This window comes from Trichomycterus rosablanca, chromosome 2 (assembly GCF_030014385.1).
Source record: "Trichomycterus rosablanca isolate fTriRos1 chromosome 2, fTriRos1.hap1, whole genome shotgun sequence".
In the NCBI taxonomy this organism is placed as follows: Eukaryota; Metazoa; Chordata; class Actinopteri; order Siluriformes; family Trichomycteridae; genus Trichomycterus; species Trichomycterus rosablanca.
The window spans coordinates 62929661-63001749 of NC_085989.1; the positions used below are offsets into that span (position 1 = coordinate 62929661).

Sequence of the window (72089 nt, forward strand, 5' to 3'; positions counted from 1 at the left end):
GCATAGGTGATAGAGAGTTATTGGCTGTAAAACTAGCCCTAGAGAAATGGAGGCATTGGTTAGAGGGGGCCAATCAACCTTTTGTTGTTCTCACTGATTACAAGAACTTAGAATATCTAAAAAATGCCAAGAGCATGAATGCACGTCAGGCCAGGTGGTCTTTGCTCTTCTGCAGATTTCGCTTCAGTCTTTCCTTCCGCCGTGGTACCCGTAACACTAAGGCAGATGCGCTGTCCAGAATATTCTAGTGTCAGGAGGACCCTGAGAAAGATCAAGAACCCAAACCTATTCTTCCTGCGGAGGTCAGTATTGCATTTATTAGATGGGAGATAGATGAAGACACCAAAGAAGCTTTAACAAGAGTTACCATCCCCAGCTAGTGTCCTGTAGACATGGTTTACGTCCCTGAAGAGTTTAAAGATTGTTTCAGGACGAGATGGTGGTCCCCCTCGTGGTCCTATTCAGAAATCTTCATCTGAAAGGTGGGCGCGTCCGGGTGTCTCCTCAGTCGGTTCCTTCAGTCGCGTGGTTGGTGGGCGTTGCGGGCGTCCTCTTCCCTTTCGGGGGGGGGGGGGGGGGGGGGGGGGGTGTTACTGTGTTAGTTTTTCTCATGTACCGAACTCTGCCTGTTAATTTTCGAGCTTCCGTCTGTTCACCTCCTTGTTCTCTCTTAGCCTCACTTTCAGCTCCTTCTGTATTCTCTTTAGTGATTCAACGTCACCATCTCTGAAGGCTTTCTTCTTCCTATTTAACAGCTCCTTTAGATCACTGGTAATCCAGGGCTCTTGGTGGGAATGATGTTGTCCACGCAGAAGTTGATGTACCCTGTTATACAGTCAGTTAAGGCATTGATGTCATCACCATTGGGGCTCACAGAGTGCATCCCAGTTAGTGGAGTCTCATTCGCTTCCTGTGTCCACCTCCTTACGATATGGGTCGTTGCAGGTTGCTCCTGAACAATGGGTGTGTAGGTGGGGGTGAGAAGAACAAGGTTGTGATCTGATTTGCCCAAGGGGGGGAGGGCTGTATGCATTATTGACATTAGCATACAGTAAGTCCAGTGTTTTATGGTCTCTGGTGGGGCATTCCACAAACTGTTGGAAAGTAGGGAGTGTTTCGGAGAGTGAGGTGTGATTAAAGTCACCAGAGATAGCCAGGAAGGCGTTTGGGTGCCTTGTTTTTAGTCTGGCAGTGACTGTGTTGATGACGTCACATGCCACGTCAGTGTCGGCAGATGCCGATATGTAAACAACAACAATGATGGCGCATGTGAATTCCCTCGGCATGTAGTAGGGACGCAGACTCACGGCTAACAGTTCAATGTCCGGGCTACAAAACTGCTCTTTAACGGTAACGTGTCCTGGATTACACCATCATTCACAAACAATGCGATCCCACCTCCTTTCTTCTTACCGCTCAGTCTGCAGTCTCTGTCAGCTCGTACAGTCCGAAAACCCGGGATGGAAGAATTTGAGTCCGGAATATGTTAATAGAACCAGTTTATTTCTTTACATTCTCTTTTATTATGTATTATTATTTTTTTATACATTATTTGTTATTTATAAAGTACATAATAAAAATGTACTTTATAAATAACAAATAATGTATAAAAAAATAATAATACATAATAAACTGGTTCTGTTAAGTGTATTTACCTTGAAAATCAGACGAAGATGCTGGCGGAGGCGGAGATTGGCGGAGGAAGTTGGGGGAGTGTTTCATTTTGTGCTCACTTAACTTACTCACTACACTATGCTACACTTTATCTCCAGGCTTAATTGCGACTTTTTTTAAATATATATATATATTTTTACTTCACTTAATCTTATTCTTCACTGACTTTTGGCTTTTTCGTCACAAGATAACCAGGTGAACTGAACTCAGCTGAGCTCGTAACTCAGATCTTGACTCGTATCACAAAGCAAAAAATCGACCAAGTGACAGCTCGTATCTCGGAAAAATTCGTAAGTTGGGTCACTCGTAAGTCAAGGTTCCACTGTATATATAAAACGTTTAATATATAAAAACGTTTCAGCCACACAGTATTCATGAAATAAATACAAAGACGGTAACAGGAGATGCTGCAACAGGCTGCCACTAGTTATAATACCCTGTGGGTAGCGTTATTTTTGTTGTTTTCCCCAATTTTTTGTCATTTACTCTAAATGTGGCATCTGTCTCGCAAAATGTATTCCATGTTCGTGGGTACTGAAACTCTAACACTCCTACTTCCCAGTCACCTTTTAAATCGATCGGTTTAGTTAGTTTTGTTCTATAATTAGAAATTTGGTTGTTAGGGTACACAGACCTAGACGAATTGCTCGGCAAAGTGACACAAAACCGTTGTCACTCATATTGTCCAAGCATGTAAATGAACTAGTTTGCATAGTTACACATCTTTTAAGGCCTTTCTATGTCCACTACATCATTTTCAGAAACCCAACTGTTAAATTTTGATGGCCATCCTAACCATTTCACTAATACCATTGTTTTTTTACCCTGTTTCTTTTTATCTAAAATTTTTTCAACTTTAAACGCTTTATCCCTAGACATGTGGATTTTTTGCAACTCTTCTTCATAGAAACTACCTTGTATAATATCACCGTCATAATCTTCCAATCTATATACGGGCGGATGTCGTTGAATACATTCTGATATGGTGAAATACTCCTGTGTATAGTTCTCTTCATAGCCCTTCATAAATGGACCCCTGACTTTAGAAATACGCACAACATCACCAACCTTGTACTTCAACACGGTTTTCTTGTCTAGTTTGTTTTGTTCACCATACAACGTTTTAAACACAATAGATTCATTTTCTTTTGTCACTTCGACAGGCTTCATTTTGATACTACGGTGGTAACTATCATTGTAACCACGCATTATATCTTGTAAAACATCAATGTACCTTTTGGAATTTATAGCCGTTAGATATCGCCACATACGACTTTTTAAAACGTTGTCCTGTTAAAACGTTCTATGACGCTGGCTTTTAGCTCGCTACCTGTAGCAAAATGTGTAATTTTGTTTTTTGATACTAAATTTTCAAAATGTTTGTTGAAAAACTCTTTACCCCTGTCAGTCTGTAACTTTTGAGGAACTTCTTCTAGTATGGACGCAAATGCCTTTGAGACTTCCAAACCCGACTTATTTTTTAACAAACGGGTCCATGCGTATTTGCTAAATACATCAATACATGTCAACATATATTTATAATCATCATTTTCCCTAGAATATGCACTCATATCAACAAGATCGGCTTGGAATAAGTATAAATAAGTATTTGATCCCCTACCAACCAGCAAGAATTCTGACCCCCACAGACCGGTTATGTGCCCATGAGGCCCACAAATTAGTCCTGTCCCTGTATAAAAGACTCCTGTCACAGAATCAGTTTCTTCCGTTCAAATCTCTCGACCACCATGGGCAAGACCAAAGAGCTATCAAAGGACGTCAGGGACAAGATTGTAGACCTGCACAAGGCTGGAATGAGCTACAAGACCATCAGCAAGAAGCTTGGTGAGAAAGAGACCACTGTTGGTGCGATCATTCGAAAATGGAAGAAATACAAGATCACAGTCAATCACCCTCACTCTGGAGCTCCATGCAAGATCTCACCTGGTGGGGTAAGAATGATTCTGAGAAAGGTGAGGTCAGTCCAGAATTACACGGGAGGAGCTTGTCAATGATCTCAAGGGAGCTGGGAGCAGAGAAATGCTGGATATGACCCCAAGAACACCATCCCCACCGGGCATTTCTCTGCCTCCAAACACGGCGAGTGGAGTTGATGTCAAAGAGCTCAATTTTGGTCTCATCTGACCATATCACATTCTCCCAAGCTTTCTCGGAATCATTCAGGTGTTCATTGGCAAACTTCAGACGGGCCTGTACATGAGCCTTCTTGAGCAAAGGGACTTTGCGGGCACTGCAGGATCTCAATCCATTACGGCGAAGTGTGTTACTAATGGTTTTCTTGGTGACTGTGCTCCCAGCTCCCTTGAGATCATTGACAAGCTCCTCCCGTGTAAATACGTGCATGTCAGCGCGTGCATGCGCTTGTATGTTTATTTCAGTCTTCCAATATTGGTTTTTGAAACGAATAACGACTCGTTTCTTGTTTTTCAACTTTGGGATTTGACGTGAAAAACGAATGACCAAAGGTACACGGAGCTGGAACCTTTTGTCTGGACTTGTTTTCAGCATTCTCTACAGAATACGTTATTCTGCTGCTCATCTGACACTTCTCCACCACTGAATCCGAACCATCTCCAAATAACTGAGCCATTATTATTCTTTTTACTAACCAGCTCCTCAACCATCTCCATGCTATCATGTGAGCTTTACTTACAGAAATGTGTTCTGAGGGCAGAAAGAATTGGTGGTGGGGAGGGGCGAGTTGTGTTCAGCAGTGGTGTATAGTAACGAAGTAATAATACAGTACTTGGTTACAGTACTTAAGTAGTTTTTTGAAGTATTTGTACTTTACTGGAGTATAAAAATTTTCGGCAACTTTCACTTTTACTCCACTACATTTTCTAAAGGAATTGTGTACTTTTACTCCGTTACATTCACTGTATGTAAATTCGTTACTTGTTACTACAAAATGAAAGTTAAATGATGTGAGATGTGTGACGGACTGCACGCTGGTTTGGTGAATCTGCGCTTGTGAGTTAGACGGTGGTTAAACACATTAATGCACATGTGCAAACGTTCTCTAAAAGCTATCAGAGTTTTCTAAAAGTGTGTCGTTCACCCAAAGACCCGCAAATATGGAGATTTCAGAAGCTCCCCGTCCAACACACTGATGTAAGTTAATAATGACTAACAAAGTAAAGCTGCAGCATCAGCGTTTTATTCATATTATTAGCATTAACGTTGTTCAGATATCTACCTACCATTGTTACCGATTACATTCGAACCACAAATAAAATGTTTCACTAAATTTGTTTGGAATTCATTGACTGCAAAACTCATGAAGACACGTCCATTATTTTTAAAAACTCACCTACGGACCAATATTTCCTCAGATAACTTCTGTATTAGACCAGAGGAGAGATTCATGGTGCTGAGGAACATGCAGCACATCTTTAACCCTTTAATCATCTCAACAAGAACTCAACTTATCCAACTTATTATTCATGATTTTTCAGCTGTTGGCTTCAAGTTAGAAATGGTGTTTTCTTAAAGTAAGAATACCAATATTTTTTTAGTTTAACACATGTCATTCAGTGAGTAGATATGTCCTCAAAGAATATTATTTAAATACAGCTTATTTTACTCAAATATTTTGATTTAAATTAATGGTTGAACAGATCATGAAAGGGATAATTTTTGACAAGTTTTGTTAAACTCTCTTGAGTTTTGCTTTAAATTAATTATGCCAAAATTATTTTTTTGTTATTGAAATATACTACCCAAATAAAAAAACGGGACTATAGAAAATGCAAATAAAATAGATGCAGTGTTTCTTACATTTACATCGACTCACATTCTAAAAACGTTGGAACAGGAACATTTAGGGCTAGTAATAAGTAAAAAAAAATCTAAATAATGTCATGATTTCAAACAGGTGATGTCAACAGTTGATTATGATCATGAACTGGCACAAATCATGTTCAGATGAAAGGAGGAAAACAGGTTAATTGTTAAGGTGGTTTACAGGCTTAAAAGAACAATCTTTATATTTCAAATGACTGCTTCAGTTTATACTAACAGCATTTACTTTTACTTCTACTTTTAATACTTAAGTATGTTAAACATCAGATACTTTTATACTTTTACTTAAATAATATTCTAAAAGGTGACTTTTACTTCTATGAAAGTAAATTTCTGGTAAGATACTTGTACTTTTACTCAAGTATGGCCTTCCGGTACTTTATACATCACTGGTGTTCAGTGAGGAGAGAGGCGGGGCAGGTGAACATGTGCAGAGACAAACTGGGAGAAGAGAAAGACGAACTGTCGGATCTAATTGGAACGCAACATCTATATCGATATAAGCGATATTGTCTTATCTTATATCATGTATGAAAATATATCGATATTTTATAAAATCTCGATATATCGCCCAGCCCTAGACAATATCTTACACTAGCCAATAATGTGTGACAAGCAGGGAAGATGCAGGGTTCCTGTGTTCACAAGAATGCCCAAAGTTATGTGCAAACAGTGTAATGTACCACATCACAGCAGAAAGAACTGCTTTTTATAGTTTTATGAGCGAAGTCTTAGTGCATTTCATTTTCATTTTCATTTTCATTTTCAGCATTTAGCAGACGCTTTTATCCAAAGCGACTTACACAATGAGCAATTGAGGGTTAAGGGCCTTGCTTAGGGACCCAACAGTGGCAACTTGGTGGTGGCGGGGCTTGAACCGGGAACCTTCAGCTTACTAGTCCAGTACCTTAACCACCGAGCTATCACTGGCCCATGACACAGTGCAGAGACATAGTGCATGACACAACACACTACATAATACAAACCTATACCAATGTACAAAAACAATACGTGTTTCTGGTGCTTTTTCTCTCCTTTTTAATTTTGTTCACATATTATAAAAGATTTTCTGATTTTGTACTGCTCTCTGAGTAGTTAATTATGATCTGTTTATTCATCATTTTCTCTGAGAATCTGTACCATGTCCCAAAATTAACCTAAACCTTTTCATGTACCACCAAAATGTGTGCAGTACAGGGTTAACAGATTACAAAAGGTATCAGAAAGAAAGAACAGAGTAAAAGAAGCATGTTGGAAAACTAAACATGACATTAGAGAAACTGCTTGGAAGAACGTCTAGGACTGACTGTAGTCCTCTCTAAAGCTAGCTGAGAGATACAGGGCTAATGGAGGTTTATTACTGCTAAGCTGCTGTTCAACTCCAGTCCAGTTGGTGGCGCTGGTGCGTCTTAAGTTGTTCTGCCAACCGCCATTAAACATCATCAGAAGAACAAGAAGCTGCTGTGTTTGTACTGTAGAGCCTCATCTGTAAGTAAAATATATATTTAATTATAACCCTTATATTTAATTATAACTACATTCTAATTAATAATAAAACTAGAGTTCATAATAAAACATCACTGTGAGGATTTGAGGAGATTTAACTCCAGTTTCATTTAAACACACAAACTGCTAGCTGCTGCGCTAACTGTTAGCATCACACATGATTCAGTACTGATGAACCGATTCATTTGAACCGATCCATCAAAATGAATCAATTGAGCGGGACTGATTCAGATCTTTATTATTAAATCTCACATTTTTATTTAAACATCATATTTTTGACTTTGTTTACAGCTGAACTTTGTTTATTGTTGAACTTTGTTTATAGTTGAACTTTGTTTATTGTTGAACTTTGTTTATAGTTGAACTTTGTTTATAGTTGAACTTTGTTTACAGTTGAAATTTGTTTACAGGTGTACTTTATTTACAGGTGAACTTTGTTTACAGGTGAACTTTGTTTACAGTTGAACTTTGTTTACAGGTGTACTTTGTTTACAGTTGAACTTTGTTTATAGTTAAACTTTGTTTACAGGTGAACTTTGTTTATAGTTGAACTTTGTTTATAGTTGAACTTTGTTTATAGTTGAACTTTGTTTACAGGTGAACTTTATTTACAGGTGAACTTTGTTTACAGGTGAACTTTATTTACAGGTGAACTTTGTTTACAGTTGAACTTTGTTTATAGCTGAACTTTGTTTATAGTTGAACTTTGTTTATAGTTGAACTTTGTTTATAGTTAAACTTTGTTTACAGGTGAACTTTGTTTATAGTTGAACTTTGTTTACAGTTGAAATTTGTTTACAGGTGAACTTTGTTTGCAGTTGAAATTTGTTTACAGTTGAACTTTATTTACAGGTGAACTTTGTTTACAGGTGAACTTTGTTTACAGGTGAACTTTGTTTACAGTTGAACTTTGTTTACAGGTGTACTTTGTTTACAGTTGAACTTTGTTTATAGTTAAACTTTGTTTACAGGTGAACTTTGTTTATAGTTGAACTTTGTTTACAGGTGTACTTTGTTTACAGGTGAACTTTATTTACAGGTGAACTTTGTTTACAGTTGAACTTTGTTTATAGCTGAACTTTGTTTATAGTTGAACTTTGTTTATAGTTGAACTTTGTTTATAGTTAAACTTTGTTTACAGGTGAACTTTGTTTATAGTTGAACTTTGTTTACAGTTGAAATTTGTTTACAGGTGAACTTTGTTTGCAGTTGAAATTTGTTTACAGTTGAACTTTATTTACAGGTGAACTTTGTTTACAGGTGAACTTTGTTTACAGGTGAACTTTGTTTACAGGTGAACTTTGTTTACAGTTGAACTTTGTTTACAGGTGTACTTTGTTTACAGTTGAACTTTGTTTATAGTTAAACTTTGTTTACAGGTGAACTTTGTTTATAGTTGAACTTTGTTTACAGGTGTACTTTGTTTACAGTTGAACTTTGTTTATAGTTAAACTTTGTTTACAGGTGAACTTTGTTTATAGTTGAACTTTGTTTACAGGTGTACTTTGTTTACAGTTGAACTTTGTTTATAGTTAAACTTTGTTTACAGGTGAACTTTGTTTATAGTTGAACTTTGTTTATAGTTGAACTTTGTTTACAGTTGAACTTTGTTTATAGTTAAACTTTGTTTATAGTTAAACTTTGTTTACAGGTGTACTTTGTTTATAGTTGAACTTTGTTTACAGTTGAACTTTGTTTATAGTTAAACTTTGTTTATAGTTAAACTTTGTTTACAGGTGAACTTTGTTTATAGTTGAACTTTGTTTACAGGTGAACTTTGTTTATAGTTGAACTTTGTTTACAGTTGAACTTTGTTTATAGTTAAACTTTGTTTATAGTTAAACTTTGTTTACAGGTGTACTTTGTTTATAGTTAAACTTTGTTTACAGGTGAACTTTGTTTACAGGTGTACTTTGTTTACAGTTGAACTTTGTTTATAGTTAATATTTGTTTACAGGTGTACTTTGTTTACAGTTAAACTTTGTTCATAGTTAAACTTTGTTTACAGGTGAACTTTGTTTATAGTTGAACTTTGTTTACAGTTGAACTTTGTTTACAGGTGTACTTTGTTTACAGTTGAACTTTGTTTATAGTTAAACTTTGTTTACAGGTGAACTTTGTTTATAGTTGAACTTTGTTTATAGTTGAACTTTGTTTATAGTTGAACTTTGTTTACAGGTGAACTTTATTTACAGGTGAACTTTGTTTACAGTTGAACTTTGTTTATAGCTGAACTTTGTTTATAGTTGAACTTTGTTTATAGTTGAACTTTGTTTATAGTTAAACTTTGTTTACAGGTGAACTTTGTTTATAGTTGAACTTTGTTTACAGTTGAAATTTGTTTACAGGTGAACTTTGTTTGCAGTTGAAATTTGTTTACAGTTGAACTTTATTTACAGGTGAACTTTGTTTACAGGTGAACTTTGTTTACAGGTGAACTTTGTTTACAGTTGAACTTTGTTTACAGGTGTACTTTGTTTACAGTTGAACTTTGTTTATAGTTAAACTTTGTTTACAGGTGAACTTTGTTTATAGTTGAACTTTGTTTACAGGTGTACTTTGTTTACAGTTGAACTTTGTTTATAGTTAAACTTTGTTTACAGGTGAACTTTGTTTATAGTTGAACTTTGTTTACAGGTGTACTTTGTTTACAGTTGAACTTTGTTTATAGTTAAACTTTGTTTACAGGTGAACTTTGTTTATAGTTGAACTTTGTTTATAGTTGAACTTTGTTTACAGTTGAACTTTGTTTATAGTTAAACTTTGTTTATAGTTAAACTTTGTTTACAGGTGTACTTTGTTTATAGTTGAACTTTGTTTACAGTTGAACTTTGTTTATAGTTAAACTTTGTTTATAGTTAAACTTTGTTTACAGGTGAACTTTGTTTATAGTTGAACTTTGTTTACAGGTGAACTTTGTTTATAGTTGAACTTTGTTTACAGTTGAACTTTGTTTATAGTTAAACTTTGTTTATAGTTAAACTTTGTTTACAGGTGTACTTTGTTTATAGTTAAACTTTGTTTACAGGTGAACTTTGTTTACAGGTGTACTTTGTTTACAGTTGAACTTTGTTTATAGTTAATATTTGTTTACAGGTGTACTTTGTTTACAGTTAAACTTTGTTCATAGTTAAACTTTGTTTACAGGTGAACTTTGTTTATAGTTGAACTTTGTTTACAGTTGAACTTTGTTTACAGGTGTACTTTGTTTACAGTTGAACTTTGTTTATAGTTAAACTTTGTTTACAGGTGTACTTTGTTTACAGTTGAACTCTGTTTACAGGTGAACTTTGTTTATAGTTGAACTTTGTTAACAGTTGAAATTTGTTTACAGGTGAACTTTGTTTGCAGTTGAAATTTGTTTACAGTTGAACTTTATTTACAGGTGAACTTTGTTTACAGGTGAACTTTGTTTGCAGTTGAAATTTGTTTACAGTTGAACTTTATTTACAGGTGAACTTTGTTTGCAGTTGAAATTTGTTTACAGTTTAACTTTATTTACAGGTGAACTTTGTTTACAGGTGAACTTTGTTTACAGTTGAACTTTGTTTACAGGTGAACTTTGTTTACAGTTGAACTTTGTTTACAGGTGAACTTTGTTTACAGTTGAACTTTGTTTACAGGTGAACTTTGTTTGCAGTTGAAATTTGTTTACAGTTGAACTTTATTTACAGGTGAACTTTGTTTGCAGTTGAAATTTGTTTACAGTTGAACTTTATTTACAGGTGAACTTTGTTTGCAGTTGAAATTTGTTTACAGTTGAACTTTATTTACAGGTGAACTTTGTTTACAGGTGAACTTTGTTTGCAGTTGAAATTTGTTTACAGTTGAACTTTATTTACAGGTGAACTTTGTTTACAGGTGAACTTTGTTTACAGGTGAACTTTGTTTGCAGTTGAAATTTGTTTACAGTTGAACTTTATTTACAGGTGAACTTTGTTTACAGGTGAACTTTGTTTACAGTTGAACTTTGTTTACAGGTGAACTTTGTTTACAGTTAAACTTTGTTTACAGGTGAATTTTGTTTACAGTTGAACTTTGTTTACAGTTGAACTTTGTTTACAGGAGGTTTGTACACTTTTATAATCACAGTCAGGTGAAAGGTGAAAGTGAGCGTTACTGTAATTGTGTACTAGCTTGATGAAGAAAGAAAGAAAGTGTTGATGTACAAATGATGGGGAGCCTCATACTTTAATGACTTATTCCAGAAAGATAGTTCACGTGTGGGGAGTTTCGCTCTTCCATTCATCATGGAATCCCCAAAAGGGACAAAACACAATCAACACGGAATTATCACTGCGGTCACAGCACCATCTACACTAAACATTTTACTGCACGTCTAAACCATGTATTACGGTACCTGAAGTGTTGAAGAGGGTAAAACTGGTGTTTACAGTTTAATAAACATCATCTACCGTGTTCTGATGCACAAAATCCAGTTGTTGAGTTTCTTCTTCTCATATTGATGAATTTTAGGTGAAGGACCCATAATCCCTGTGGAACTCGGCCCTTCTGTGGAGCTGCTCTTCTCAGAGGACCAACAGTGTGGAGGTTTCCAGATGAAGCCTGTGAAGAAGGAAGAAGCTGAAGATAAAGATGAACTCAGTAAGACTATATTTAGAATATTTTTGTGATCTAGTGTTTAGATTGTAGATTTTAGTGCATAAGTGAGGAGGTGAGTGAAATGAGGAGACAGAAGATAAAGAATATTAAACAGATCATGCTGACTGTACAGTGTATAGACTCGTATATAATTACAGAGTAATGCACGGTGAATAAAAGTGGCTGAATGATTGGGTAATGAATGAGAATAAATAAAGTCGAGTATATAAGCAGATATATTTAATATATACATGATTGTTAGTGCTGATGGTATATACAGGTGAGATGGTTCACTTGTGAATAGTACAGAGTTCCAGAGTGCAGTGATACTTTTAAAGTGGTGTGGAAGAGTTTAGCAGGGTTACAGTTATAGACTGATGCGCTGGTGCTGAGCTGACTGAGCTTCAAGATCAGCTTGGATGGAATCACCGTGTTAAATGTTGAACTGAAGTCGATGAAAAGCATCCTAACATAGGAGTTATGGCCGTCCAAGTGGGTCAGTTCAGTAGTGAAGTGCAGTGGAGATAGCATTCTCTACTGACCTGTTAAGACGAGATACTAATCGGCGTATGTGGCAAGGTGTACAAACAATCATGGACTTTAAACCACTTAATACCGCTCCCTATGCTCACAACAACTCACTCCCTGATGAGCTCAATAGCTTCTATGCTCGCTTCGATTGAGGTAATAACATGGTTGCCTTCAAAACAGATCTTCCACCCGATGAGCAGCCAATCACACTCTCTTCCACGGATGTCTACCGCATGCTGAACAAGGTGAATGCTAGGAAGCCAGCTTGCCCTGATGGAGTACCTGGACGCGTGCTTAAAGCTTGTGCTAAGCAGCTTGTTGGGGTCTTTACAGACATTTTTAATCTGTCTCTGGCCCAGACTGTGATTCCGAGCTTCAGGACAGCCACCATCGTGCCAAAACATTCAACTGCTTCAGCACTGAACGATTTCCGACCTGTTGCTCTCACTTCCATCATCTCCAAGTGCTTTAAAAGACTAGTCTTCTCTCACCTGCTACATTGGACCAGCATCAATTTGCTTATCGTCGCAACAGGTCAGTAGAGAATGCTATCTCCACTGCACTTCACACTACACTGACCCACTTGGACTGCCATAACTCCTATGTTAGGATACTTTTCATCGACTTCAGCATTTTAACTCAGTGATTCCATCCAAGTTGATCTTGAAGCTCAGTCAGCTTAGCATCAGCGCATCACTATGTAACTGGATTCTGGACTTTCTAACTAATAGACCTCAGTCTGTAAAATTAGGCAGACTCCACTCATCCTCCATCACCCTGAACACTGGCGTGCCACAAGGCTGTGTGCTGAGTCCCCTCTTGTACTCCCTGTTCACCTACGACTGGGTTCCTGTTTATGGCTCCAACTCTATAATCAAGTTCATGGACGACACCACGGTGATACGTCTAATCAAAGACAACGATGAAACGGCCTACAGGGAGGAGGTTCAACTGCATCTCAGCAATTGCTCCACAGCTGACTGGAAAGCTCTCCAGCAGGTCATCACTGGCACCCATTTACCCACCATACAGGACATCTATTACAAACAGTGCATGGGCAAAAAGTCCCAACCATGGACTTTTCACTTTGCTTCTGTCTGGCAGCCTCAGGAAGAGCTTTTTCCCAGAGGCTGTAACCCTGCTAAACTCTACCACAACACTTTAAAAATATGACTGCACCCTGGATCGCACTAAACTTTTGTACTTTTTACTAGTGTTTCATCTCATCTGTGTATGTATCATCAGTCTCTGCAAATGTGCACATGGCACTGCTGCACTAATCACACCAGCACAACAATAATGTATATATTGTATATTATCTGCTATACTTATATACTCTCTTCTATTAATCATTCATTTAGCCAGTGTAGTTAATTCCTTTAGCACTGTACTGTAGTCACCTTTCATAATTTTGTAATTATATTCTAGTCTATACACTGGATAATCATTATCTGTTTTTAATATGTGTACCTGCATTTTTATTTATCTGGTCACTACTGCGCTTTTAATTGTATTATATGGTTAGATGCTGCTGCATTTCGTTGACTCTGTATTTGCACTTGTAACCCTGTTTGAACAAAGGTTTATAGATCGTCTTTTTTGACAGATAGTATAGAAGTACGTGTCTGTTAGTTCTAACTTAAGTGCTTAATAAAGAAGTTGGCCGTTACTACCAACAATAACAAACTTATTTTTTCTTCACAAAACAAAGAAATTTCAGGTGAAGGATCCATAATCCCTGTGGAACACGTCACCTCTGAGGAACATCTCACCCCAGAGGACCAACAGTGTGGAGGTTTCCAGATGAAGCCTGTGAAGAAGGAAGAAGCTGAAGATGAAGATGAACTCAGTAAGATATTTGTATTGAATAGAATCAGAGGCACCTGGGATGAAGCATCATGCAGTGAAAGCTTGTATTGTGCTCATGCAGATCAGTGTGAGCAGGAAATGATGAATGCAGGATGAATCACGTTACAGGACTTTAGCATCGGATCTCAGTTTAACATTTACTAACAATCTTTATTATTTATAATGTTATAAATGTATTTTATTATTTATAATGTTATAAATGTATTTTATTATTTATAATGTTATAAATGTATTTTATTATGTATAATGTTATAAATGTATTTTATTATTTATAATGTTATAAATCTATTTTATTATTTATAATGTTATAAATGTATTTTATTATTTATAATGTTATAAATGTATTTTATTATTTATAATGTTATAAATGTATTTTATTATTTATAGTGTTATAAATGTATTTTATTATTTATAATGTTATAAATGTATTTTATTATTTATAGTGTTATAAATGTATTTTATTATTTATAATGTTATAAATGTATTTTATTATTTATAATGTTATAAATGTATTTTATTATTTATAGTGTTATAAATGTATTTTATTATTTATAATGTTATAAATGTAGTTTATTATTTATAATGTTATAAATGTATTTTATTATTTATAATGTTATAAATGTATTTTATTATTTATAGTGTTATAAATGTATTTTATTATTTATAATGTTATAAATGTATTTTATTATTTATAATGTTATAAATGTATTTTATTTTTTATAATGTTATAAATGTAGTTTATTATTTATAGCGTTATAAATGTATTTTATTATTTATAATGTTATAAATGTATTTTATTATTTATAATGTTATAAATGTATTTTATTATTTATAATGTTATAAATGTATTTTATTATTTATAATGTTATAAATGTATTTTATTATTTATAATGTTATAAATGTATTTTATTATTTATAATGTTATAAATGTATTTTATTATTTATAATGTTATAAATGTATTTTATTATTTATAATGTTATAAATGTATTTTATTATTTATAATGTTATATATGTATTTTATTATTTATAATGTTATAAATGTATTTTATTATTTATAATGTTATAAATGTATTTTATTATTTATAATGTTATAAATGTATTTTATTATTTATAATGTTATAAATGTAGTTTATTATTTATAATGTTATAAATGTATTTTATTATTTATAATGTTATAAATGTAGTTTATTATTTATAATGTTATAAATGTATTTTATTATTTATAATGTTATAAATGTATTTTATTATTTATAATGTTATAAATGTATTTTATTATTTATAATGTTATAAATGTAGTTTATTATTTATAATGTTATAAGTGTATTTTATTATTTATAATGTTATAAATGTATTTTATTATTTATAATGTTATAAATGTATTTTATTATTTATAATGTTATAAATGTATTTTATTATTTATAATGTTATAAATGTACTTTATTATTTATAACGTTATAAATGTATTTTATTATTTATAATGTTATAAATGTATTTTATTATTTATAATGTTATAAGTGTATTTTATTATTTATAATGTTATAAATGTATTTTATTATTTATAATGTTATAAATGTACTTTATTATTTATAATGTTATAAATGTAGTTTATTATTTATAATGTTATAAATGTACTTTATTATTTATAATGTTATAAATGTACTTTATTATTTATAATGTTATAAATGTACTTTATTATTTATAATGTTATAAATGTAGTTTATTATTTATAATGTTATAAATGTACTTTATTATTTATAATGTTATAAATGTACTTTATTATTTATAATGTTATAAATGTATTTTATTATTTATAATGTTATAAATGTATTTTATTATTTATAATGTTATAAGTGTATTTTATTATTTATAATGTTATAAATGTATTTTATTATTTATAATGTTATAAATGTACTTTATTATTTATAATGTTATAAATGTAGTTTATTATTTATAATGTTATAAATGTACTTTATTATTTATAATGTTATAAATGTATTTTATTATTTATAAGGTTATAAATGTATTTTATTATTTATAATGTTATAAATGTAGTTTATTATTTATAATGTTATAAATGTACTTTATTATTTATAATGTTATAAATGTATTTATTATTTATAAGGTTATAAATGTAGTTTATTATTTATAATGTTATAAATGTATTTTATTATTTATAATGTTATAAATGTATTTTATTATTTATAATGTTATAAATGTATTTTATTATTTATAATGTTATAAATGTAGTTTATTATTTATAATGTTATAAATGTATTTTATTATTTATAATGTTATAAATGTAGTTTATTATTTATAATGTTATAAATGTATTTTATTATTTATAATGTTATAAATGTAGTTTATTATTTATAATGTTATAAATGTATTTTATTATTTATAATGTTATAAATGTATTTTATTATTTATAATGTTATAAATGTATTTTATTATTTATAATATTATAAATGTATTTTATTATTTATAATGTTATAAATGTATTTTATTATTTATAATGTTATAAATGTATTTTATTATTTATAATGTTATAAATGTATTTTATTATTTATAATGTTATAAATGTATTTTATTATTTATAATGTTATAAATGTATTTTATTTAGGGCTGTCAAACGATTAAAATTTTTAATCTCGCTTAATCTCAGAATTTCATATAGTTAATCGCGATTAATCGCATAAAAAAAAATCTGTGTAAATGTTATAGAAAACAAGGATTTTTATGTGACATGTTACAATTAAAATGGTGAACACATTTTATGCTAAATGTACTGATGTTAAAAACTGCTGGGACAAGAGAAAACTGTAAGGGAGTTTTATTTACTCACATACTAGGCAGTAAATGTCAGATTGTAGGTTAGAATTTCTCCATCAGCAAACATTGTAGATCAGCGGTGCTTTAGGTGGGATAAGGCGTAGTTATTGTAACAGACTTTTCTGTGGTTGTATTGTGACAATGGTTTGATGGCCGTTTCTACACGAAGTGAGTGTGTTTTGACCCTTTGGGGCTTCCATAGTTCATGGACTAACGTGCTTGACTCAGCTTTCCGGTATTTGGTACCTTAACAGAATAAGTTAATAAAAGTGTTCTGCTCCCGACAACTTGTGAATATAGCGTGTATTTATTTCTTTATAAGTGCATCACTACGACGCTCGGTTACATTATGTTAACAAACCGCAAATGAAAAACGGTGGCAAGTCCGACATTAAAACGTTTGTTTTAACATAATGTTAACATAATGTAACCGAGCGTTGTAGTTCTACCAGTCAAGTCTCAACATTAACTAGAATTTGCGTTAACGGCACTATTATTTTTAATCGCGTTAAATTGAAATCGCGTTAATGCGTTATTATCGCGATAACTTCGACAGCCCTAATTTTATTATTTATAGTGTTATAAATGTATTTTATTATTTATAATGTTATAAATGTATTTTATTATTTATAATGTTATGAATGTATTTTATTATTTATAATGTTATAAATGTAGTTTATTATTTATAATGTTATAAATGTATTTTATTATTTATAATGTTATAAATGTATTTTATTATTTATAATGTTATAAATGTATTTTATTATTTATAATGTTATAAATGTAGTTTATTATTTATAATGTTATAAATGTATTTTATTATTTATAATGTTATAAATGTAGTTTATTATTTATAATGTTATAAATGTATTTTATTATTTATAATGTTATAAATGTATTTTATTATTTATAATGTTATAAATGTATTTTATTATTTATAATGTTATAAATGTAGTTTATTATTTATAATGTTATAAATGTATTTTATTATTTATAATGTTATAAATGTATTTTATTATTTATAATGTTATAAATGTATTTTATTATTTATAATGTTATAAATGTATTTTATTATTTATAATGTTATAAATGTATTTTATTATTTATAATGTTATAAATGTATTTTATTATTTATAATGTTATAAATGTAGTTTATTATTTATAATGTTATAAATGTATTTTATTATTTATAATGTTATAAATGTATTTTATTATTTATAATGTTATAAATGTATTTTATTATTTATAATGTTATAAATGTATTTTATTATTTATAATGTTATAAATGTATTTTATTATTTATAATGTTATAAATGTAGTTTATTATTTATAATGTTATAAATGTATTTTATTATTTATAATGTTATAAGTGTATTTTATTATTTATAATGTTATAAATGTATTTTATTATTTATAATGTTATAAATGTATTTTATTATTTATAATGTTATAAGTGTATTTTATTATTTATAATGTTATAAATGTAGTTTATTATTTATAATGTTATAAATGTAGTTTATTATTTATAATGTTATAAATGTAGTTTATTGTTTATAATGTTATAAATGTATTTTATTATTTATAATGTTATAAATGTATTTTATTATTTATAATGTTATAAATGTATTTTATTATTTATAATGTTATAAATGTAGTTTATTATTTATAATGTTATAAATGTAGTTTATTGTTTATAATGTTATAAATGTATTTTATTATTTATAATGTTATAAATGTATTTTATTATTTATAATGTTATAAATGTATTTTATTATTTATAATGTTATAAATGTAGTTTATTATTTATAATGTTATAAATGTATTTTATTATTTATAATGTTATAAATGTATTTTATTATTTATAATGTTATAAATGTATTTTATTATTTATAATGTTATAAATGTAGTTTAATATTTATAATGTTATAAATGTATTTTATTATTTATAATGTTATAAATGTAGTTTATTATTTATAATGTTATAAATGTAGTTTATTATTTATAATGTTATAAATGTATTTTATTATTTATAATGTTATAAATGTATTTTATTATTTATAATGTTATAAATGTATTTTATTATTTATAATGTTATAAATGTAGTTTATTATTTATAATGTTATAAATGTAGTTTATTATTTATAATGTTATAAATGTATTTTATTATTTATAATGTTATAAATGTATTTTATTATTTATAAAGTTATAAATGTATTTTATTATTTATAATGTTATAAATGTATTTTATTATTTATAATGTTATAAATGTATTTTATTATTTATAATGTTATAAATGTATTTTATTATTTATAATGTTATAAATGTATTTTATTATTTATAATGTTATAAATGTATTTTATTATTTATAACGTTATAAATGTATTTTATTATTTATAATGTTATAAATGTATTTTATTATTTATAGTGTTATAAATATATTTTATTATTTATAATGTTATAAATGTATTTTATTATTTATAATGTTATAAATGTATTTTATTATTTATAATGTTATAAATGTATTTTATTATTTATAATGTTATAAATGTATTTTATTATTTATAATGTTATAAATGTATTTTATTATTTATAATGTTATAAATGTATTTTATTATTTATAATGTTATAAATGTATTTTATTATTTATAATGTTATGAATGTATTTTATTATTTATAATGTTATAAATGTATTTTATTATTTATAATGTTATAAATGTATTTGATTATTTTCTGCTTCAGAACTGAACAAGGATTTCTTCTGCTCCTCGTGTCCACGTTCCTCTACAACCCAAAATCACCTCCACAATCACATCAAGAGCTGCAACCATGATAAATATGATGATGCGCTGGTGAAGATTAAGACTGAACATGAGGATCTGACGCCCACCAGAAGCTCCAGTAATCAGCAAACGTCCTCTGGTACTGTCAGCATTAACACCTCACTCAGACCCACACAGGAAGAAGGAAACGTCTGCTCACAGTGTGGGAAGAGCTTCAGGTTCCAGTGTCATCTCAAAACCCACCAGCGCATTCACACTGGAGAGAAACCATATCAGTGCTCTCAGTGTGGGAAGAGTTTTAATCAACAGGGTAATCTTAAAGAACACCAGCACATTCACACTGGAGAGAAACCGTATCAGTGCTCACAGTGTGGGAAGAGTTTTAATCGTCAAAGTTATCTCAAAGAACACCAGCGCATTCACACTGGAGAGAAACCGTATCAGTGCTCACAGTGTGGGATGAGCTTTAATCATCAAAGTTATCTCAAAAGACACCAGCTCATTCACACTGGAGCGAAACCGTATCAGTGCCCTCAATGTGGGAAGAGTTTTAATCATCAAAGTTATCTCAAAAGACACCAGCGCATTCACACTGGAGAGAAACCTTATCAGTGCCATCAGTGTGGAAAGAGTTTTAATCGTCAAAGTAATCTCAAAATACACCAGCGCATTCACACTGGAGAGAAACCATATCAGTGCCTACAGTGTGGGAAGAGTTTTAATCTACAAAGTAATCTCAAAGAACACCAGCTTATTCACACTGGAGAGAAACCGTATCAGTGCTTACAGTGTGGGAAGGGTTTTAATCGTCAAAGTTATCTCAAAGAACACCAGCGCATTCACACTGGAGAGAAACCGTATCAGTGCCCCTCAGTGTGGAAAGATTTGTAATACACAGAGTGATCTCAAAACCCACCAGCGCATTCACAGTGGAGAGAAACCATATCAGTGCTCTCAGTGTACGTATTAGACCACAAAACAAATTTTAATAATAAAGACCAAATACACAAAATTTATTGCAAGAAAAAAATGATTAGCGTTGCCCTATCAACATTTCCCTCAGTTCTGTTGGTACATTGGTTATAAATGACTCCATAGTGCTAATATAACAATAATTACACTTAGCATTGATCACTAACTGAAATTCTGTGTTCAGCTATAATGAGAATATCAACATTTACCTCAGTTCTGTTGGTACATTGGTTATAAATGACTCCATATTGCTAATATAACAATAATTACACTTAGCATTGATCGCTAACTGAAATTCTGTGTTCAGCTATAATGAGAATATCAACATTTACCTCAGTTCTGTTGGTACATTGGTTATAAATGACTCCATATTGCTAATATAACAATAATTACACTTAGCATTGATCGCTAACTGAAATTCTGTGTTCAGCTATAATGAGAATATCAACATTTACCTCAGTTCTGTTGGTACATTGGTTATAAATGACTCCATATTGCTAATATAACAATAATTACACTTAGCATTGATCGCTAACTGAAATTCTGTGTTCAGCTATAATGAGAATATCAACATTTACCTCAGTTCTGTTGATACATTGGTTATAAATGACTCCATATTGCTAATATAACAATAATTACACTTAGCATTGATTGCTAACTGAAATTCTGAATACAGCTAAAAAGTATTTTTTCATAAGTGGGTCAGGATGATCGTGACCTCTCAAATGAGCAGAAAAACTAGTTTCGTAAGTGAGTTGGAGGATGAGGTGAGAGTCACTACAGTCATATTATAATACACAGAGCAACATCAGCGCCGGATTCAAACATTACACAGAATAGGGAATCACCCCACTGGACTCTGTAACACTGTAATAATACACAGGAAACAGTCAAACTCAGATTATCAGATTGTTAAAGGTATAAGAAAGAAAGAACAGAGTTAGAGAAGCATGTTGGAAAACAAAACATGACATTAGAGAAACTGCTTGGAAGAACGTCTAGGACTGACTGTAGTAGTGGTGGGCGGATCTTTCCAAATATCGATAGTATCAATACCAATGTTCATATTGAAATTGAACAATACTAGTATTATTGAACAATACTATATTAAGTGAAAGGCTGAGAGAAAAAGTGGATCATTTCTGTCAAAATTCTGTCAAAAGAGTTTTAAATTTTTAAAACATTTGTTCTTTATTTATAACGTTGCACTATACTTTGTTTTAAGCCAGAGAAGAAGTGCACTGAAAGCAATAAACATAGTTTTATTATATTATTGTTTATAGTATCACACACCACTAGAGTGTAATTTTCTCTAAAGCTACCTGAGAGATACAGGGCTAATGGGGGTTTATTACTGTGAGCATCCAGGGTTTGGACATTGAGATGGTGAAGGAGTACAAATACCTGGGTGTTCACCTCAATAACAAACTGGACTGGTCTAGCAACTCGGATGCCCTATTTAGAAAGGGCCAAAGTCGCCTCCACCTACTAAGTCTTATCTTATCTTATCTTATCTTATCTTAATCATCTTATCTTACTGCTTGATAAAGAAAGAAAGAAAGTGTTGATGTACAAATGATCGGGATCCTTATACTTTAATGACTTATTCCAGAAAGATAGATCACGTGTGGGGAGTTTCGCTCTTCCATTCATCATGGAATCCCCAAAAGGGACAAAACACAATCAACACTGAATTATCACTGCGGTCACAGCACCATCTACACTAAACGTTTTACTGCACGTCTAAACCATGTATTACGGTACCTGAAGTGTTGAAGAGGGTAAAACTGGTGTTTACAGTTTAATAAACATCATCTACCGTGTTCTGATGCACAAAATCCACTCAATTCAAGAAGAGCATCGACTCTGTTATTAATAAAATACATTTCAGACATTTTTATTGTAGGAATTTGTTGTGATCGGGTCTCAAACTCATGTGAAGTGTCCACTTTTTGAAAAGCAATAAAATAAACAAAAAATCAAAACAAAACAAAATCTTATCCATCTTACTGCTAAGCTGCTGTTCAACTCCAGTCCAGTTGGTGGCGCTGGTGCGTCTTAAGTTGTTCTGCCAACCACCATTAAACATCATCAGAAGAACAAGAAGCTGCTGTGTTTGTACTGTAGAGCCTCATCTGTAAGTAAAATATGTATTTAATTATAACCCTTATATTTAATTATAACTACATTCTAATTAATAATAAAACTAGAGTTCATAATAAAACATCACTGTGAGGATTTGAGGAGATTTAACTCCAGTTTCATTTAAACACACAGACTGCTAGCTGTTGTGCTAACTGTTAGCATCACACATGATTCAGAACTGATGAACCGATTCATTTGAGCAAATGTTTTTTTAAACTTTGTTTACAGGTGAGCTTTGTTTACAGGTGAGCTTTGTTTACAGGTGAACTTTGTTTATAGTTGAACTTTGTTTATAGTTTAACTTTGTTTACAGTTGAACTTTGTTTACAGTTGAACTTTGTTTATAGTTTAACTTTATTTACAGTTGAACTTTGTTCATAGTTGAACTTTGTTTATAGTTTAACTTTGTTTACAGTTGAACTTTGTTCATAGTTTAACTTTGTTTACAGGTGAACTTTGTTTACAGTTGAACTTTGTTTACAGGTGAGCTTTGTTTACAGGTGAACTTTGTTTACAGTTGAACTTTGTTTACAGGTGAGCTTTGTTTACAGGTGAACTTTGTTTACAGGTGAGCTTTGTTTACAGGTGAACTTTGTTTATAGTTGAACTTTGTTTATAGTTTAACTTTGTTTACAGTTGAACTTTGTTTACAGTTGAACTTTGTTTACAGTTGAACTTTGTTTACAGTTGATCTTTGTTTACAGGTGAACTTTGTTTACAGTTGATCTTTGTTTACGGGTGAACTTTGTTTACAGGTGAACTTTGTTTACAGGTGAACTTTGTTTACAGTTGAGCTTTGTTTACAGGTGAACTTTGTTTACAGTTTCCCTGTGCTAAAATCACAGTAACACACAGCCTCTCGTGGCTTATTACTTTATTCGGTTCTATAAAGACCATTTTCGAAGTCCAATAAAATTTGCAAATCAAATTGTTATCAGGTGTCACCCCGACATCCATGAAGGACACTTACTCTAGTACTAATCTTGTGATTTTGAGATAATTTTACTAAAGTAATTTGATAATAAGTTTGCCATCCCATCATTTGAAATACCTACAGTAAAACTCTCTCAGAATCACAGCATGTGTACTAGAGTAAATCTTCTTCATGATCATAGTGGCGGCATTTGATAACAATTTGATTTGTTAATTTTGGTCTGTAAGTTTAAGATCCCATCACAAGAAATTCCTACAGTAAAATGTCTGGATTCATTAATAACAGAGTAAATGATCTTCAAGAATGTGCTGGATTTTGTGTATCAGAACACTGTGGATTATGTTTATTAAGCTTTAAACAGCCGCTTTACTTTTTGTAATGCTTCTAAATCTGGGTACCGTAATACATGGTTTAGACGCGCAGTAAAACGTTTAGTGTAGATGTTTAGCGTGTTTTGTAATTACAAGGAAGAAACCTTTACAGGTACCAAACTCAACAGGGACTCTTGATGCTGCCTGGTGCCACAGTAGCTTCAGTTCATAACAATAACAACAGCCAGTTAAAACAGTCTAAAGAAGTTCCCTGCATTTCCTTTTAATTATAAATAAAGTACATCCATTTATTTATTTATCTGTCTGTCTCTCTGTCTGTCTATTAGATGTGTAATAATGCAGTCAGCAGAAGAGGAACACGTCGCCCCTGTGGATCTACAACATGAAGGATTCCAGAAGAAACTAATAAAGAAGGAGGAGGATGATGATGATGATTTGTTCTGTAAGTAAATGTGGAGCATGATGCCACTTTTCCACCAGACAGTGTGGTACAGTACAGTATGGTACAGTACAGTATGGTACAGTACAGTATGGTACAGTACAGTGTGGTACAGTAAAGTATGGTACAGTACAGTATGGTACAGTACAGTGAGGTACAGTACAGTGTGGTACAGTACAGTGAGGTACAGTACAGTATGGTACAGTACAGTGAGGTACAGTACAGTGTGGTACAGTACAGTATGGTACAGTACAGTGTGGTACAGTACAGTGAGGTACAGTATGGTACAGTACAGTATGGTACAGTACAGTGTGGTACAGTACAGTATGGTACAGTACAGTGTGGTACAGTACAGTATGGTACAGTACAGTATGGTACAGTACAGTGTGGTACAGTACAGTATGGTACAGTACAGTGAGGTACAGTACAGTGTGGTACAGTACAGTATGGTACAGTACAGTGTGGTACATTACAGTGAGGTACAGTAAAGTATGGTACAGTACAGTATGGTACAGTACAGTGAGGTACAGTACAGTGAGGTACAGTACAGTATGGTACAGTACAGTGTGGTACATTACAGTGAGGTACAGTAAAGTATGGTACAGTACAGTATGGTACAGTACAGTATGGTACAGTACAGTGTGGTACCGGACAGTATGGTACAGTACAGTATGGTACAGTACAGCATGGTGCAGTACAGCATGGTACAGTACAGTGTGGTACAGTACAGTGTGGTACAGTACAGTATGGTACAGTACAGTGTGGTACAGTACAGTATGGTACAGTACATGATGGTACGGTATGGTACAGTACAGTGTGGTACAGTCCAGTGTGGTACAGTACAGTATGGTACAGTACAGTGTGGTACAGTACAGTATGGTACAGTACAGTGTGGTTCAGTGTGGTACAGTACAGTATGGTACAGTACAGTGTGGTACAGTACAGTGTGGTACAGTACAGTATGGTACAGTACAATGTGGTACAGTACAGTATGGTACAGTACAGTATGGTACAGTACAGTATGGTACAGTACAGTGTGGTACAGTACAGTGTGGTACAGTACAGTATGGTACAGTACAATGTGGTACAGTACAGTATGGTACAGTACAGTATGGTACAGTACAGTGTGGTACAGTACAGTGTGGTACAGTACAGTATGGTACAGTACAATGTGGTACAGTACAGTATGGTACAGTACAGTATGGTACAGTACAGTATGGTACAGTACAGTGGTACAGTACAGTATGGTACAGTACAGTGTGGTACAGTACAGTATGGTACAGTACAGTACAGTATGGTACAGTACAGTGGTACAGTACAGTATGGTACAGTACAGTATGGTACAGTACAGTGAGGTACAGTACAGTATGGTACAGTACAGTGTGGTTAGTATTGGAGTCACTAATCAGTAGAAATAATAAGAGAAAGTGGATAGTGGGATTAGAACCTGTACTGTACCGTACTGTCCGGTGCTGATACACTCCAGTCTGGATTTAAGTTTTAATCTAACTAGGATTTATTTGTGATTGGAAAATTAAACCCACAACCTTCAGTTTCCTCCAGTTGTTGAGTTTCTTCTTCTCATATTGATGAATTTCAGATGAAGGATCCATAATCCCTGTGGTCATCTCTGAGGAACATCTCACCCCAGAGGACCAACAGTGTGGAGGTTTCCAGATGAAGCCTGTGAAGAAGGAAGAAGCTGAAGATAAAGATGAACTCAGTAAGATGTTTCTTTGGGTGAACAATGTGTTTCCTTTCTAACAATTACTAACAATCTTTATTATTTTTAATGTTATAAATGTATTTTATTATTTATAATGTTATAAATGTATTTTATTATTTATAATGTTATGAATGTATTTTATTATTTATAATGTTATAACTGTATTTTATTATTTATAATGTTATAAATGTATTTTATTATTTATAATGTTATGAATGTATTTTATTATTTATAATGTTATAACTGTATTTTATTATTTATAATGTTATAAATGTATTTTATTATTTATAATGTTATGAATGTATTTTATTATTTATAATGTTATAACTGTATTTTATTATTTATAATGTTATAAATGTATTTTATTATTTATAATGTTATGAATGTATTTTATTATTTATAATGTTATAACTGTATTTTATTATTTATAATGTTATAAATGTATTTTATTATTTATAATGTTATGAATGTATTTTATTATTTATAATGTTATAACTGTATTTTATTATTTATAATGTTATAAATGTATTTTATTATTTATAATGTTATGAATGTATTTTATTATTTATAATGTTATAACTGTATTTTATTATTTATAATGTTATAAATGTATTTTATTATTTATAATGTTATGAATGTAGTTTATTATTTATAATGTTATAAATGTATTTTATTATTTATAATGTTATGAATGTAGTTTATTATTTATAATGTTATAAATGTATTTTATTATTTATAATGTTATAAATGTATTTTATTATTTATAATGTTATAAATGTATTTTATTATTTATAATGTTATAAATGTATTTTATTATTTATAATGTTATAAATGTATTTTATTATTTATAATGTTATAAATGTAGTTTATTATTTATAATGTTATAAATGTATTTTATTATTTATAATGTTATAAATGTATTTTATTATTTATAATGTTATAAATGTATTTTATTATTTATAATGTTATAAATGTATTTTATTATTTATAATGTTATAAATGTATTTTATTATTTATAATGTTATGAATGTATTTTATTATTTATAATGTTACAAATGTATTTTATTATTTATAATGTTATGAATGTATTTTATTATTTATAATGTTATAAATGTATTTTATTATTTATAATGTTATAAATGTATTTTATTATTTTCTGCTTCAGAACTGAACAAGGATTTCTGCTGCTCCTCGTGTCCACGTTCCTCTACAACCCAAAATCACCTCCACAATCACATCAAGAGCTGCAACCATGATAAATATGATGATGCGCTGGTGAAGATTAAGACTGAACATGAGGATCTGACGCCCACCAGAAGCTCCAGTAATCAGCAAACGTCCTCTGGTACTGTCAGCATTAACACCTCTCTCAGTCCCACACAGGAAGAAGGAAACGTCTGCTCACAGTGTGGGAAGAGCTTCAGTACCCGGAGGAATCTAAAAATACACCAGCGCATTCACACTGGAAAGAAACCGTATCAGTGCTCAGAGTGTGGGAAGGGTTTTAGGTACCAGAATGAATTCAAAGAACACCAGCGCATTCACACTGGAGAGAAACCGTATCAGTGCTCACAGTGTGAGAAGAGCTTTAATCGTCGAAGTAATCTCAAAATACACCAGCGCATTCACACTGGAGAGAAACCGTATCTGTGCTCTCAGTGTGGGAGGAGTTTTAATCAACAGAGAACTCTGACAAGACATCAGCGCATTCACACTGGAGAGAAACCGTATCACTGCTCACAGTGTGGAAAGAGTTTTAAGCATGAAAGTTATCTCAAAGAACACCAGCGCATTCACACTGGAGAGAAACCGTATCAGTGCTCACAATGTGGAAAGAGTTTTAGTCATCAGAGTTCTTTTAAAAAACACCAGCTCATTCACACTGGAGAGAAACCACATCAGTGCTCACAGTGTGGGAAGAGCTTTAATCAACAAAGTAATCTCAAACTACACCAGCGCATTCACACTGGAGAGAAACCGTATCAGTGCTCACAGTGTGGAAAGAGTTTCAAGCATCAATGTTATCTCAATGAACATCAGCGCATTCACACTGGAGAGAAACCGTATCAGTGCTCACAGTGTGGAAAGAGTTTTAATCGTCAAAGTCATCTCAAAAGACACCAGCGCATTCACACTGGAGAGAAACCATATCAGTGCTCACAGTGTGGGAAGCGTTTTAATCAACAGAGTAAACTAAAACACCAGTGCATTCACATTTTACAGAAATGATGCTCACAGTGTGGGAGCTGCTTTAGACACAAGTGTGACACATCAGATTGTATCAGATTATTTCTGTTTCTGAAAAACTCTTTATTAAAATCTTCTACTTTGAATCTTCTACAAATCACTTTATAGTCACGTCACATTAACACAGGTGTGAAAGGTGAGTGAAATGCTTAGGTGCTCGGTCCCTCAGAGTTGCAACACACATTAATTACAAAAATATACACCTTAACTTACAGAAAAACTAAAAACTAGCACCATTTGTTCAGGATATACAGATATAATACAGGATTCTGTGTGCAGATGTACAAGATTATGAAAGTGAATGAATATAAATACATAAAAATACAATTGAATAATAGTCTGAACTCTTAATATCACGAACATAATAACAGAACTAAATCTAAATACTGATATATAGATTAAACAGCTCTAATACACAGAGATCCATACAGATGTGATGTAAGCATGCAGTACTGATGTTCTTTAGACTTGTGTACAGTATACTGGTATAACATCATTCCTAACACTAGATACGATAGATAAATGGTATAGTTATGGTACAGGAGGTTTTTGGTCTGTCGGTCCTGGATTCTGTAAATGTTCACTGTAAATAGTGCTACATTAATAAATTTGACTCGACTACTTACTGGGACAGTCTGAGGATTTTATTCATAATAGGTCACTGATAAAATAAATTCATGGACTAGTCTTTTAGCAGCGTTCTTTATTTAACCGACTGTGGGGAAATGAAACACAGGAGGTTTGGACTTTTCTGCCCCCCAGTAAACTAGGCTTTAATATTTTTAAACTTTTTAACATGCTAAACGTTTACATTTGAAGCATTGATATAATGAGAATGTCAACATTTACATCAGGTATGTTGGTACATTGGTTATAAATGACTCCATATTGCTAATATAACAGTAATTACTATTAGCATTGATCGCTAACTGAAATTCTGTATACAGCTACATCCAGAATAATTGTGTGTACTTTATTTTACAAACCAGCAGATGCAGTGAGAAGGGGAATTATGTTTTCTTATTATATAATTGTTTCTGAACAAAAACCCAGACTTCAAATGTACTGAATTAATACAATTACTTTTGATTTGCCTATAAACTGTGGTGGGTTTTCAAATGCACATGATTAACTAATGAACATATTTAAGAAACATTAAAAAAGTCTCGGTATCAGTATCAGCGATACTGTCCCTGTACTTACTTGGTATTGGATCGATACCAACTTTTGCAGTATCACACACCACTAGAGTGTAATTTTCTCTAAAGCTACCTGAGAGATACAGGGCTAATGGGGGTCTATTACTGTGAGCATCCAGGGTTTGGACATTGAGATGGTGAAGGAGTGCAAATACCTGGGTGTTCACCTCAATAATAAACTGGACTGGTCTAGCAACTCGGGTGCCCTATATAGAAAGGGCCAAAGTCGCCTCCACCTACTGAGGAGACTGAGGTCTTTTGGAGTGTGCCGACCACTGCTAAGATCTTTTTATGACACTGTGGTAGCATCAGCCATCTTCTACGGAGTGGTGTGCTGGGGAGGTGCGATCTCGGAGAGAGACAGAAAAAGACTGAACAAGCTGATCAAGAAAGCGAAGAGGAGGTGGGAGAAAGTAGGAAGATAGCCAGGCTTTCATCCATCCTGGACATCACCACACATCCACTACATGAGTCTGTAGGGGTTCTAACAAGCTCCTTCAGTACCAGACTCCTCCACCCCCTGTGTAAGAAGGAGCTACCACAGGTCCTTTATTCCCACAGCCATCAGAGCTTACAACAATAATAATATATAATAATCTCACTCATACCTAATCTTACATGTTCATGGTGCAATAACAAGTGCAATATGTAATTTATTTACAATCAGTGCATTACGTAATATATTTTGCATATTTCTAATGTATATATTATTTTTTAGATATTTTATAGAGTGAATAACAACACACTATGTGTGCAATATTTGTGCAATAAACTTTGTTGTATTTCTTTCTGTTTTTCCTGTCTTCATACTGCTGTAACAAGTTCATTTCCCTAAGGGGATCAATAAAGTCTCATCTCATCTCATTTTATCTTATTTTATCTTATTTTATCTTATTTTATCTTATCTAGTCTCATCTTATGTTATCTTATCTTACTGCTAAACTGCTGTTCAACTCCAGTCCAGTTGGTGGCGCTGGTGCGTTTTAAGCACATTAAACCTCATCTGAAGAACAAGAAGCTGCTGTGTTTGTACTGTAGAGCCTCATCTGTAAGTAAAATATGTATTTAATTATAACCCTTATATTTAATTATAACTACATTCTAATTAATAATAAAACTAGAGTTCATAATAAAACATCACTGTGAGGATTTGAGGAGCTTTAACTCCAGTTTCATTTAAACACAGACTGCTAGCTGCTGTGCTAACTGTTAGCATCACACATGATTCAGTAATAATAATAATCATAATAATAATAATATAGGAATAGAATATCACTTTGTATTTTAACTTTGTTTACAGTTTAACTTTGTTTACAGTTTCACTTTGTTTACAGTTTCACTTTGTTTACAGTTTCACTTTGTTTACAGTTTGAAAATGTCTTCGGTTCTTTAAGGACCATTACCAAACAATAACAAACTGGTATTGTTATTAAATGCCCCCCTATGATCATAAAGAACACTTACTCTAGTCCTCATGTTGTAACTTATATACATTTTTACTGTAGGAATTTGGAGTAATGGGATAAAAAACTCATGTAAAATGTCTATTTGGTTCTGTACATTTTTTGAAGTCCAATAAAATTAGCAAATCAAATTGTTATCAGGTGTCACCCCGACATCCATGAAGGACACTTACTCTAGTACTAATCTTGTGATTTTGAGATAATTTTACTAAAGTAATTTGATAATAAGTTTGCCATCCCATCATTTGAAATACCTACAGTAAAACTCTCTCAGAATCACAGCATGTGTACTAGAGTAAATCTTCTTCATGATCATAGTGGCGGCATTTGATAACAATTTGATTTGTTAATTTTGGTCTGTAAGTTTAAGATCCCATCACAAGAAATTCCTACAGTAAAATGTCTGGATTCATTAATAACAGAGTAAATGATCTTCAAGAATGTGCTGGATTTTGTGTATCAGAACACTGTGGATTATGTTTATTAAGCTTTAAACAGCCGCTTTACCTTTTGTAATGCTTCTAAATCTGGGTACCGTAATACATGGTTTAGACGCGCAGTAAAACGTTTAGTGTAGATGTTTAGCGTGTTTTGTAATTACAAGGAAGAAACCTTTACAGGTACCAAACTCAACAGGGACTCTTGATGCTGCCTGGTGCCACAGTAGCTTCAGTTCATAACAATAACAACAGCCAGTTAAAACAGTCTAAAGAAGTTCCCTGCATTTCCTTTTAATTATAAATAAAGTACATCCATTTATTTATTTATCTGTCTGTCTCTCTGTCTGTCTATTAGATGTGTAATAATGCAGTCAGCAGAAGAGGAACACGTCGCCCCTGTGGATCTACAACATGAAGGATTCCAGAAGAAACTAATAAAGAAGGAGGAGGATGATGATGATGATTTGTTCTGTAAGTAAATGTGGAGCATGATGCGACTTTTCCACCAGTGTGGTACAGTACAGTATGGTACAGTACAGTATGGTACAGTACAGTGTAGTACAGTACAGTATGGTGCAGTACAGTATGGTACAGTACAGTGTAGTACAGTACAGTATGGTGCAGTACAGTATGGTGCAGTACAGTATGGTACAGTACAGTGTGGTACAGTACAGTGTGGTACAGTACAGTATGGTACAGTACAGTGTGGTACAGTAGAGTGAGGTACAGTACAGTGTGGTACAGTACAGTATGGTATAGTACAGTGTGGTACAGTACAGTATGGTACAGTAGAGTGAGGTACAGTACAGTATGGTACAGTACAGTATGGTACAGTACAGTGTGGTACAGTACAGTGTGGTACAGTACAGTATGGTACAGTAGAGTGAGGTACAGTACAGTGAGGTACAGTACAGTATGGTACAGTACAGCGTGGTACAGTACAGTATGGTACAGTACAGTGTGGTACAGTACAGTGTGGTACAGTACAGTATGGTACAGTACAGTGTGGTACAGTACAGTATGGTACAGTACAGTGTGGTACAGTAGAGTGAGGTACAGTACAGTATGGTACAGTACAGTATGGTACAGTACAGTGTGGTACAGTACAGTATGGTACAGTACAGTGTGGTACAGTAGAGTGAGGTACAGTACAGTGAGGTACAGTACAGTATGGTACAGTACAGCGTGGTACAGTACAGTATGGTACAGTACAGTGTGGTACAGTACAGTGTGGTACAGTACAGTATGGTACAGTACAGTGTGGTACAGTACAGTATGGTACAGTACAGTGTGGTACAGTACAGTGAGGTACAGTATAGTGTGGTACAGTACAGTATGGTACAGTACAGTGTGGTACAGTGCAGTGTGGTACAGTACAGTATGGTACAGTACAGTGAGGTACAGTACAGTGTGGTACAGTATGGTACAGTACAGTGTGGTACAGTACAGTATGGTACAGTACAGTATGGTACAGTACAGTGTGGTACAGTACAGTATGGTACAGTACAGTGTGGTACAGTACAGTGTGGTACAGTACAGTATGGTACAGTACAGTGTGGTACAGTATGGTACAGTACAGTGTGGTACAGTACAGTGTGGTACAGTACAGTGTGGTACACTACAGTATGGTACAGTACAGTATGGTACAGTACAGTGTGGTACAGTACAGTGAGGTACAGTACAGTGTGGTACAGTACAGTGTGGTACAGTACAGTATGGTACAGTACAGTATGGTACAGTACAGTATGGTTAGTATTGGAGTCACTAATCAGTAGAAATAATAAGAGAATGTGGATAGTGGGATTAGAACCTGTACTGTACCGTACTGTCCTGTGCTGATACACTCCAGTCTGGATTTAAGTTTTAATCTAACTAGGATTTATTTGTGATTGGAAAATCAAACCCACAACCTTCAGTTGTTGAGTTTCTTCTTCACATATTGATGAATTTCAGATGAAGGATCCATAATCCCTGTGGTCATCTCTGAGGAACACCTCACCCCAGAGGACCAACAGTGTGGAGGTTTCCAGATGAAGCCTGTGAAGAAGGAAGAAGCTGAAGATAAAGATGAACTCAGTAAGACTATATTTAGAATATTTTTGTGATCTAGTGTTTAGATTGTAGATTTTAGTGCATAAGTGAGGAGGTGAGTGAAATGAGGAGACAGAAGATAAAGAATATTAAACAGATAATGCTGACTGTACAGTGTATAGACTCGTATATAATTACAGAGTAATGCACGGTGAATAAAAGTGGCTGAATGATTCGGTAATGAATGAGAATAAATAAAGTCGAGTATATAAGCAGATATATTTAATATATACATGATTGTTAGTGCTGATGGTATATACAGGTGAGATGGTTCACTTGTGAATAGTACAGAGTTCCAGAGTGCAGTGATACTTTTAAAGTGGAGTTTAGCAGGGTTACAGTTATAGACTGATGCGCTGGTGCTGAGCTTCAAGATCAGCTTGGATGGAATCACCGTGTTAAATGCTGAACTGAAGTCGATAAGAAGCATTCTAACATAGGTGTTATGGCAGTCCAAGTGGGTCAGTTCAGTGTGAAGTGCTGTGGAGATAGCATTCTCTACTGACCTGTTGCGACGATAAGCAGACTGATGCTGGTCTAGAGTAGCTGGTAGACAGGATTTCAAGTGAGGAAGAACTTGGAGATGATGGGCGTGAGAGCAACAGGTCTTTCAGAAGCAGTTGAATGTTTTGGTACTAGCACGATGGTGGCTGTCCTGAAGCTCGTTGGAATCACAGTGTGGGCCAGAGACAGATTGAAATGCTGCTTAGCACAAGCTTTAAGCACAAGCCCAGATGCTCCACCAGGGCCAGCTGCCTTCATAGCATTCACCCTGTTCATCCTTGGTGGAGAGTGTGATTGGCTTCTTATCTGGAGGAGGATCTGTTTTCCGAGCGAGTGTAGAAGTTATTGAACTTATTGGGGAGCAAGTCTTCAGCATAGGGAGCTGCATTGTGTGGGTTAAAGTCAGTGATTGTTCGGATCCCTTTGCCACATACGCCGAGGGTCAGAGGAATTGAAGTTCTCCTCAATCCTCTGTTTATAACTGTGTTTAGCCCTGGAGATACCCTCCTTCAGACTGGATCTAGCTGTGCTGTAGGCTGCTCGGTCTCCAGACCTAAAGTACACGCGCCGCCATCTTACCCAAGAACGGAAACGTGTATTGGGGCTGTATTGTTATTATTATTATTATTATTATTATTATTAAATCTGCTGAAACCCTGTTTGAACAAAGGTTTATAGATCGTCTTTTTTGACAGATAGTGTAGAAGTACGTGTCTGTTAGTTCTAACTTAAGTGCTTAATAATGAAGTTGGTCGTTACTACCAACAATAACAAACTTATTTATTTTTTCTTCACAAAACAAAGAAATTTCAGGTGAAGGAACCTCAATCCCTGTGGAACACGTCACCTCTGAGGAACATCTCACCCCAGCGGACCAACAGGATGGAGGTTTCCAGATGAAGCCTGTGAAGAAGGAAGAACCTGAAGATGAAGATGAACTCAGTAAGATATTTGTATTGAATAGAATCAGAGGCACCTGGGATGAAGCATCATACAGTGAAAGCTTGTATTGTGCTCATGCAGATCAGTGTGAGCAGGAAATGATGAATGGAGGATGAATCACGTTACAGGACTTTAGCATCGGATCTCAGTTTAACATTTACTAACAATCTTTATTATTTATAATGTTATAAATGTATTTTATTATTTATAATGTTATAAATGTAGTTTATTATTTATAATGTTATAAATGTAGTTTATTATTTATAATGTTATAAATGTATTTTATTATTTATAATGTTATAAATGTATTTTATTATTTATAATGTTATAAATGTATTTTATTATTTATAATGTTGTAAATGTATTTTATTATTTATAATGTTATAAATATATTTTATTATTTATAATGTTATAAATGTATTTTATTATTTATAATGTTGTAAATGTATTTTATTATTTATAATGTTATAAATGTATTTTATTATTTATAATGTTATAAATGTAGTTTATTATTTATAATGTTATAAATGTAGTTTATTATTTATAATGTTATAAATGTAGTTTATTATTTATAATGTTATAAATGTATTTTATTATTTATAATGTTGTAAATGTATTTTATTATTTATAATGTTATAAATATATTTTATTATTTATAATGTTATAAATGTATTTTATTATTTATAATGTTGTAAATGTATTTTATTATTTATAATGTTATAAATGTATTTTATTATTTATAATGTTATAAATGTATTTTATTATTTATAATGTTATAAATGTATTTTATTATTTATAATGTTATAAATGTAGTTTATTATTTATAATGTTATAAATGTGTTTTATTATTTATAATGTTATAAATGTATTTTATTATTTATAATGTTGTAAATGTATTTTATTATTTATAATGTTGTAAATCTATTTTATTATTTATAATGTTGTAAATCTATTTTATTATTTATAATGTTATAAATGTATTTTATTATTTATAATGTTATAAATGTATTTTATTATTTATAATGTTATAAATGTATTTTATTATTTATAATGTTATAAATGTAGTTTATTATTTATAATGTTATAAATGTGTTTTATTATTTATAATGTTATAAATGTATTTTATTATTTATAATGTTGTAAATGTATTTTATTATTTATAATGTTGTAAATCTATTTTATTATTTATAATGTTGTAAATGTATTTTATTATTTATAATGTTATAAATGTAGTTTATTATTTATAATGTTATAAATGTAGTTTATTATTTATAATGTTATAAATGTATTTTATTATTTATAATGTTATAAATGTATTTTATTATTTATAATGTTGTAAATGTATTTTATTATTTATAATGTTATAAATATATTTTATTATTTATAATGTTATAAATGTATTTTATTATTTATAATGTTGTAAATGTATTTTATTATTTATAATGTTATAAATGTATTTTATTATTTATAATGTTATAAATATATTTTATTATTTATAAAGTTATAAATGTATTTTATTATTTATAATGTTATAAATGTATTTTATTATTTATAATGTTGTAAATGTATTTTATTATTTATAATGTTATAAATGTATTTTATTATTTATAATGTTATAAATATATTTTATTATTTATAATGTTATAAATGTATTTTATTATTTATAATGTTGTAAATGTATTTTATTATTTATAATGTTATAAATATATTTTATTATTTATAATGTTATAAATGTATTTTATTATTTATAATGTTGTAAATGTATTTTATTATTTATAATGTTATAAATGTATTTTATTATTTATAATGTTATAAATATATTTTATTATTTATAATGTTATAAATGTATTTTATTATTTATAATGTTATAAATGTATTTTATTATTTATAATGTTATAAATGTAGTTTATTATTTATAATGTTATAAATGTATTTTATTATTTATAATGTTATAAATGTATTTTATTATTTATAATGTTGTAAATGTATTTTATTATTTATAATGTTATAAATGTACTTTATTATTTATAATGTTATAAATGTATTTCATTATTTATAATGTTATAAATGTATTTTATTATTTATAATGTTATAAATGTATTTTATTATTTATAATGTTATAAATGTAGTTTATTATTTATAATGTTATAAATGTATTTTATTATTTATAATGTTATAAATGTATTTTATTATTTATAATGTTATAAATGTATTTTATTATTTATAATGTTATAAATGTATTTTATTATTTATAATGTTATAAATGTATTTTATTATTTATAATGTTATAAATGTATTTTATTATTTATAATGTTATAAATGTATTTTATTATTTGTAATGTTATAAATGTATTTTATTATTTATAATGTTATAAATGTAGTTTATAAATGTATTTTATTATTTATAATGTTATAAATGTATTTTTTTATTTATAATGTTATAAATGTATTTTATTATTTATAATGTTATAAATGTATTTTATTATTTGTAATGTTATAAATGTATTTTATTATTTATAATGTTATAAATGTATTTTATTATTTTTAATGTTATTAATGTATTTTATTATTTATAATGTTATAAATGTATTTGATTATTTATAATGTTATAAATATTTTTTATTATTTATAATGTTATAAATGTAGTTTATTATTTATAATGTTATAAATGTATTTTATTATTTTTAATGTTATAAATGTATTTTATTATTTATAATGTTATAAATGTATTTTATTATTTGTAATGTTATAAATATATTTTATTATTTATAATGTTATAAATGTATTTATTATTTATAATGTTATAAATGTAGTTTATTATTTATAATGTTATAAATGTATTTTATTATTTATAATGTTATAAATGTATTTATTATTTATAATGTTATAAATGTAGTTTATTATTTATAATGTTATAAATGTATTTTATTATTTATAATGTTATAAATGTATTTATTATTTATAATGTTATAAATGTAGTTTATTATTTATAATGTTATAAATGTATTTTTTTATTTATAATGTTATAAATGTATTTTATTATTTATAATGTTATAAATGTATTTTATTATTTATAATGTTATAAATATATTTTATTATTTATAATGTTATAAATGTATTTTATTATTTATAATGTTGTAAATGTATTTTATTATTTATAATGTTATAAATGTATTTTATTATTTATAATGTTATAAATATATTTTATTATTTATAAAGTTATAAATGTATTTTATTATTTATAATGTTATAAATGTATTTTATTATTTATAATGTTGTAAATGTATTTTATTATTTATAATGTTATAAATGTATTTTATTATTTATAATGTTATAAATATATTTTATTATTTATAATGTTATAAATATATTTTATTATTTATAATGTTATAAATATATTTTATTATTTATAATGTTATAAATGTATTTTATTATTTATAATGTTATAAATGTATTTTATTATTTATAATGTTATAAATGTATTTTATTATTTATAAAGTTATAAATGTATTTTATTATTTATAATGTTATAAATGTATTTTATTATTTATAATGTTGTAAATGTATTTTATTATTTATAATGTTATAAATGTATTTTATTATTTATAATGTTATAAATATATTTTATTATTTATAATGTTATAAATGTATTTTATTATTTATAATGTTGTAAATGTATTTTATTATTTATAATGTTATAAATATATTTTATTATTTATAATGTTATAAATGTATTTTATTATTTATAATGTTGTAAATGTATTTTATTATTTATAATGTTATAAATGTATTTTATTATTTATAATGTTATAAATATATTTTATTATTTATAATGTTATAAATGTATTTTATTATTTATAATGTTATAAATGTATTTTATTATTTATAATGTTATAAATGTAGTTTATTATTTATAATGTTATAAATGTATTTTATTATTTATAATGTTATAAATGTATTTTATTATTTATAATGTTGTAAATGTATTTTATTATTTATAATGTTATAAATATATTTTATTATTTATAATGTTATAAATGTATTTTATTATTTATAATGTTGTAAATGTATTTTATTATTTATAATGTTATAAATGTATTTTATTATTTATAATGTTATAAATATATTTTATTATTTATAATGTTATAAATGTATTTTATTATTTATAATGTTATAAATGTATTTTATTATTTATAATGTTATAAATGTATTTTATTATTTATAATGTTATAAATGTATTTTATTATTTTTAATGTTATAAATGTATTTTATTATTTATAATGTTATAAATGTATTTTATTTTTTGTAATGTTATAAATGTATTTTATTATTTATAATGTTATAAATGTATTTTATCATTTATAATGTTATAAATGTATTTTATTATTTATAATGTTATAAATGTATTTTCTTATTTATAATGTTATAAATGTATTTTATTATTTATAATGTTATAAATGTATTTTATCATTTATAATGTTATAAATGTATTTTATTATTTATAAGGTTATAAATGTATTTATTATTTATAATGTTATAAATGTACTTTATTATTTATAATGTTATAAATGTATTTCATTATTTATAATGTTATAAATGTATTTTATTATTTATAATGTTATAAATGTATTTTATTATTTATAATGTTATAAATGTAGTTTATTATTTATAATGTTATAAATGTATTTTATTATTTATAATGTTATAAATGTATTTTATTATTTATAATGTTATAAATGTATTTTATTATTTATAATGTTATAAATGTATTTTATTATTTATAATGTTATAAATGTATTTTATTATTTATAATGTTATAAATGTAGTTTATAAATGTATTTTATTATTTATAATGTTATAAATGTATTTTTTTATTTATAATGTTATAAATGTATTTTATTATTTATAATGTTATAAATGTATTTTATTATTTGTAATGTTATAAATGTATTTTATTATTTATAATGTTATAAATGTATTTTATTATTTGTAATGTTATAAATGTATTTTATTATTTATAATGTTATAAATGTATTTTATTATTTATAATGTTATAAATGTATTTTATTATTTGTAATGTTATAAATGTATTTTATTATTTATAATGTTATAAATGTAGTTTATTATTTATAATGTTATAAATGTATTTTATTATTTATAATGTTATAAATGTATTTTATTATTTGTAATGTTATAAATGTATTTTATTATTTATAATGTTATAAATGTAGTTTATAAATGTATTTTATTATTTATAATGTTATAAATGTATTTTTTTATTTATAATGTTATAAATGTATTTTATTATTTATAATGTTATAAATGTATTTTATTATTTGTAATGTTATAAATGTATTTTATTATTTATAATGTTATAAATGTATTTTATTATTTTTAATGTTATAAATGTATTTTATTATTTATAATGTTATAAATGTATTTGATTATTTATAATGTTATAAATGTAGTTTATTATTTATAATGTTATAAATGTATTTTATTATTTTTAATGTTATAAATGTATTTTATTATTTATAATGTTATAAATGTATTTTATTATTTGTAATGTTATAAATATATTTTATTATTTATAATGTTATAAATGTATTTATTATTTATAATGTTATAAATGTAGTTTATTATTTATAATGTTATAAATGTATTTTATTATTTATAATGTTATAAATGTATTTATTATTTATAATGTTATAAATGTAGTTTATTATTTATAATGTTATAAATGTATTTTATTATTTATAATGTTATAAATGTATTTATTATTTATAATGTTATAAATGTAGTTTATTATTTATAATGTTATAAATGTATTTTTTTATTTATAATGTTATAAATGTATTTTATTATTTATAATGTTATAAATGTATTTTATTATTTATGATGTTATAAATGTATTTTATTATTCATAATGTTATAAATGTATTTTATTATTTATAATGTTATAAATGTATTTGATTATTTATAATGTTATAAATGTAGTTTATTATTTATAATGTTATAAATGTAGTTTATTATTTATAATGTTATAAATGTGGTTTATTATTTATAATGTTATAAATGTATTTTATTATTTATAATGTTATAAATGTATTTTATTATTTATAATGTTATAAATGTATTTTATTATTTATAATGTTATAAATGTATTTTATTATTTATAATGTTATAAATGTATTAAATTATTTTCTGCTTCAGAACTGAACAAGGATTTCTCCTGCTCCTCGTGTCCACGTTCCTCTACAACCCAAAATCACCTCCACAATCACATCAAGAGCTGCAACCATGATAAATATGATGATGCGCTGGTGAAGATTAAGACTGAACATGAGGATCTGACGCCCACCAGAAGCTCCAGTAATCAGCAAACGTCCTCTGGTACTGTCAGCATTAACACCTCTCTCAGTCCCACACAGGAAGAAGGAAACGTCTGCTCACAGTGTGGGAAGAGCTTCAGTACACGGAGGAATCTAAAAATACACCAGCGCATTCACACTGGAAAGAAACCTCATCAGTGCTCACAGTGTGGGAAGAGCTTTAGGTACCAGAGTAATTTCAAAATACACCAGCGCATTCACACTGGAAAGAAACCGTATCAGTGCTCACAATGTGGGAAGAGTTTTAATCAACAGAGTAATCTTAAAAAACACCAGCGCATTCACACTGGAGAGAAACCGTATCTGTGCTCACAGTGTGGAAAGAGTTTTAGGCGTCAAAGTTATCTCAAAGAACACCAGCGCATTCACACTGGAGAGAAACCGTTTCAGTGCTCACAGTGTGGAAAGAGTTTTACTCAACAGAGTAATCTCAAAGAACACCAGCGCATTCACACTGGAGAGAAACCGTTTCAGTGCTCACAGTGTGGAAAGAGTTTTTATCAACAGAATAATTTCAAAACACACCAGCGCATTCACACTGGAGAGAAACCGTATCACTGCTCACAGTGTGGGAAGAGTTTTAATCAACAGAGTAATCTCAAAGAACACCAGTGCATTCACACTAGAGAGAAACCGTATCAGTGCTCACAGTGTGGAAAGAGTTTCAAGCATCAATGTTATCTCAAAGAACACCAGCGTGTTCATACTGGAGAGAAACCGTATCAGTGCTCACAGTGTGGAAAGAGTTTTAATCGTCAAAGTCATCTTAAAAGACACCAGCTCATTCACACTGGAGAGAAACCATATCACTGCTCACAATGTGGAAAGAGTTTTAATCATCAGAGTGCTCTCAAAATACACCAGCGCATTCACACTGGAGAGAAATCGTATCAGTGCTCTCAGTGTGGGAAGACTTTTAATCAACAGAGTCATCTCAAAGAACACCAGCGCATTCACACTGGAGAGAAACCGTATCAGTGCTCACAGTGTGGAAAGAGTTTCAAGCATCAATGTTATCTTAACGAACACCAGCGCATTCACACTGGAGAGAAACCGTATCAGTGCTCACAGTGTGGAAAGAGTTTTAATCGTCAAAGTCATCTCAAAAGACACCAGCGCATTCACACTGGAGAGAAACCGTATCAGTGCTCACAGTGTGGGAAGAGTTTTAATCAACAGAGTGAACTAAAACACCAGTGCATTCACATTTTACAGAAATGATGCTCACAGTGTGGGAGCTGCTTTAGACACAAGTGTGACACATCAGATTGTACCAAACAGGCTAAAAAATAAAATATATGAATCCTCCCTGAGTGAGTGAGTAGATGAACAGATGTGGAGCACAGAGGTCACCACACTCCGGTGAAGAGATTGGATTTACCTCGACCGGTGGTAACGTTCAGAAGCAGACGATTCAAGTTGTCTGGTATCAGCTGTGTGAACTCTAGAACTTCCAACTTCCAAAACTTTTAAACTATTTCTGTTTCTGAAAAACTCTCCATTAAAATCTCCTACTTTGAATGACTGTGTTGCCTCTTTCAGCTCATATAGAGAGGTGTGGGGTGCAGGAGATGAACTTTCCTTAAGATCATGTGATGGAGTAAGTGCTGCCCACCATGCAGGTCACCTTGAACTCTTAATATCACTAACATAATAACAGAACTAAATCTAAATACTGATATATAGATTACACAGCTCTAATACACAGAGATCAATACAGATGTGATGTAAGCATGCAGTACATTAGTACATTAGTTCTTTAGACTTGTGTACAGGATACTGGTATAACATCATTCCTAACACTAGAGACGATAGATAAATGGTATAGTTATGGTACAGGAGGTTTTTGGTCTGTCGGTCCTGGATTCTGTAAATGTTCACTGTAAATAGTGCTACATTAATAAATTTCACTCGACTATTTACCGATGCTTTATTTAACCGACTGTGGGGAAGTGAAACACACGACGTTTGGACTTTTCTGCTCCACAGTAAACTGAACTTTAATACTTTTTAACTTTTTAACATGCTAACGTTTAAAGTTAAAGCATTGAGCTCTAACTGGAATTCTATATACAGCTATAATGAGAATATCAACATTTATTTCAGGTATGTTGGTATGTTGGTTATAAATTACTCCATATTGCTAATATAACAATAATTACTATTAGCATTGAGCGCTAACTGAAATTCTGTATACAGCTACATCAAGAATAGCAACAGTTACCTAAGGTGTGCTGGATCATTGGTTATAAATTACTCTATAGTGCTAATATAACAATAATTACACTCAGCATTGATCGCTAACTGAAATTCTGTGTTCAGCTACTCAGTTATGTTGGTACATTGGTTATAAATGACTCCATATTACTAATATAACAGTAATTACTATTAGCATTGATTGCTAACTAAAATTCTGTATACAGCTACATCCAGAATATCAACATTTACCTCAGATATGTTGGTACGTTGGTGAAAAAACTGCTCCATAGTGCCAATAAAACAATAATTACTATTAGCATTGAGTGCTAACTGAAATTCTGTGTACAGCTACATCAAGTATATCAACATTTATCTCAGGTGTGTTGGATCATTGGCCAAAAAAGTCTCCACATTGATGATATATAACTAGTAGCATTGATCGCTAACTGAAATTCAGTGTTCGGCTACATCAAGAACATCAACATTTACTTCAGTTCTGTTGGTACATTGGTCAAAAAAGTCTCCACATTGATGATATATAACTAGTAGCATTAATCGCTAACTGGAATTCTGTGTTCAGGTAGATCGAGAACATCAACATTTACTTCAGTTCTGTTGGTACATTGGTCAAAAAAGTCTCCATATTAATGATATATAACTAATTACATTTAACATTGATTGCTAACTGATATTCTGTATTTAAATATGTTGGGAATATCAACATGTTCCTCAGTTCAATGCATAAAGTCCTTTGATTGGCTTGGCTGGAAATATCAACCATCATAACCAGCATGACCAGTTTAGATGAGCATGAATCCACCCAGTTAGCATCATGATCTTCTCTAGGCTGGATTATTCATCAGGGTTTCATCTACAGAGTTTGTTACAGGATGAACCACAACATCAACACAGCAACAATATTTCATTGTTTAATAAATACAGGGTTGGTGATTATGATTCAGTGTAAGTGATTAAATATAGTAAATTATAATGAAGAGCACCGCGACCTTGATCAGGATTAATACAGCTGAATGAATGGATGGTGGTGATGTCAGCACTCACACTGCAATCCAGTAGGTGGCGCTAATGAACCTGAACATTATAAACCACCTCGATTCTAACAGAAGAAAGTTCAGCAGCTGGTGTGTTTGTACTAAAGTGAAACATCTGTAAGTAAAATATTGATCCATTTGTTTGTTACACTTTAATTATTAACTACATTCTGATTATTAATAAACTAGAGTTCATAATAAAACATCACTGTGAGGATTTGAGGAGATTTAACTCCAGTTTCATTTAAACACACTATTAGCTGCTATGCTAACTGTTAGCATCACGCATGATTCAGTACCGATGAACCGATTCATTTGAACCGACGAATCAGTTGATCGAAACATTCAGAGTTATTTTGAATATTTTGAAACGCATCACATTCCTTATGTTTAGGCTGATTCATGTATTTTGGAAATGTTTGATTGAATCAGTTTTAAGTTCGACTTAATAATTTAACTTTGGGCCACAAAACTGCTTCCACCAAACTCAAGACCCTAGTCAAAATATCCTATAGGAATCTTATTGGTTTTCTATCATATTTTGGAACCAATCCTATAGGAATCCTATTGGACATCTTATAGAAATCCTATTAAACATCCTATAGGAATCTTATTGGACATCTTATAGGAATCCTATTGGACATCCTATAGGAATCCTATTAAACATTCTATAGGAATCCTATTAAACATCTTGTAGGAATCCTATTGGACATCCTATAGATATTCTGTTGGATATTCTATGAGAAATGTTTTGGCCTCTAAATAGGAATCCTAATATTCTAATATGATTTTATCTAGGAATTTTATTTGATTTACAGATAAACATTTGAGAAATGCATATAAAAATCCCTGTATGTCTTATTATACCTTTTGTTTAAGAGTATTCTACATTAAAATTTCCCTGCTTAAATAAATAAACACTTATTAATTGGTAATTTAAACAATTTTATTATAATTAAGTAACAAACAGACAAACAATGATGCAAGCAAATAAATAAATTGACAGACAAAAAGGCAACAAAGGCTAGACAACAAAATCCTACATCTTTCTCGTCGCCATTTTACATTCATCTGCACACTTTTGGGAAATGGCTTGTTTGATTAGTCTAATATCTGTGCCAAATTTTTTCCTGATGTAGTCTGTAAAACAAAGAAACAACAAAAAACAACAAATAATTTTTATATTCATTTTAAACACCTCATTTTTAAAAGTGCTAATGTACTGTATGTTAGAAGGAATGATGATTGTGGTTTCTACCATCAACATCACGCAATGATACACTCATCCAATTTTTCAGAGCATTACAAGTCATTGGTTAACAATTTACAGCTGGTCTGTAGCAATGAAAGTAAATTAATATTTGAAAATTGATGCAAACAATTTACAAACCCTGTATAAAAGCAGGGATGGAACAGACTGTCACTGCACTCTCTACCACAGTATTGTATATTCAGCCTTCATAATGTCTACAGAAAGACATTTTAACAAAGAAACACAGAGCATTTGTAACTCCTAAGGGGCCATGATGTGGTAAATTCAGTTTTTCTACACCATGAAAAGATCAGTTTACATGCATTGAAATCTGAGATTATTTAGCATGTGATGCTCTAAAGACTGTGGTTTAAGCTATATACTGTAATGTTACTGTCAGCATTATATAAAACAAATATTTCCACTATAGTGTTTCCAGAAAATAATTAACTCACTTATTATGTCACACACTTTGTCTGGATCCAGCTGAGGTTTGGCCTCTCTTCCCCTAAAGGCGTTTGAGCACTTCCCTGTGTAGGTGTGTGTCGCCAACTTTCTTCTCCCAAAAACAGCCAGTAATAGATCTTTTGTTGATTTCTTTGGGTCTGTCCATTTTACATTTGCATACTGCTCAGAAGTGATTGCTGTGTTGGGTCCAATTTTAACCTAACAAAAATGACAATGTTTAGACATTCAACTAATTTAAAATGCCATTTTTATGTTGCCTTTACACATCTTAAGGCAGTGAAAAAGTACAAACCAAAAATGTTGCATACCATATAATCCAGAGAAGTAAATATCAAACACTTTCTGTGCATGATGGGAAATATGTACAAATATGTTACCCTAAGAACTAGATATTGGTCAGACAGACCATACGTACAATAGTACTTATGTACATGATTCTTATCAGGACTGGGTGAAACAAATCCTATGGCTGGGGTGGGGAAACAAGGGCCAGAGTCCAGCACAGTTTGCTGATTCTTCTGCTCTGACACCATAAATAACGTGTTCATTACCTGCTCAACTGACCCAGGTGTGCTTGGGCAGGAAAATCACCAAACTGACATAATCTGCCCTCTAAGACCATAGTACCCACTTCTGTCCTAAACATACTTTTACATCCCAAAATCAGAAGAAAAGTTGTGACAGTATGGAAAATGCAAATACAATAAAAACGCAGTGTTTTTTACATTTACCTTGACTTTTATTTTATTGCAGACAGTAGGAACCCAAGATATATTTTATGTTTTGTCTAATCAACTTGTTAATGTACCTCCATTCCTGCATTTTACACCTGCAACACATTTCAAAAAAGTTAGAACCGGGCAACAAAAGACTAGTAAAGTTGTGTAATGCTACAAAAAACATATTAGTTTAATTAATAACAGGGCAGTAAGATGATTTTGTATAAAAAGAGCATCCCAGAGCGACTGAGTCATTCAGAATTAAAGATGGGGAGGGGGTCACCACTCTGTAAAAGACTGGACAGGCAAATAGTGCAACAATTCAAGAAAAACATTTCTTAATTAAAATAGTAAAAAACTTGTGTATTTCATCAACTACAGTACATAATAAAAAGAACACTTTATAAAACTTATAAACTTTATAAACCCTTTCTAAATCATTATCTGTAAGCTTGGCACTGTATCCACAAATGCAAGTTAAAACTTTAACATGCAAAAGATGAAAACAGATATTAGCAAGATCCAGAAACACTACCACCTTCTCTTGGCCTGAGATCATTTAAGATGCACGGAGGCAAAGTGGAAAAGTGTCTTAAATGAACTCAAGCCCAGAGAACGTGGTGGTGTTTCTGTATCTTGCTAATATCTGTTTTTATCTTTTGCATGGTAAAGTTTTAACTTGTATTTGTGGATACAGTGACAAGCTCACAGACAATGGTTCACAGGTTTTGGAAAGTGTTCTTGAGTCCATTCAGTGATTTTCACTACAGAATCGGGTCTGTTTTTAATGCAGTGCTGCCTGAGGACCCAAATATCAGTCAGACAATACTGGTTTTCAGTCTTCTGTCTTACATATAGATATTTCTCCAGATTCTCTGAATCTTTTAATGATATTATGTACTGTAGATGATGAAACAGACAAGTATTTTATGTTGGGAAATGTTACTCTTCAACTTTTTGTCCACACAGTCTTTCACAGAGTGCTGAACCCCTCCCCATTTAATTCTGAAAGACTCAGTCACTCTGGCATGCTCTTTTTAAACCCAATCTTACTGCCCCTTATCAATTAAACTAATATGTTTTTGTAGCATTTACAACTTTACTAGTCTTTTGTTGCCCCGTCCCAACTGTTTTTGAAATGTGTAGCAGGTCTGAAATGCAGGAATTGATGTTTATTATTAAATAAAATAAAGTTGAGCAGATAAAACATAAAATATCTTGGGTTCATGCCAAAGTAAATGTAAGAAACACTGCATTTTAATTTTATTTGCATTTTCCATACTGTCCCAACTTTTCTGATTTGTGGTTGTAGTAAAAATTATGCTATCATATTCTTCCTTTCATCAACCACTAAAGTCATGCAACAATGCATTTTATTCTCAGAAAATGTATGTAAAGCATGTAATTTTCATCATGTTCAGAATTACTGTATAAACACAGACATACAATGATTTGTTTGTTTTTACCTGTGTGGGTAAGGTAGTTACAGTCTCATGTGTTTGCATTTTTTTATTATTATCTGGCGGTGGCAACACTTTCTCTGTCTCATGTGGGAGTACTAAGGGGATAAAAACAATGTTACCAGACTGTATAATTTTAACGATTAACAGTTTTTGAGTGATTATGACTTTTGTTAGAAAATGTTTGCAACAAAATATTATGTATAATTTAAAATATTAAACATAATTAAAATGACGGAATTATGAAAATAATCATGAAAATGTTGAGAATATGTCCAAGCGACTGAGAAAAACTGTATCAAAAACATTTTACCTCAAAATAATATATATATATATATATTACCTTTGCTTTCCACTCTAATGATCCTTTTCTCTATATTTTCAATTTTCTCCTTCATCCCCATTAGTATTTCTTTTAATTCTGAGAGTTGTTTTATCACTACTTTGGTATTGTGTGCCTGGGACAGACAGAAAGACAGACAGATTGATAAAAGTTAGTGATCATAAATTGTAAAATAGTAGAAAACAATTATAAACTGTCACCATTGTGATTATTTAATGTAAAGATATATGCATGCCGCAAAACACAAAGGAAAAAAATTAAATATTGACATGAGGTTAGGTGTGTTAGCTAACCTGAGATCCTGAATCACCAAAGGCACTAGGAGAACAAGGGCCAGCAGAATCAGATACACAAGAAGAACTCTAGAGTGAGAGAGAGAGATTATAAACTCTCAAAATATAGCAAAGAGTGTGTGAATAAGCAATCAGTAGCAGTGGCAAAATCATTAGACTAATATATCGTTTGTTGCTGTTGCAGGTATTTCCTACCTTTTGATTTACTTTATAATCCATTAGGATGGACTTTGACATTGTTCTGGCCATTTCTTTTTTTTTTTCCTTCCTTACTGTATTTGTTGGGAGGAATTCTTCCTGTACAACAAATAGATAACTACATTACTTTTTCTCTGCCATCCTGAAAGTGAATTGTAAAGCAGAGTTAGGTGGTAATCCATGTCAGTTCTTGCCTCATCCTCAGAGGTTGTAGCTGGCGAGAGGCGGATAGGTGGCCATTTTTGCCTCTGACCACGGCCACAAATTTCAGTATCCTTCGCAGAATTTTCCCTCTTTTCCAGAGTCTCTAAAATTTTCAGTAGGGCGGATCTACTTCCTTGAGAAACAAAACATACCATGTCACTGTTTCTTCTGAATTTAGGGAAATAAAAAAGGTTTTTTTTAAAGTAACTGTCTCTACTGTCCAGGAATGGCGTTCTACTAGATTTTTGAGCACTGCTGTGAGGATTTGATTGCATTCAGCAACAAGAGCGTTTGTGAGATCAGGATGTTGGATGATCACCATCCCACCTCATCCTCAACTCCCAAACACATCCCTATAGTATTTGCTAGAGCTCAATCATTCCAGAGAACACAGTTTCAAGGGGACATTTTACCTCTCTACCCCACACCAGATTTTATGCATAGTGCAAATAGGTTCATGGTTTCTCTGTTCCAGGGAGTCCTATACTATTGGTAATACTTCTCTACAGGGACTAGCTGTATGTGTTTATCTGTGTCCATAATGGGTCCAAATTAAAGTAGCTGAATCCAGAAGGAGTGTCTACAAACTTATGCAATTGTGTATATATAATTCTACACCACTTTCCAAATTATTATGCAAATTGAATTTAAGTGTCATTAAGATTGAATTTTTCAATTAAACTCATAGATGGTATTGTGTCTCGGGGCTCTTTGGATCACTAAAATCAATTTCAGCCAGGTGAGCCCAATTAAAGGAAAACTGCTTAAGAAAGATGTTCCACATTATTAAAGAGGCCTCAGCTTTCAAGCAATATAGGAAAGAAAAAGGATCTCTCTGCTGCCGAAAAGCATCAAATAGTGCAATGCCTTGGACAAGGTATGAAAACATTTGATATTTCACGAAAACTTAAGCCTGATCATCATACTCTGAAGAGATTTGTGGCTAATGCAGAGCATAAACAGGTTCCTGCAGATAAAGGCAGAATGAGGAAGGTTTCTGTCAGACAAATTCATCAGATTAAGAGAGCAGCTACTAAAATGCCATTACAAACCAGCAAACAGGTATTTAAAGCTGTTGGTGAATCAGGAGTCCCACGAACCTCAAGGTGTAGGATCCTCCAGAGGCTTGCAGTTGTGCATAAACCTACTATTCGGCCACCCCTAACAAGTGCTCACAAGCAGAAACGGTTGCAGTGGGCCCAAACATATATGGAGACTAATTTTCAAACATCATTATGAGTGCCGTGCAACCCTGGATGGTTCATATGGATGGAATAGTGGATGGTCACCATGTCCCAACAAGGCTGCGATGTCAGCAAGGGGGTGAAGGAGTCATGTTTTGGGCCTTTAGGGTCCCTGAAGGTGTGAAAATTACCTTGGCAAAGTATATAGAGTTTCTGACTGACCACTTTGTACCATGGTACAAAAAGAAGAACCGTGCCTTCTGCAGCAAAATCATCTTCATGCATGACAAATCTCGTGCTGCAAAGAATACCTCTGTGTCATTGGCTGCTATGGGCATAAAATGAAAGAAACTCGTGGTGTGGCCACCATCCTCCCTGACCTTAACCCTATTGAGAACCTTTGGAGTATCCTCAAGCAAAAGATCTATTATGGTGGGAGGCAGTTCACATCAAAACAGCAGCTCTGGGAGGCTATTCTGACATCCTGCAAAGAAATTCAAGCAGAAACTCTCCAAAAACTCACAAGTTCAATGGATGCAAGAATTGTGAAGGTGATATGAAAGGGGTCCTATGTTAACATGCAACTTGGCCTGTTAAGATGTTTTTGATTGAAATATCTTTTAATTTCAGTGAATGTGACCTCTTAATGCTGCCAATTCAACAAATGACTATTTTCAGTTCTTTACAACCTATAAAAAGTTGGAAACTCTGTTGTGCATAATAATTTGGAACAGTGCATTTTGAGTTTTTTTATTTTTGAAAAAAAAAATACTGTTATCATTGGGAGGTTTGTTCAATAAAATTCGATTTATACTCTAACGGTTGATGACTTGAAAATTATACTGACTGTACGATCATTTAGGAAAATCAGAGAAAAATATCAATTGCATAATAATTTGGAACTTGGTGTAGTGTGCCTACTTCAGTTCTTACTTTGGGTGAGTGTACTGATGTACTGATGAAATTCACTAACCTTTTTGTAGAATTTCTGCTGGGCTTGTTTCATCGCCATAAAATACATCACATATTGAACCCACTGAACAAATTCCATTTGCGATTTTTTTTATAGGCAAAACATCCCACGTAGGTGGATCTTCTATCCACTGTATTAGCATATAGGCCATATAGGCATATAGGCTCTGGAATAAGAGAGAGGGACACACAAACACACACATGCACATGCTTGTGAGCACTCAGTGAGACTTATGAAATAAAAGTAGAATAGTAAAAATATTTTTATACAGGTGTTTACTAATTAACAATAACTTTTTCTTAAATGTATGTGTATAAACTATAAATTGATATTAATGAAGTGGCCAGTCAGTGTGTGTGTATGTATATATATATACAGTGGTTGGACAATGAAACTGAAACACCTGGTTTTAGACCACAATAATTTATTAGTATGGTGTAGGGCCTCCTTTTGCGGCCAATACAGCGTCAATTCGTCTTGGAAATGACATATACAAGTCCTGCACAGTGGTCAGAGGGATTTTAAGCCATTCTTCTTGCAGGATAGTGGCCAGGTCACTACGTGATGCTGGTGGAGGAAAACGTTTCCTGACTCGCTTCTCCAAAACACCCCAAAGTGGCTCAATAATATTTAGATCTGGTGACTGTGCAGGCCATGGGAGATGTTCAACTTCACTTTCATGTTCATCAAACCAATCTTTCACCAGTCTTGCTGTGTGTATTGGTGCATTGTCATCCTGATACACGGCACCGCCATTGGATGCACATGGTCCTCCAGAATGGTTCGGTAGTCCTTGGCAGTGACGCGCCCATCTAGCACAAGTATTGGGCCAAGGGAATGCCATGATATGGCAGCCCAAACCATCACTGATCCACCCCCATGCTTCACTCTGGGCATGCAACAGTCTGGGTGGTACGCTTCTTTGGGGCTTCTCCACACCGTAACTCTCCCGGATGTGGGGAAAACAGTAAAGGTGGACTCATCAGAGAACAATACATGTTTCACATTGTCCACAGCCCATGATTTGCGCTCCTTGCACCATTGAAACCGACGTTTGGCATTGGCACGAGTGACCAAAGGTTTGGCTATAGCAGCCCGGCCGTGTATATCGACCCTGTGGAGCTCCCGACGGACAGTTCTGGTGGAAACAGGAGAGTTGAGGTGCACATTTAATTCTGTCGTGATTTGGGCAGCCGTGGTTTTATGTTTTTTGGATACAATCCGGGTTAGCACCCGAACATCCCTTTCAGACAGCTTCTTCTTGCGTCCACAGTTAATCCTGTTGGATGTGGTTTGTCCTTCTTGGTGGTATGCTGACATTACCCTGGATACCGTGGCTCTTGATACATCACAAAGACTTGCTGTCTTGGTCACAGATGCGCCAGCAAGACGTGCACCAACAATTTGTCCTCTTTTGAACTCTGGTATGTCACCCATAATGTTGTGTGCATTGCAATATTTTGAGCAAAACTGTGCTCTTACCCTGCTAATTGAACCTTCACACTCAGCTCTTACTGGTGCAATGTGCAATTAATGAAGATTGGCCACCAGACTGGTCCAATTTAGCCATGAAACCTCCCACACTAAAATGACAGGTGTTTCAGTTATTTTGTCCAACCCCTGTATATATATATATATATATATATATATATATATATATATATATATATGTATATATATATATATAGACACATATATAGGACACATACATAGGATGTGTCTTTTCGAATTAACAAATGAGAAGCTACTCACTGCATCAGTTAAGGTTAAATAACTTGTTGCCAGCTGAAACATAATCACCCATGCAGTAATTATCCAATGGGAGGCTCTTACCTATTTGCTTAGTTAAATCCAGTTAAAACCTTTTTTTTGGCCAGGCAAAAGCGAATGCATGCCGTAATCAAAGCTAAAGGCGGTCCAACCAAATATTAGAGTGTGTGACCTTTTTTTTGGCCAGGCAGTGTATATCGTATATATAATATATACATATGTATATACATATTCTGAAATCGCTTTGTCAAGAACTCTTAATTCAATTGATTGCTAATATACTATATTTAAAAAAGAAGCCGTTGTGAAAGTTATGGTGCATAAAATGATATATTTTTTCCAATTTTAATGTGTATTTACAGAAATGAGCCAAGCTTTGATGCCAGCTACATGATTTTCTGTGAGAAAGTTTCTGTCAGATGGAAAAAAGAAAGAGGCACTGGCAGAATTAATTAGACACTGTCTGAAAAGTAAAATGTGTGCCCCTTCGCCTGTCGGCAATGGATGGCACCTTGAGGATGGAGAGCTAACAGTGACCTGGATGACTAAAAATCCTGCCCCTGAAAGTGTGTTGCAGGTAGTCCACTGCAGTTGTAAGCAAGGCAAATGTGAGACAGGAAGATGTTCCTGTATGTCTGCAAGACTATGTTGTACCGATTTATGTCAATGCCAAAATTGTGCAAATGTTTCAAAGGAATCGGAAGAAAGAGCTACATGGGATAATGACTCTGATGATAGTGACATGGAGGAATTATCGTGATGAGTAAGAGATGCACTGTGTTACCCAGGAGATGGACTGCACCATGGCAATCTATGTGGTCAGGCACAGGGTGGCTAAGAGGGTGACTTACAAGGTGACAGGATTGGAGAGTTAGAACACCTGGTTGTTCCAGCTACATTCCAGTACTAAATGCTAGAAGGAGTCATGGTGTGACATTACCACATGTTGGAATGTTATGTATGAACTGATTTTAAGTTGTATTGCATATATTGCAGAATTCTCCATTTTTGCCATTATTCAAAACTAAAGGGGTTGAGTAACGAATTGACCAATTTCAACCATCTTGAACAAAAGTGTATTTTTTGTGTTTCCTTCCTCTGAATACCCAGTCATTACTGACAATTTTGATGTGTAAAACATCAGTGTTTTGCAAAATTTGGCATGTGTATGTATGTTTTTATTTAGTGCCAGTTTCTGAAGATCAACCATATTTTGTTCAAATTTGCCATATTGTATGGTCTGATTCCACACTTGAGCATACTAATGCATGAATACTTGTCTTTGATGTTTAGGTACATGTATGAATGTCAGTTTGAGATATATTTTGTGTTATTAAACTAAATATGAATAAAGTTAGAAGCAAAACCAGCAGCATATAATTTTCGTTTTTTCAATTTTACATTTATATACATTTATGGGCTGTGAAAAAAAAAACTGCAGGATATTTTGTGGAGAACTTTTAACACAAAGTCTGTAACGGCATTGTCTATGCAAAAATGCAGTTAAAAAGTAGTGCCCAGACGTGGGAACAAAAATCACTTTCTAGGCACTTTTTCCCAGTTCACCTTATGGCCTAAAAGCAATTTTACAGAATCCAGGACAGACAGACCAAAAACCTGCAAAAGCAGCAGAGGGCGACAGTGGCAGGAACAATTTCCTTAAAATTACAGGACTAAACCTTGAGAGGAACCAGACTTGGCAGGGATCTCCATCCTCCCTGGGTGGCCACTCCACTCTGTTTTCTCTCTGTACCACATTCCACTTGACCCCACATATTGAAACTTGTCTACTTTCATCACCTCAATTCCTTTTTCTACCCTTTGTGCCACCCTCCCTTTCATTCATGCAGATTCACTCCTGCTAACTGTTGTTCCACTTCTCTCCAGTGCTCACCTCCATCTCTCCAGGCTCAACTTAACCTGCTCACTTCTCCAGCTACAGATCACAGTGTCATCAGCAAACATCATATTCCTTTCTGACCTCGTCTGTCAGTTTCAAATTCCTCAAACCCCAGTTCCTCTCATACACCTTTTATTTGCCCTCACCACATTATCTTGTACTCCTGCCTCTTTGTCTCTCTGGAGATTCCAGTTCTTTTTTTTACTAACAGTCTTTATTATTTATAATGTTATAAATTTATTTTATTATTTATAATGTTATAAATGTATTTTATTATTTATAATGTTATAAATGTATTTTATTATTTATAATGTTATAAATGTATTTTATTATTTATAATGTTATAAATGTATTTTATTATTTATAATGTTATAAATGTAGTTTATTATTTATAATGTTATGAATGTATTTTATTATTTATAATGTTATAAATGTATTTTATTATTTATAATGTTATAAATGTGTTTTATTATTTATAATGTTATAAATGTGTTTTATTATTTATGATGTTATAAATGTGTTTTATTATTTATAATGTTATAAATGTATTTTATTATTTTTTACTTCAGAACTGAACAAGGATTTCTCCTGCTCCTCGTGTCCACGTTCCTCTACAACCCAAAATCACCTCCACAATCACATCAAGAGCTGCAACCATGATAAATATGATGCGCTGGTGAAGATTAAGACTGAACATGAGGATCTGACGCCCACCAGAAGCTCCAGTAATCAGCAAACGTCCTCTGGTACTGTCAGCATTAACACCTCTCTCAGTCCCACACAGGAAGAAGGAAACGTCTGCTCACAGTGTGGGAAGAGCTTTAAGTACCAGTGTCATCTCAAAAGACACCAGCGCATTCACACTGGAGAGAAACCGTATGAGTGCTCACAGTGTGGGAAGAGTTTTAATCAACAGAGTGGTCTCAAAACCCACCAGCGCATTCACACAGGGGAGAAACCGTATCAGTGCTCACAATGTGGGAAGAGTTTTGATCGATTAAGTAATCTCAAAACCCACCAGCGCATTCACACTGGAGAGAAACCATATCAGTGCTCACAGTGTGGGAAAAGTTTTAATGTACAGTGTCATCTTAAACGACACCAGCGCATTCACACTGGAGAGAAACCGTATCAGTGTTCACAGTGTGGGAAGAGTTTTAATACAAAAAGTATTCTTAGCAAACACCAGCGCATTCACACTGAAGAAAAACCATATCAGTGCTCACAGTGTGGTAAGAGATTTAATGCACAGGGTCATCTCAAAGAACATCAGCGCATTCACACTGGAGATAAACCGTATAAGTGCTCACAGTGTGGAAAGAGTTTTAATCAACAGAGTGCTCTCAAAATACACCAGCGCATTCACACTGGAGCAAAACCATATCTGTGCTCAGAGTGTGGGAAGAGTTTTAATCAACAGAGTGCTCTCAAAAAACACCAGCGCATTCACACTGGAGTGAAACCGTATCCGTGCTCACAGTGTGGGAAGAGTTTTAATCAACAGAGTGCTCTTAAAATACACCAGCGCATTCACACTGGAGAGAAACCATATCTGTGCTCACAGTGTGGGAAGAGTTTTAATCAACAGTGTGCTCTCAAAACCCACCAGCGCATTCACACTGGAGAGAAACCATATCAGTGCTCACAGTGTGGAAAGAGTTTTAATGAACAGGGTAATCTCAACAAACACCAGCGCATTCACACTGGAGAGAAACCGTATCAGTGCTCACAGTGTGGAAAGAGTTTTAATGAACAAAGTAATCTCAACAAACACCAGCGCGTTCACATTTTACAGAAATGATGCTCACAGTGTGGGAACTGCTTTGCTCATTTATCAACATTTAGACACAAGTGTGACACATCAGATTGTACCAAACAAGCTAAAATAAAAAATATATATAAATCCTCCCTAAGTGAGTGAGTGTTGGGGAGAAAAGGTTAGCAATTAATTCATTATACTGTGTAATTAACAGCTAATAATCCATTACAGGGCACCACTGTCAGTTTTAAAGGGAAATTACCAGGAAATCCAGATTTATAACAGATCAGTCACTTCCTGTTAGAGTAAAGTTTGTTAGGTCGATTATTTCTCTCACTCAGGGAATCAAACTCACAGCACTAAATTCTAAATCATTAAAATATCATAACACATACAATAACATTTAATAAGTACATAGTCATAATAAAAGTATCTGTAGGTAAAACTATTACTGAAACAGGTCTGCACACACAAAGGTCATCACACGCTGTGCAATGACCTTGGTTGGATAGGTTGAATTTTCTACACACAGCCGAATAGGAACTTTACCTTGACAGAATTACTGTGTTGCCTCATTTCAACTCACTTAGAGAGGTGTGGCGTGCAGGAGATGAACTTTCCTTAAGATCACGTGACGAAATAGGTGCTGCCCATCATGCAGGTTACCCACTTGTGGTCAGACTTTTGGTGTAGGATGTTATTTTTATTTTCTTGATTATGGGTTAGTCTCCAGTTTTAGTGCATAGACTTCACATAGTCCTTTTCAACCAGAAAGTTGGTTCTTGAAATGGTTCCATTCGGGCTTCTTAGAACTCTGGTGATACTTAGAGAAACAGACTGTGTTTACACCAGTTTTTCATTGAACCGATGATGTGTCTTCAACGGAGGGCTCTGCACAATGGCAGTAAACAGTAGTAACAAGATGGCGGAGAACGTTTGTGCTGTTGTTTAAGACAGGCAAGCCTACTGACACGGTCAGGGTCATTCTAACCTGCTTCAATAAACTGTTTTTACATGTTGACACAGATGTTACTTGTATAACTTATTGAGCATGCATCAACTTGTATAACTTGTCTTCACATACAGCAGTTGCTACAGTTCGGGCAAATGGTCACCTGTTTATTTGTAGTAGATATTGGAGTGTGTTTGCGTCAGTGGAAGCGTGGGTGTTTGGTCAACGCACAAACTTTTCTACTCATGCAAAAAGACGCTTAGCGCACACACTCAAGTTTGATATAGAAATTAGGGGTCCTAGAACTGCCCAGGATTTTTCCTGATCAGTTACTGCCAAGACTTCACGGGCCTCCCAGTCTAGAGGTGGCAGGATGATCATTTAAAGAGCTGATTGGTGAGGTTTTTTCCCTTTTGCTATGTGTTGCATGGATTAATATTGTTATGGTCACTTCTTTGTCATTTATGTATTTTCCTTGCTGTTGCTTGTTTGATAATGAAATATATTCTTTACACCAATACACATTGAACATTAATTCCTAAAAGCTTCTGTCCTGTTTTAGATAAATAATAAAAAAATTTAGATATTTGTTTTACTCAAGCAAAACAGTATGCAAGTGTGTGTGTGTGTATGTGCATGTACGTTTGTGTTTGTGAAAAATCTTCATTGCAAAATGAGCTCCCCGATGACAGGGTCCTGCTAAAATGATCCAGTAGACAAATAAATGTAACTACAAAGTATTATTTCTGGATACTCCTAAGAAACTGGACACTTACCATATTGAGAATTAAAGAAGTTTCAACGGCTTGGTAAAGCCTTTTCCCAAGGGGGAGTGGAATGTGACAGACGTGATGTCAGTGTCATTATGGTCTAACATAGTTCCAGCCTTTAGGGGGCAGTAACAGAGTTAATGCATGAGAACCTAGTACACAAGAAGTACCTTTAAAAGGGAGCATGAAGAACAGTGGGAGTGTTTGAATTGTTTATGCTATTTTCCAAGAACTCCCTAACCTTTATAGAGGTACTTGCAGTTCCATTGCTCAGTGTAAGTATATGCAAATAGCGGATTTATCTGCTGATATACGTAGAATGAAGTATAATAAAAAAAAAACCTCATGAAATACCTCCTGCAGAAAGGACAAAATGATGCAGTACTGATGAAAGACTAAGGAGTCCGGAAACATGCCAGTATATTTACCGCGGCGCCACCTGAGTGCCCGCTCAGTGTTAGTTGACGTTTGAGAACCAGTATAATAACAGTCTACTGTAGATCTTCTACACTAACAAATTAAATTTTCTTCTCTTTTACTAATAAACTGCAGTAACCAGAATGATTTGCCAGCTTACCATCATAGCACCAACAGGGAATCGTCCATGCACAGGGTACATCCCACCAGGTACCAGCTTGATCTATCACACCACACTCTTCTCTGTTATTGGAATTGGATGGCTCACCAGAACCCCAAATAAACATTACTGGGGTCTCATTTTTGTAGGACCAGCGCCAGCCATACATATCCTTGTACACCCCGAACCAGGCGTCACCAGTGAACTGGATCTCCTGAACTTGAGTTTGAAGTTTAAGCATGTCGGCATCATTCCGGATGGTAGCCATGTCGATGTGATTAGCTCTGCAGAAAGTCTTAGCGTTGTTCCATGTTTTCGTCTGCTGGATCAGATAGTATTTATACAAGGCGGCGGTGACCAGGAGGGCGACCCCTGTGGATCAGATTTAGAGCTTTATGTAGAAGGTCTGTGGTAAGAACGGGGGTGAAAGTAGTCCACAAACAGTCCGGTGCTGTCCAGTCCCATAACGTGAATGAAGCCGAGGGAAGGATGTGGTCGTTTCACCGGAAAGAATTTGAAACTACTTTTACCCCAGGGTAAAAATTGTGTTTGTGTATTAAACACCCTGATAAAGCATCTAACTCCATTCAGGGCAGTGATAGCACAGCGTTTAAGGTACTGGACTAGTAGATAGAAAGGTTATGGGTTCAAGCCCTACCACTGCCAAGTTTGGCCCCTGAACAATTTTTAGGTGTTTGTACCCACGTGAGAAAGAGAAAACATCAAACGATCAGTCATCAATAAACTCATTCATCTATCCATGATGAGGGACCTTCAAAGTGTAAACTCTATTTATTAAGGATTTAAAACTTTTTTTCTGGTTGAGCTCGTAGCCACTGATGCGCCGCTGCTTTCACATCATCATCAGATGAAAATCTTATTCGTCTTAAAGCTTCTCTCAGCCTCCAAAAAGGTGGAAACCAGATGGAGCTAAATCAGGACTAGGGAGTGTCATGGTATGGGGGTGTGTCAGTACCAGGGTCTGTCATGGTATGGAGGTGTGTCAGTACCAGTGTCTGTCATGGTATGGGGGTGTGTCAGTACCAGGGTGTGTCATGGTATGGGGGTGTGTCAGTACCAGGGTCTGTCATTGTATGGGGTGTATCAGTACCAGGGTGTGTCATGGTATGGGGGTGTGTCAGTACCAGGGTGTATCATGGTATGGGGGTGTGTCAGTACCAGGGTGTATCATGGTATGGGGGTGTGTCAGTACCAGGGTGTATCATGGTATGGGGGTGTGTCAGTACCAGGGTGTATCATGGTATGGGGTGTGTCAGTACCATAAGCGCTGAGCTGGTGCTGCCCTGATCATGTAGTGATGAATGTTAGTATTAATCTACAGATGTTTTATACCAGAGTAAAAACTAACACACCTACCGGTAAGAAACAGGACGAGAATCAGAACCTGCTTCATTACTGATACAATACGGAAGACCTGGAGAACATACAAAACATCCATCATCTACTACATCTAACACTGTACATATTCACTCCATCATCTACTACATCTAACACTGTACATATTCACTCCATCATCTACTACATCTAACACTGTACATATTCACTTCATCATCTACTACATCTAACCCTGTACATATTCACTCCATCATCTACTACATCTAACACTGTACATATTCACTCCATCATCTACTACATCTAACACTGTACATATTCACTCCATCATCTACTACATCTAACACTGTACATCTTCACTTCATCATCTACTACATCTAACACTGTACATATTCACTCCATCATCTACTACATCTAACACTGTACATATTCACTTCATCATCTACTACATCGAACACTGTACATATTCACTCCATCATCTACTACATCTAACACTGTACATATTCACTCCATCATCTACTACATCTAACACTGTACATATTCACTTCATCATCTACTACATCTAACACTGTACATATTCACTCCATCATCTACTACATCTAACACTGTAAATATTCACTTCATCATCTACTACATCTAACACTGTACATATTCACTCCATCATCTACTACATCTAACACTGTACATATTCACTCCATCATCTACTACATCTAACACTTTACATATTCACTCCATCATCTACTACATCTAACACTGTACATATTCACTCCATCATCTACTACATCTAACACTGTACATATTCACTCCATCATCTACTACATCTAACACTGTACATATTCACTCATCATCTACTACATCTAACACTGTACATATTCACTCCATCATCTACTACATCTAACACTGTACATATTCACTCCATCATCTACTACATCTAACACTGTACATATTCACTCATCTACATCTAACACTGTACATATTCACTCCATCATCTACTACATCTAACACTGTACATATTCACTCCATCATCTACTACATCTAACACTGTACATATTCACTCCATCATCTACTACATCTAACACTGTAAATATTCACTTCATCATCTACTACATCTAACACTGTACATATTCACTCCATCATCTACTACATCTAACACTGTACATATTCACTCCATCATCTACTACATCTAACACTTTACATATTCACTCCATCATCTACTACATCTAACACTGTACATATTCACTCATCATCTACTACATCTAACACTGTACATATTCACTCCATCATCTACTACATCTAACACTGTACATATTCACTCCATCATCTACTACATCTAACACTGTACATATTCACTCATCTACATCTAACACTATACATATTCACTCCGTCATCTACTACATCTAACACTGTACATATTCACTCCATCATCTACTACATCTAACACTGTACATATTCACTCATCTGCATCTAACACTGTACATATTCACTCCATCATCTACTACATCTAACACTGTACATATTCACTCCATCATCTACTACATCTAACACTATACATATTCACTCCGTCATCTACTTCATCTAACACTGTACATATTCACTCCATAATCTACTACATCTAATACTGTACATATTCACTCCATCATCTACTACATCTAACACTGTACATATTCACTCATCATCTACATCTAACACTGTACATATTCACTCCATCATCTACTACATCTAACACTACATATTCACTCCATCATCTACTACATCTAACACTGTACATATTCACTCCATCATCTACTACATCTAACACTGGACATATTCACTCCATCATCTACTACATCTAACACTGGACATATTCACTCCATCATCTACTACATCTAACACTGTACATATTCACTCCATCATCTACTACATCTAACACTGGACATATTCACTCCATCATCTACTACATCTAACACTGTACATATTCACTCCATCATCTACTACATCTAACACTGTACATATTCACTCCATCATCTACTACATCTAACACTGTACATATTCACTCATCATCTACTACATCTAACACTGTACATATTCACTCCATCATCTACTACATCTAACACTGTACATATTCACTTCATCATCTACTACATCTAACACTGTACATATTCACTCCATCATCTACTACATCTAACACTGTACATATTCACTCCATCATCTACTACATCTAACACTGTACATATTCACTTCATCATCTGCTACATCTAACACTGTACATATTCACTTCATCATCTACTACATCTAACACTACATATTCACTTCATCATCTACTACATCTAACACTGTACATATTCACTCCATCATCTACTACATCTAACACTGTACATATTCACTTCATCATCTACTACATCTAACACTGTACATATTCACTCCATCATCTACTACATCTAACACTGTGCATATTCACTCCATCTACTACATCTAACACTGTAAATATTCACTTCATCATCTACTACATCTAACACTGTACATATTCACTCCATCATCTACTACATCTAACACTGTACATATTCACTCCATCATCTACTACATCTAACACTGTACATATTCACTCCATCATCTACTACATCTAACACTGTACATATTCACTCCATCATCTACTACATCTAACACTGTACATATTCACTTCATCATCTACTACATCTAACACTGTACATATTCACTTCATCATCTACTACATCTAACACTGTACATATTCACTCCATCATCTACTACATCTAACACTGTACATATTCACTCATCATTTACTACATCTAACTCTGTACATATTCACTCATCATCTACTACATCTAACACTGTACATATTCACTCCATCATCTACTACATCTAACACTGTACATATTCACTCATCATCTACTACATCTAACACTGTACATATTCACTTCATCATCTACTACATTTAACACTGTACATATTCACTCCATCATCTACTACATCTAACACTGTACATATTCACTCCATCATCTACTACATCTAACACTGTACATATTCACTCCATCATCTACTACATCTAACACTGTACATATTCACTCCATCATCTACTACATCTAACACTGTACATATTCACTCCATCATCTACTACATCTAACACTGTACACATTCACTCACTCTGATGTTAAATGTTTATCCACCATGGATTTTAGTCTCTCAGATCTTCTTCAAGTCACTAATGTTTAGCTGTTTTTCATCATTAAATACAATCCCTTGTGTCAAGTCCACATTTTCTCTCTGCATTGCTATTGGTTGTTTCTTTTAACTCTCACTGTGATTGGTCGAGACAGATTTGATTCCCTTTTTCCATTCGTCAGTTTTGAATTTGAATTCTAATTTGTTTTTTTCTCTACTGAACTAAAGTCTGTGGATAAGGTGACAGACAGAAGGGCTAAATGTGTAAATGTCAGGGTTTTTCCTAATTTATACAAACATTTCTTTAGTGAATTGAAGCACTTAATAATTCATTCAGTCATTGTCTGCTTTGCTATTCACTTCATCTTATTTACGGTCACGGTGGCTCTGATTCACTGGGCGAGGGGTAGGAGGGATGACGGGTCACCTGTCAATCACAGGGCAAACACCCACACCCACACCTACCTTTAACTTTCCTGACTGCTTGTATTTGTACTGTGGGATGAAACCAGAGCTCCCAAAGGAAACCCACACAGACACGAGACAGTGTTTCCCCCTGTCAGATTCATCAGATTGCAGATAAAAAGCAAAGTGGAAGTTTGGCAGTTGTAGCCTAGTGGTTAAGGTACTGGACTAGTAATCAGAAGGTCGCCGGTTCAAACCCCATCACTGCCAGGTTGCCACTGCTGGGCCCTCAATTGCTTAGACTGTACATTATACTGTCACAGTACTGTAAGTCGCTTTGGATAAAATTGCTGCTAAATGCCGTAAATATGAATGTAAGTATTTTCTCTAGTGGCCTCAGACTTTTTGGCCCCCACTTTGTGTGTACACTATACGGACAAAAGTATTGGGACGCCTACAAATTACACCTACAGAAGCTTTTAAGATATGCTTTTCTTTAAAGGCTCGCCACAACTGCCCTAAAGAAGACCCAACAAACCCACCAACCCCTGAAACAATCCCATAGCATCATCCCTCCTCCACCACACTTTACAGCTGGAACAAAGCAGTTAGCCAGGTAACGTTTCCTAACGGTCTGTGTCTAAATTTGGATCACCATCATTTTATATGGATGCTACCTTACTTCTGAGACACGTTGAACACTATATGGACAAAGATATGTGGACACAAGGTCATAAGTTTTAACCACAATCTGGTGCTGAGTGGCTGGTGAGGTGCCTCCTCCCCAAGACAGAATAGTTTGGTAACCAGGCTGGGTTGTAACACTAGTGTAAATGTAACACTAAACATAAATACTGTGTTCTCCTGCTATTCTGGTCGTTTTGTGTTAATACTGAGATACAACCGTTCATCCCAAATCAGTGCCGGACTTCCCTAAAGCTCTTTTGATGGACATGTTTATCAGAAATCTCACACTTGGTTGCTCCTGATTTCTTTAAAGCTGGACAAAAACCAGCTGCTCCTGATTTCCATACAAAGGTCATTATACAAACGCCTGGATGTAAATGAGTAGTTATTAGTCACCTGGGTCACAGACTAAAGAGACAGGTCAGGAAAGGACAGGATAACTTTTGTGCTTAAGTAGTGTATTGTAGCTAATCCATCAATAAATCAGAAAAAGTTGGGACATTATGGAAAATGTAAATAATAAAAACTTACATACGTTTATTTGATGTCAGACAGAATGAAGCTGAGATATTTCATCTTTTATCTGCTCAACTTCATTTAATTTACTAATAAACATCCATTCCTGCATTTCAGGCCTGCAACACATTCCAAAAAAGTTGGGACAGGGGTAGTTTAGGGCTAGTAATGAGGTGAAAAAACTAGATAATGATGTGATGTTAAACAGGTGATGTGAACAGGTGATTGTAATGATGGTTCGGTACAACAGCAGCATCCAGGAAAGGCTGAGAGTCTCTGATGAGTAAAGATGATCAGAGGATCCAGTTTGTCCACAAATGTGTGAGAAAATGATTGAAATGTTTAAAAACAATGAACCTCAGCTTCATCCGGTCTGACATCAAATAAAAGTCAAAGTCAATGTAAGAAACTCTGTGTTTTTATTTTATTTAATTTTTTTATACTGTCCCAACTTTTTCTATTCTAGATTAAATGAGATAAAAAATCTTCCTCTTCTTTTAGGCTGAACATTTAACAACATTTAACAAAAATATTAATAAAATAAACTAGCCACTAGGGAACACAAGCCAGTGTATTTTTTGTGCTGGTCCCAAGCCTGGGTAAATGGTGAGGGTTGTGTCAGGAAGGGCATCCGACGTAAAACACTTTGCCAAAACTAACATGCGATTTCATCTAAGAGATACCATACCGAATCGGTCAAGGCCCGGGTTAACAACGACCGCCACTGGTGCTGTTGACAAACAGGGTGCCGGTGGAAATTGTGCTACTGTTAGTCGAAGACCGCGAGGAGGGAAACGTGTCAGGAGACGGAAAGAGAGGAGGAAGGTCAAGAGTGTAGGACTGAGGGTGGCAACTCTAAATTTGGGGACAATGACAGGCAAAGGTAGAGAGCTGGCTGACATGATGCAGAGAAGGAAGGTACAGTGGGGTCAAAAAGTATTTAGTCAGCCACTGATTGTGCAGGTTCTCCTACTTAGAAAGATGAGAGAGGTCTGTAATTTTCATCATAGCTACACTTCAACTATGAGAGACAAAATGAGAAAAAAACATCCAGGAAATCACATTGTAGGATTTTTAAAGAATTTATTTGTAAATTATGGTGGAAAAATAAGTATTTGGTCAATAACAAACAAGCAAGATTTCTGGCTCTCACAGACCTGTAACTTCTTCTTTAAGAAGCTCCTCTGTCCTCCACTCGTTACCTGTATTAATGGCACCTGTTTGACCTCGTTTTCTGTATAAAAGACACCTGTCCACAGCCTCCAAACTCAACCATGGCCAAGACCAAAAAGCTGTCGAAGGACACCAGGAAGAAAATTGTAGACCTGCACCAGGCTGGGAAGAGTAAATCTACAATAGGCAAGCAGGTTGGTGTAAATAAATCAACTGTGGGAGCAATTCTAAGAAAATGGAAGACATACAAGACCATTGATAATCTCCCTTGGGGTCAAGATCTCATTCCGTGGGGTCAAAATGATCATGAAAACGGTGAGCAAAAATCCCAGAACTACACGGAGGGACCTGATGAATGACCTGCAGAGAGCTGGGACCAAAGTAACAAATCCTATGGAGCATATGGATGATCCAGAAGAGGATTGGGAGAATATCATGTGGTCAGATGAAACCAAAATGGAACTTTTTGGTAAAAACTCAACTCGTCGTGTTTGGAGGAAGAAGAAGAACCCAAGAACACCATACCTACTGTGAAGCATGGGGATGGAAACATCATGCTTTGGGGCTGTTTTTCTGCAAAGGGGACAGGACGACTGATCCGTGTTAAGGGAAGAATGAACGGGGCCATGTATCGTGAGATTTTAAGCCAAAACCTCCTTCCATCAGTGAGAGCATTGAAGATGGAACGTGGCTGGGTCTTCCAGCATGACAATGATCCCAAACACACCGCTCGGGCAACAAAGGAGTGGCTCCGTAAAAAGCATTTCAAGGTCCTGGAGTGGCCTAGCCAGTCTCCAGACCTCAACCCCATAGAAAATTTGTGGAGTCCGTGTTGCCCAGCGACAGCCCCAAAACATCACTGCTCTAGAGGAGATCTGCATGGAGGAATGGGCCAAAATACCAGCTACAGTGTGTGCAAACCTGGTGAAGACTTACAGGAAACGTTTGACCTCTGTCATTGCCAACAAAGGTTATGTTACAAAGTATTGAGTTGAACTTTTGTTATTGACCAAATACTTATTTTCCACCATAATTTACAAAAAAATTCTTTAAAAATCCTACAATGTGATTTCCTGGATTTTTTTTCTCATTTTGTCTCTCATAGTTGAAGTGTACCTAAAATTACAGACCTCTCTCATCTTTCTAAGTAGGAGAACCTGCACAATCAGTGGCTGACTACTGTAGATGTTTTATGTGTTCAAGAGACCAGGTGGAAGGGCAGCAAGGCTTACAGCATTGGAGCAGGGTTTAAACTGTTTTACCATAGTGTGGATAGAAAGAGAAATGGAGTAGGGGTGGTCTTGAAAGAGGAGTTAGCAAAGAACGTAGTAGAGGAGACTGGTGATTGGAGCAGACCTAAATGGACATGGAAACAGAGGAGATGAGGAAGTGATGGGTAGGTTTGGTGTCAAGGAATGGAACCAGGAAGGACAGATGGTGGGGGATTTTGCCAAGAGAATGGAAATGGCTGTAGTCAACACTTATTTCCAAAAACGGGAGGAACATAGGGTGACCTATAAGAGTGGAGGAAGGAGTTCACAAGTAGACTACATTCTGTGTAGAAAAGGAAACCTCACAGAGATTTATGGACTGTAAGGTCATGGTAGGGGAGAGCGTGGCCAGACAGCATCGGATGGTGGTGTGTAGAATGACTGTTGTTGTGAAGAAGAGAAAAAGTGTCAAATCAGAGAAGAAGACCAAATGGTGGAAGCTGAGGAAGGAAGAATGTGGTGAAGAGTTCAGAGAGGAGCTGTTAAAGGCTCTGGGTGGTAAGAAAGAGCTTCCAGATGACTGGGCTACTACAGCAACAGTGATTAGAGAGACAGGTAGGAAGGTACTTGGAGTGGCATCTGGACAGAGAAAAGATGATAAGGAAACCTGGTGGTTGAATAGTGAAGTGCAGGAAGCGATTCAGAGGAAGAGGTTAGCCAAGAAGAAATGGGACATTGACAGGACTGACGAAAGTAGACAGGAATATAAGGAGATGAAACGTAAGGCAAAAAGAGAGGTAGCAAAGGCAAAGCAGAAGGCGTATGATGAGTTGTATGGGAGGTTGGACACTAAAGAAGACGAGAAGGACTTGGCCAGACAGAGGAATCAGGCTGGAAAGGATGTGCAGCAGGTTAGACTTGTTAAAGATAGGAATGGTAATGTTCTAACAAGTGAGGAGAGTGTGATGGGAAGATGGAAGGAGTACTTTGAGGAGCTAATGAATGAAGAGAATGAAAGGGAAAGAAGAGTAGAGGTCATAGGAACGGTAGATCAATGAGAATGAAGTTTGGAAAGCTTTGAAGAGGATGAAGAAAGGGAAGGCAGTTGGACCTGATGACATACCAGTGGAAGTATGGAAATGTCTAGGTGAGATGGCAATGAGGTTTTTGACTCAATTATTCAATGGCATTGTTGAGAGTGAGAAAATGCCAGAGGAATGGAGGAGAAGTGTGCTGGTGCCCATTTTTAGGAACAAGGGTGATGTACAGAGTTGTAACAACTACAGGGGAATTAAGTTGATGAGCCACACAATGAAGATCTGGGAGAGAGTTGCGGAAGCTAGACTTAGACAAGAGGTAACTATTTGTGAGCAGCAGTATGGTTTCATGCCAAGAAAGAGTACCACAGATGCCATCTTTGCTTTGAGGGTGCTGATGGAGAAGTACAGAGAGGGTCAGAAAGAACTTCATTGTGTCTTTGTTGATTTAGAAAAAGCGTATGACAGAGTGCCAAGGGAGGAGCTGTGGTGTTGTATGAGGAAATCTGGAGTGGTGGAGAAGTATGTCAGACTGGTACAGGACATGTATGAGGACAGCAGGACAGTTTTGAGATGTGCTGTAGGAGTGACAGATAGCTTCAAGGTGGAGGTGGGACTACATCAAGGATCGGCTCTGAGCCTCTTCTTGTTTGCTTTGGTGATGGACCGACTAACAGATGAGGTCAAGCAGGAATCCCCATGGACTATGATGTTTGCAGATGATATTGTGATCTGTGGTGAGAACAGGGAACAGGTGGAAGATAACTTGGAGAGGTGGAGATATGCACTTGAAAGAAGAGGAATGAAAGTCAGCCGTAGCAAGACAGAGTACATGTGTGTGAATGGGAGAGAGACAGGTGGAACAGTGAGGCTACAAGGAGCCGAAGTCACAAAGGTGAAGGACTTCAAGTACTTAGGGTCGACTGTCCAGGAAAATGGGGAGTGTGGTAAAGAGGTCAAGAAGAGAGTCCAGGCAGGATGGAGTGGATGGAGAAAAGTTTCAGGAGTGATTTGTGACAAAAGGGTGACAGCAAAGGTCAAAGGAAAAGTTTACAGGACAGCGGTGAGACCAGCTATGTTGTATGGTTTGGAGACAGTGGCATTGACAAAAAGACAGGAGAAAGAACTGGAAGTGGCAGAACTGAAGATGTTGAGGTTCTCCTTGGGAGTGACAAGGATGGATAAGGTTAGGAATGAGATAATCAGAGGTACAGCACAGGTTAAACAACTAGGAGATTAGAGAGTTAGAGAGGCCAGACTGAGATGGTTTGGACATGTCCAGAGGAGGGACAGTGGGTATATTGGTAGAAGGATGTTAGAAATGCAGCTGCCAGGAAAAAGACAAAGAGGAAGGCCAAAGAGGAGATATATGGATGCAATTAGAGAGGACATGGAAGTAGTTGGGGTGAGGACAGAGGACGCAGTGGACAGAGTGAGATGGAGGAGGATGACTCGCTGTGGCGACCCCTGAAAAGGGAAAAGCCGAAAGAAGAAGAAGAGCAAAAATATTAATAAAATATTATATTCTACATAATTTTAAAAATGAATGATTGGTGCTAGACTATAAATATATTCTACAGCAGCTGGAGAAAATCACACAGACATGAAAACCAGTCCAGAAAACCTGGAACCTGAATCCAGCTCTGAAACCCCTCCAGATCACCACCACCGTCTCTTCAGACTTCAGGAGAATCTCTGCAGGTTAATATTTGAACATTTCCCTAATGTGGCGTCTGGGTACAAAAAACAAAAACAAAGAGCAGCTGGTTCAGTCCTGCAGCTCCTCTGGTTTGGTTTTTCACTGAACCATTGAGATGTTTGTATAGCATCTGATGACCATTAATGAGGCTTAATGCACCTGTACACGTCTGTCCATGTCTGAATCTCCAGTTTATTCTGCACTTACTGTCTATTTGTTGTTTATTGTTTTGGTATTTTTTGGATATTCACACTGAGCTAGTACTTGTGTCCTTGTGTCCTTGTGTCCTTCATTATTGTTTCATTATACTGCTCCTCCATATACACCGAGCAGGTAGAACATCCTGAGCACAGACAGGTGAAGTGAATAACACTGATTATCTCTTCATCACGGCACCTGTTAGTAGGTCCAAGGAAGGAACAGTGGTAAACCGGCGACAGGGTCATGGGCGGCCAAGGCTCACTGATGCACGTGTGGTCCGATCCAACAGACGAGCTACTGTAGCTCAAACTGCTGAAGAAGTTCATGTTGGTTTTGATAGAAAGCTGATATCTTGGTGCCAGATACCACAGCACATCTTTAGGGGTCTAGTGGAGTACATGCCTCGACGGGTCAGGGCTGTTTTGGCAGCAAAAGGGGGACCAACACAATATTAGAGGAGGCTGAAATATTGATGTATCACATAGTACCAGACAGAACAGGAAAAATATGGCAACCATCAAAGAAAGTTAAATTAGATCATTGACCAGCTCCTCCCGTGTAATTCTGGACTGACCTCACCTTTCTCAGAATCATTCTTACCCCACCAGGTGAGATCTTGCATGGAGCTCCAGAGTGAGGGTGATTGACTGTGATCTTGTATTTCTTCCATTTTCGAATTATCGCACCAACAGTGGTCTCTTTCTCACCAAGCTTCTTGCTGATGGTCTTGTAGCCCATTCCAGCCTTGTGCAGGTCTACAATCTTGTCCCTGACGTCCTTTGATAGCTCTTTGGTCTTGCCCATGGTGGTCGAGAGATTTGAATGGAAGAAACTGATTCTGTGACAGGAGTCTTTTATACAGGGACAGGACTAATTTGTGTGCCTCATGGGCACATAACCGGTCTGTGGGGGTCAGAATTCTTGCTGGTTGGTAGGGGATCAAATACTTATTTCCCTTAATTAAATACAAATTAATTTATAACTTTTATTTAATGTTTTTTTTCTGGATTTTTTGTTGATATTCTGTCTCTCTCTGTTAAAAATTATAGACTGTTCAAGTCTTTGTAAGGGGGTAAACTTACAAAATCAGCAGGGGATCAAATACTTATTTCCCCCACTGTATGTCTCCTCACAGAAG

General features: G+C 33.4%; 3 protein-coding genes across 3 annotated transcripts; 2 read left to right on the forward strand and 1 right to left on the reverse strand.

Moving 5' to 3' along the window:
• Positions 1–27389: 27389 nt before the first annotated feature.
• On the forward strand, positions 27390–28741 carry LOC134300280 (zinc finger protein 239-like; the record flags this gene model as incomplete). Its single annotated transcript, XM_062985003.1, has 1 exon — positions 27390–28741. A coding segment is annotated over one exon (1002 nt), but the record flags the coding sequence as incomplete, so codon positions are not given.
• Positions 28742–41323: 12582 nt separating this feature from the next.
• Positions 41324–58690, forward strand: LOC134300311 (zinc finger protein 260-like; the record flags this gene model as incomplete). Its single annotated transcript, XM_062985034.1, has 3 exons — positions 41324–42620; positions 51725–51737; positions 56302–58690. Coding segments are annotated over 3 exons (2265 nt in total), but the record flags the coding sequence as incomplete, so codon positions are not given.
• Positions 45656–49727, reverse strand: LOC134300238 (early boundary activity protein 2-like). The gene is made up of 7 exons (XM_062984950.1): positions 49619–49727; positions 49422–49523; positions 49227–49295; positions 48934–49048; positions 48597–48688; positions 46399–46609; positions 45656–45831 (listed from the first exon to the last, which is right to left on the reverse strand). The coding sequence occupies exons 2-7, from the start codon at positions 49473–49475 to the stop codon at positions 45731–45733; spliced, it is 642 nt and encodes a 213-aa protein (XP_062841020.1). The 5' UTR covers positions 49476–49523; positions 49619–49727; the 3' UTR covers positions 45656–45730.
• Positions 58691–72089: the final 13399 nt, after the last annotated feature.

Excerpts from the sequence above, each read along its gene's own strand:
- LOC134300238 (XM_062984950.1), bottom strand. The coding sequence starts at position 49,475 with ATGGCCAGAACAATGTCAAAGTCCATCCTAATGGATTATAAAGTAAAT. Across the intron at positions 48,689-48,933 it reads CATTAGAGTGGAAAGCAAAG|TACTCCCACATGAGACAGAG; the intron begins GTAATATATATA and ends TTATCCCCTTAG. Across the intron at positions 45,832-46,398 it reads CAAAGTGTGTGACATAATAA|ACTACATCAGGAAAAAATTT; the intron begins GTGAGTTAATTA and ends TTTGTTTTACAG.